The 72,089-nt window shown below is 39.5% G+C and overlaps 4 protein-coding genes and 1 long non-coding RNA gene across 5 annotated transcripts in view; 1 reads left to right on the top strand and 4 right to left on the bottom strand.

Annotated features, from left to right (window-relative positions):
• The window catches only part of ackr4a (atypical chemokine receptor 4a), a 5,316-nt gene extending 1,152 nt beyond the window's left edge, over positions 1-4,164 (bottom strand). Inside the window, exons 1-2 of the mRNA XM_083928480.1 lie at positions 4,106-4,164; positions 1-1,226 (exon numbers count right to left, since the gene is read on the bottom strand). The exon at positions 1-1,226 is cut by the window's left edge and continues 1,152 nt beyond it. Coding sequence (XP_083784606.1) covers positions 96-1,211 — 1,116 coding nt within the window. The 5' untranslated portion in view covers positions 1,212-1,226; positions 4,106-4,164 and the 3' untranslated portion in view covers positions 1-95. The remainder of the gene's footprint in view (positions 1,227-4,105) is intronic.
• An 8,993-nt stretch (positions 4,165-13,157) lies between these two features.
• Positions 13,158-14,780, bottom strand: LOC310958036. The gene is made up of 3 exons (XR_014593523.1): positions 14,649-14,780; positions 14,456-14,551; positions 13,158-14,227 (listed from the first exon to the last, which is right to left on the bottom strand). It is a non-coding gene; the product is annotated as an uncharacterized lncRNA (long non-coding RNA).
• Positions 14,781-20,568: 5,788 nt separating this feature from the next.
• LOC310957857 (serine/threonine-protein kinase pim-1-like) lies at positions 20,569-23,175 on the bottom strand (the record flags this gene model as incomplete). Its single annotated transcript, XM_083928591.1, has 9 exons — positions 20,569-20,660; positions 20,772-20,945; positions 21,048-21,228; positions 21,411-21,629; positions 21,765-21,812; positions 21,964-22,058; positions 22,170-22,307; positions 22,669-22,953; positions 23,112-23,175. 9 exons carry the CDS (start codon positions 23,173-23,175, stop codon positions 20,569-20,571), a joined length of 1,296 nt encoding a protein of 431 aa, XP_083784717.1.
• Positions 23,176-26,676: 3,501 nt separating this feature from the next.
• Positions 26,677-60,356, top strand: myripa (myosin VIIA and Rab interacting protein a). Its single transcript, XM_083928592.1, has 16 exons — positions 26,677-26,799; positions 28,809-28,981; positions 38,124-38,345; positions 40,882-41,018; positions 43,970-44,050; positions 45,496-45,593; positions 47,095-47,175; positions 47,695-47,841; positions 48,521-48,635; positions 48,952-49,511; positions 50,513-52,411; positions 56,673-56,855; positions 58,198-58,359; positions 58,602-58,703; positions 59,471-59,531; positions 60,167-60,356. Exons 2-16 carry the CDS (start codon positions 28,872-28,874, stop codon positions 60,184-60,186), a joined length of 3,978 nt encoding a protein of 1,325 aa, XP_083784718.1. The 5' UTR covers positions 26,677-26,799; positions 28,809-28,871; the 3' UTR covers positions 60,187-60,356.
• Positions 60,357-61,825: 1,469 nt separating this feature from the next.
• Positions 61,826-71,092, bottom strand: plxdc2a (plexin domain containing 2a; the record flags this gene model as incomplete). The annotated part of the gene is made up of 15 exons (XM_083928598.1): positions 61,826-62,041; positions 62,667-62,824; positions 63,094-63,129; positions 63,824-64,049; positions 64,140-64,200; positions 65,194-65,275; positions 65,557-65,652; positions 65,759-65,858; positions 65,946-66,064; positions 66,187-66,309; positions 67,132-67,201; positions 67,587-67,730; positions 68,908-69,119; positions 70,130-70,246; positions 71,002-71,092. 15 exons carry the CDS (start codon positions 71,090-71,092, stop codon positions 61,826-61,828), a joined length of 1,851 nt encoding a protein of 616 aa, XP_083784724.1.
• Positions 71,093-72,089: the final 997 nt, after the last annotated feature.

Consider the following 72,089-nt stretch of genomic DNA (forward strand, 5'->3'; position numbering starts at 1 on the left):
TTCCACACGTGCTTCTACGGCCGCTGTATTTGCTCTTCTGCGATACTGAATAGGTGATTTTGATTCATACGTCTTTCACCAGGTCTGGTGTCGACTCATATTGAAAATGTGTTTGTCTCTTGAGATGCACTGTGGGAGTTAAATGACATCTCCATCTCCTCCTCTGCAGGATTTTCCCTCCTCTTCCTCCTCCGTCTTCTCTTCTCGCCAAACGTCTTGGCCACTTTCATCATGTTCTGCCTGAAGGAAGACCCCATGAAGGCGTAGAGGATCGGGTTGAGGCAGCAGTGAGTGAGGGCCAAGCTCTCCGTCACCTGAGCCGCCTGGTCCAACACTTTACTCGTCCCACAGTGTGTCACTAAGGCATAGACTGAGTCCATCGCTCTGTAAACCTTCAACACGTTATAAGGCAGCTGAGTGACGACAAACACCCCGACTACTATTAGGAGAACACGTACGGTTTTCCACTTCTTGCCTCTGCACTCCACGGGGAGGCTTTTTAGTGCCTGAACCACGCTCCAGTAACAGATCGCCATAACCAGCAGCGGAAGCAGGAATCCCAGCAGCACCTCTACTATCTCCAGAGCAGCTTTTCCCCCTCCAGCCATTGATGGAGGGTAGATAGCTAGACAGACACTCCTATTAGATGCCCATCTCACTTGTGAGAATATTAAATCAGGAAGACCAAGGATGAAAGCTGTTGCCCAAACAACTAAACACACCTTCCAACAGTGTCTCCTGGTGAATATCATCTGCAGCCGTCGACTTTGGTCTTTACCTTGCACCCTGGCTAACGCCAAGTAACGATCCAGGCTGATGCAGGCCAGCAGCAGCATACAGCAGGTGAAATTAACCGTGTAGCCTGCTGACACGATCTTACAGACGACCTCACCCAACTCCCAGCCCCTCGCCGCATCAGCAGCCCAGAAAGGCAGCGTGAAGAGCAGGAGCAGGTCAGCCACAGCCAGGTGAGTCAGGAAGGCGTTTGTCATGGTCTTGAGGCGTTTGTGGTAGCCGTAGACTGCCACGACTAATCCATTTCCCGCCAGACCCACCACCAGACACACAGTATACATGACGGGGAGGAAGAGGGCCGCGAAGGAACGGACGTCACCCTTCTCGCAGAGGGCGGGGTAGTCCTCGTAGCTGAAGTTAAAGGTGAGGTTTTCATGGTAGTAGTAGTAGTAGTCGTCATCCTCTGGGACAACCATGCTGATCAGATGAAGCTGTGAGGAGGGAAATTGGGAAATTTTAAACATTCAGAGCTCTATTTGTGCAACATTATACAAACATAGTGTTGGATAGTAACCAAGTGCATTTACTCAATAACTGTACTCCTAGTGGAATGGAAGTGAGACCTTTGGCTTTAGAGTGTGTGGTGTGTTGGCAGGATTTAGCTACAAGAGGGGTTACAATCGAATTGCTGAATTTTCGATTGGATTGTGCGGATACAATCCGATACGGAGCTCCACATTCGCTACGATATTGCTCTGTTAGCTACCCACACTTAGCGCTCAAGTGTGGTTTTAAAAAGAGCCGAAGTGAAACTGGAACTTCTGGGTTCTGTTCATGAAGTAAGAAGACTTCATTCAAGATCTTGCTGTTTTAAGTTTAAGTTTTAAGACAGCAGATTACAAGTAAAACAGATAGAAAAATTACTTTGAGAGAAATTACTTAGAGAGCGTTGGTGAATGTTATGTATGAATGAAACCAAGTAACACTTGACTTAAGTAACCACGCTTGCACATTTTTTTTGGGACTGTATTTTTTCTGTGCTCCCAAATGAAAGATTTCTAAAAGATTTTCCAGATTTGTCATAAAGTATGGAAAGTCAAATCCAGAAACACACTTTTTTTTGTGAAAAACAGATGAAAGAAATGCTGAGTGAGAGACTGTATGATTTAAGTCAATGGGAAAGAGGCTGGACAGGAAGTGATGCCATGACTTCAGTTACAGGCGGGGTCAGCTAAGGTCATCAAAAATACTTGCACATTAAGGAACAGTAAAGAGATTGAACACATTTTAAATCATGTTTTTAAAATGTTTAGCGTAGCAACCACAGACTGCACTAAGGCCATGAGCAGCTGTAGAGACAGTGTCTGGGTGTAATGCTCTAATTACAATAAAGCTTTTACAAATCACCTCTCTTTGTTTTACAATTGAACTGCAAAGCCAAAAAAAAAACGTGGAAAAATGTGGAAACATAAAGCCTGCTCATTTGGGGGAAACCATCCAAAGAAGAAATAGTGAAATCTGCAAATCATTTAGTGATTATAGGATCATTATTGTGCCATGATAACATCACTGCTGACATCTGGAGATCGTGTCCTGATCCGAACTGTTGTACCTTCACTGAGATAAACCATGGGAGTTCACTCTGCAGTACAGCATAGATAAGAAGAGGATGCATATGTAGGCTGACCACGTGCAGGTCACCCAGATGAAGTACTGTACTTCAAATGAGCCCCGCCTCTACCAGCTGCAACAATAAATGATTTAATTTAGCATTTTGTTAGAGTTGCGGTTAGGGTCAGGGTTAGGGGGGAATGTTAGGGTCTACATAAGCCTATTTGCCGTGGAATTCGGCACTGATTGTGGAAAAAATAACAGACCGGGGAACATACAAAAAGGGGTCTATGTTCACTGCTTTTCACAGAAAGGGTCCTATATTCCCTGGTCCCATACAAAGCTTATAAATGCTTATAGGACCTGGGAACATAGGTACGCTCCCTTTACACATTAATGCATCAATATTATAATATACATTATTCTAAAAGGGACAATTCTGTAAAATTATTATTTTTTTCTTTTGGTACATTAAGTATATGTTGATGCAAATATATATATATATATATTTGGTTTATTGGATCAGATCAGATAGAACTTTAGAACAAGTGTACGGAGACCCGGAGGGGACCCGCTTTAAAAATAACAAATCCATCCATGTCACCTCCGGGGCTCCGTACAAGTGGGTGTGAACTTGTGATGAAATGTCTCGGCGTGTATTCCCCCTCCATCTGGCATGCACTTCAACTGTCTGTAGATCATGACTCTGCAGGTATGCCTATGCAAGGGCGTAGCTCTGTTTTCAGGATAAAGTAATATTACAAAGTATTCATATTAAAAAGTAATATTCATCTAGCAGTGTGTAAAATCCACATTTAGCAGTTGCTTGCATGCCTACATGCATCAATAATTATAATCCAATGGTATAATACATTATACTGTTAGGATTAATGCATATTTTTACTTTTGACACTTACATTTGATTCCAATACTTTTTTACTTTTACTTCAGTAAAAGTTTGAATCGAGGGCTTTGACTTTTAATGGAATATTTGAACAATGTGGTCATGCTACTTTTACTTGAGTAGAAAATGTGAATAGTTGCACCACTAGATAGATGCTATTAGTAATGCAGTTTCTTAAAGATTAAAGTGCATCTTGACCTCAAAGAGCACTTGATTTCTACCATCATTTTGGGATAATATGAACTGTCTGTAGCCAAAATGTGAATACAACAGGGTTTTTCCTTTCAGACTACAGTCACCTGCAAATGTCTCCCTGCACCATGCCGGTGAAGTGTATTGCTTTGAGCTGCATGTGACTCAGATTTGTATGCAAACATTTGTATCCACTCAGATCCCCTGGACTGTGGTGGCAGTAAGAGAACACTGTTTAGAGACTTTAGTAATAAAATCATCCCCAAAAGTGCAAAACAGAAAATGTTAAAATGATGCTGTAAAATAAGCTTACACACTAAAGAAACACTGAGACATTGAAAATAAAAAGCCTTTTTTAATTAAATATTTATTTTCCAACAAAAGAGTTGATCTTATGTGTCAGCTACAACATAACAGATATAAAGTCTACATGCAGTAAACCCATTCTAATATTTTCCAACATACAGTTTAGAAGTAATTTCCTTTCAGCATTTGTCTAAATCTACTGGGAAAACTAGCTTGGCAAGTGTCCCAAAAATCTGATTAAATCAAAGCAAAATACTTTTAAAAGTCACCACATTACAGGATTATACTGTAATATGTGACTTGACTCATGTCTGTAATGTGAATATACCCAATAATCAGTGCAGAGACCAGCCTTACCTTTTGTCTCGCTCTGTTTCTGCTGCCAGAGAGATGGGAATCCGTCCACCTTCAAATCCAGCTGAGTCTTGTAGCGCCGCACACTATAAACACACTGCTGGGAAGGATGACTCAGAGAGAGAAAAAGAAAGAAAGAAAGAGAGAAGTCAAGTGACAGGAGCCAGAAACCAGGTCATCATTTCTCTGAACTGTTTATTGAGGAAACATTTTTTTTAAATACATAAACATATTTACACTGAGACAAAAGCAGATTATGTTAACAGCAGTCCAACAGGAACAACAAAAAATAACTCATTAGATCATATATAAAAGTACCAAAACATAAGAAAGATAGTGCCATATATTTTTTTTGAATGATGAAAGTTTATCCTGCACTTCAGCAAACTTACAGTAAATGACATTTGTTTAGCTTAGCATTAAAAAAAGAACATAGGGATGCAGACTTGTGCAAAATGTACAAAAATAAATATTACACCTTAAAGAGGAACTATTATACTCTTTTTTAGGCTCATACATGTATTTTGTCTTTCTACTAGAACATGTTTACATGCTTTAATGTTTAAAAAACACTTTATTTTTCTCATACTGCTCATGGCAGCTGCACCTGTATTCACCCTCTGTCTCTTTTAAGACCCCCTCCCGGAAAAGCCCAGCATGCTCTGATTGGTCAGCACTTCCTGGTCTCTGCGCCGCTATTCCGTCTCCAGACTACTGCAGAGGACTGACGGCAACTGAGTGTATAGTGGGATTTTCTACCCTCAGAAATCCCAAATAACGCTTTATAAACCAAACACAACACACCGGACATGCTGTAGCTGGAGTGTGATATGAAATTAGGGGGAAATGACCAACACAAGCAACCAATATTACAGCTTTGTCTGATGTTAGCATGTAGCTACATGCGGTAAACAGCAGCACGTTCTATTGGAGCTGTGCGTAGCTGTACTGCATGGGCGTGCCCAGCGTGCTTTTCCTGGAGCAGATGGCCCTATTTGAAAATCCACGAAAGCCACCGAGAAGATAGAAAAGACTGTCTGAAAGAGACGTAAGAGCAGTGTGTATCCTGAGCAGATCTGCTCAAGGGGGTTGGACTGGTCACCCATACACACATTTACCTCATTATTTGAGACTTTTGTCATGTTTAGCAAGAACATCCAACATTAACAAGGTACTGTATATATGACAGAAATTAAGGAAATACATAATAATTCCACTTTTAATATCCAATATTATAGTCATCGCTTTACAGCCACTGAAAAGTATTGGCCTTCGGTGTCTTTCTGAATTTATTTTTACGCCCATACCCATATTTACTTCGTCTCGAACTAAAACCACAAGGAATGTGAAAGATTACCATTTCGGATAAAATGCCAGATTTGGCAGCAGAAGCGCATTAACAGCCGTGACGGCGAGGCTGGAGGGAGGCTGTGGGATAGGGACTAACACAGAGGCGGATTTGAGTATTTTTTTAAGTGCTTATATGTCACTGTGATAGCGTTACAACCATGCAAGTCAGAAAACTTTATAGGTGTGTAGTTGAGATCAAAATGAAGGCCAAGTTGGGTGTGGTTGAGCGGGGGCACTGGAAGTAGGGGGGTATATGCTCCTGGCCCGATCTGTTGCATTGTTTTTATTAAAAAACAAAACTAAGCAAAACACACACAAACTGAAAATGGTTGCACTTTCTGCTGTCCTTTATTCCGCCATTTTACTCTTCACAGTGGGTAAGATACCTTCTTTGATCAATTATCTCAACACAAAACTCAAACTTAATATTTACAGAAACCCAAAGAGAAAGAACCAAAAACTGCCAATACAAACAGAACAAAAACATTTAGTTTGACACTCTCTTAGTTAAAACACCAGGGAATTTAGACCTGCACATCCTATGAGAGCTCCTTGTCAGTGAGCAGAAGTGAGTCTTCTTAGCAGATCAGGAGATTGTTAATTCTTCAGCAGTTTTAAAACCTGCTGTCACAACTGCACGAGCAGCACTGTTCTGTTCAGGACAGATGGATGGAAGAATATGACACGCACAGACCTTTATCACTGCTAACAATTATTGTAGTTTAATTCCAGTTAAGAGAGTGTGTTACCCGTACCTCAAATGGTTTGTTTAACCACAAGTCCAATTTAATTTCGGGTTATTTGTCTGATATCATCAGGGTCCTTCCCCTGGAGTCCCTGCTGAAACATTTCCTGCCATTACATTAGATAACCTTTGTGTTTGAAGTTACTGTACTGCCCCTACATTTCACTGAAAGAATGGTTGAAGAGTGTTGTATCGAACAACTATTCATCTTATAAACTTTACAAAATGTTTTATGTTTAGCCATCTAACACAGAGAGCAGTAAACCTCTTCTGCTTTAAATGAACAGATTAGAAAGCTGACCGCTGCACACTGATTAAAGAGAGACAAACACTTTTACAGCTGGAATCGGTGTCTAGCAGTATGTGGTTGTACGTGGAAGCTCAGTTTGCTAACATGTCAAACCAGCTTTTACCAGAATAAACAAATATTCAAACTGAACTTTTTGCTGCTGTTGATTATGAATGAAAAGGCTTCTTCTGAGTTTGTAGTTTATCAAACAGTTTTAGCTAACATCACATAGGATGCAGTCAATAATTAAATCCCTAAAAGATATATTTTTTCAGTTACCCTAAAAGATTCCTTGTGTATTCTTATTTCAAACACTTTATTTTGTTTGCAACCGAGTACATAAACTTTATAATCAACAGTGCTTAAAGTGATATATTACCTTATTGTTTAGTTAAAAAAATAGTCATTTGTAAGCAATTTATCAGAGCAGCCATAAAGACAAAATTATTATTGCAGAACAGATTTTAAATAATTTTAACGAAAATATATCTTAAGCAATCAGATGTTATTTTGATTCTCAAAAGTGTCCTGCTTCTTTCATCACAAATAAGCTACAATGACCTCCAACGTGAGAGCCATGGTACTCACGACTGGATTAACCTGCACACACAACCAGCAGTTCAACAGACGGATGGATGAACACTTTATTTTAAGTACTTTACTTTTTTGAAAAAAACAAACAAACAAGGGGCACATGCAGTTAAACAATACTAGCATTTAAGTAACTGCATATATTGCATAATTCATGGCTCATTGTTGAGGTTTTGGAGTACTTGAAACCTGTGAACAGAGGGAAAAAAGAGACAAATAGTTGGAAGATAGTAAAAAAAAAGGATAACTTCTAACTTTCTACCTGCAGGTGTTGTACAAGAAGGCAACATGGTCAGCAGACGTGACCTACTTACTTATTTATTTGATTGCATTGTATTTTTTTCCCATTAATTTGTAGTAAATACCTTTGTGTTTGCTGCTTCTTCGTAGACAGGGTTAAACTGTAACAGAACAAACACAAATAAATGTTAGTGATCAACAGAAAACAAAGGGACTGACTGGTATCAGCCTCTTCAATGACCAGGATCTGTAGCAACGGTTTTTCAAGATGTGGATTGTACAGGGGTTCACTTGTTTTATTGTAAACTATAAAGAAAAACTAAAAAACCAAGCAAATTTTGTTTTACCCATCCAACTATGGAACATCCTCCCGGCCTCCACCAGCAGTTGAGTGCTCCTCGTTTACCTCTTTTTCCACTTTTTTCTCTGTCCTGCACACCTACTCCCCCCACCTAGAACAAAATCAGGAGAAATCACACATAAACAATACAAGATGCTTGTGTTTAACTTGAAAACAAATCTAAATATTTTACAACTCCTGCGTGGCTCTTCTTACCAGATCAGGAGACAGTTGTGGTCGATCATCTGTCACCAGGGCGGCTGCATCAGTAGAAGTAAAGGACGTGAAGAGCAGGAAAACCTGCAGACACAACAGGACGAGCAGCACAGTTCTGTCCATGACTGATGAACTGAAGAGTTGGACACACAGACGTCTTTATATACTCACTCCTGACCAATCACTTCAGTGTGAACAACGAGGAGGGTGCATGCAGATACACGATCTGAAATGATTTCACAAGTCCAATTTCCTTATAACATTGACGTCCGGAAGTCTCTGCTTCCTTCTGTTGAAATCCCCCCTTTGACATCCTTGCTCATGTCGGTAAACAAACTTTGCTTTGTTAGATAAGAAATGTATTGTTCTCCAGGAAAACGTTCCAAATCACACCCTGAAGTGATTACGAGTCATAACAGGGACACAAATGATAGATCATGTCTCGACGATGAGTAAGGCTGCAGAGGGTTGGTACATTTCCATAAAACCTCCAAATGAAGCCAAGCTTGGGAATTTGGCAGCATTAACCCTTACCCAGCCTCGTTACGCCCTAACCTGCACGTTCTTTGTTGCTCTGTCTGAACGTGTTCGATATTTGACAGAAGCAGTTCCATGAGAAAAACACTGTAAATTCAAGATAACCCATTCACAGACACATCCACGTGTTTGCAGACGTTTTGAAAGTCCAACCCGAACAACGCTTTGTTTATTTGACGTAAAAGAACGGTGGAAGAAGAAGTACTCTCAGATCATCACAACAATACCACAGTGTAGAATTATTCTGCTACGAGTAAAAGTCCTGCATTCAAAATGTTACATCAAGAAATGAACAAGAGTATAAGCATCAAAATATACTCAAAGAACCAAAAGTACATGTTATGCAGAATTCAGAAGAATATTATTGGATAATTGACGCATTAATGTGTGCATCACTTTAATGTTGCAGCTGGTAAAGATGGAGCACATTTCATTCTCTGTATAAACTGCTGCGTAGATCAATCTGTACTGTAATAATACATCATCATTTATCTGTTGATTATATTTTATAATAATGACCTAAAATTGTAAAGTAACTCACTGATTTGGGGCGGCAGTAGCTCTGTCCATAGGTGACTTGGCTGGGAACCGTAGGGTCACTGGTTCAGGTCCCGGTGTGGACCATGTATGGAGGGTGGACTGGTGGTTGGAGAGGTGCCAGTTCATCTCCTGGGCACTGCCGAGGTACTGTTGATCAAGGCACCGAACCCCCAACTGCTCGGGGCGCTGGTCACTGGCAGCCCCCTTGCTATAACATCTCTCCTTAATTGCATGTATAGGTCCTGTTTGTGCATCTGTGTATTTCGGGCCTGTGTGTGTAACATGATTAATAATAAGAGTGAAAAAATTCAATTTCCCCGTTGCGGGATAAATAAAGTAATTCTTCTTCTTCTTCTTCTTAATTTGCCTCTGAAATGTGGTCGAGTAGAAGAACAGTAGCAAAACAAATGAAATCACTCAAGGAAAGGACCTCAGAACTGTTATTGAGTAGCTAAATGTACTTAGTTCATTTCCACAATACTGCTATGAAGTTCATTTGAAGTTGGATATTTATATTTATGTTTCTTTTAAGAAAAAGACAATTAAACACGGATGTTAGAAAATCCCAGATGAGGTTTTGAAACACTTCTGGAGGTATTTCCAAACTATTCAAAGACTTTTTTTAACCATCCAGACGAAAAAATATTCTGTCTGCTGAGCAATTAAAATTGAAATTAAAATAAAAAACAACAACATTTGAACCAGTTTCCCAAGTTGCACCTCTGTTTTTTCATTTTTTATTTGTCACATGTAAATTGCTTCTTTTCTTTGCACGCGATGAACCACCTGAATATCTAATTTTGTGAGTGTGATATTGAATCACTTAAACAAAGCAAAATAGATTTACTGTTTATAAATGTCACTGTGTTCACTCTTTTGCATCCCAAAGAGGGAAAGACTTAAAAAGTACGGTAAAGAAACACAGCCGAACAAAGAAACTAAAGGGTGTTTTATTATTATTTAGTAATGAAATAATGCAACGCTGTCCACTGCTGAGCAAAAGAGACACCCTTTCTGTTGCTCAAGTGCTTCTTAGTGACATAATTTACTTATACTGGGCAGCTCCCAGTGTGAATGAGGGGAACTGTGTCTCTGTTGGAAAACAATTTGATGAGTCAGCTTTAACTAAAGACTTAGACTTAGACTTCTTCTTATTGATCCTTTGGGATGAACTCCTGCAAGGAAATTGAAGGAAAGGAAATTTAAAAAAAATACAGTATAGGATAACCAATAAACTCTGTTGCTAAATAGCAACAATAAACAGTAGGCAATCAACTCTTAAATATATGGGAAGTAGATGTAAATATACAGGTCAAATAAAATTCCCAGAAAATTAAATCAGATAAGTAAAATGCACAGGAATTGTATACGATAAATGATGTATGCCTGTATATGACAGAAATGAGCAGCAAGATTAAATTATTGCACTTAAGTGGTGGATAAACAAATGAATATAATGAATTCATCGAAAACGTGTGATGTTTGCCAGAAAGACATTATTATAATGGCGTATACAGTGTGATAATGGAAAATGAATAGATGAAACACTCCATGTGGACTTTTATTTCAACCACATTGCTTTGCAACAAAGCACCAAAGTGAACTACTTCTGTAGCACATCGAGGCCGACTGGCTCCATCTGGTGGTGCCATCATGCAGCACTTGGAAAGATCACAAGATGAGCATCTCATTAGAAAGTAGACATTTAAAAGCATGTAATGTCTCTAAATACCTTTTATCTTTAATGCAATTCATGAAACTGATATCAAACTGTTTAATCAAGTCTTTGTCACTGAAAAACATAACAACTTAATATCCTATGCAACATGTTTGCATAGGATGATTTGTTTTGCAGATGTACATTTTCTTATTGCAATAGTTAAATGAGAAGATCAGAATCACTCATGTATCTTTAATCTAAAATGTTAGCTTGGTGTAGAGACCTTTAAAAACAGAGGAAACAGCTCTGTCCAAAGTCCTTAATCCACCTCCCAACACCTCCAACACTCAGTAAACAGTGCATTCTCAATTATTCCTTGGCCCTGAGCATTTGCAACCCCTCATGGATGTTACTGTCTCAGATGACAAAATAATCCCAAAACCTCCCATGAAACAGAAAATTGTCGTTCCACTTTATTTTTATGGTTGAGGCAAGAAAGATATAAAGTGATAGTGAGGTTTGGGAGTGCTGGCAGTTCTGACAGGCCACTGTAACGTTTATGTGAATAAGCGTATTTCCTAAAATGTTAAATTAGTCCTTTAAAAATGGTTTAGGTGTGTTTTTCAAGATTTATTTTTTTTACAAGCTTTATTATTATGGTAAAACAGAAGAAATCAAGTTTTACCGGAAAGCCACACGCTCCAGATTTCCAGAAACATCCTTTACGCCTCTTCTTCTTTGATTGTTGTTTTAATGTTCCTCTGTCCACCTACAGTAGAACAGAATGAGCATTATTATGGCAAATTTAATTATTTTACACAGACGCCCTTCTACTGTTCCACTTTACATTTTTAATTTGAAAAGGCCAGGAAAAGGTTAGCTTTGCTGAGCCTAAAGACTGGAAGACGGGAAACAGCTATAGCTTGGCTCTCTTAAAGACATTTTAAGGTGCCTACCAGTACCTGCACCTGTAAAGTTTAGATGATTACACCTCAGTTTGTGTACGTGTTAAATCTATGAGATAAAAGGTGCTCATTTGTGAAATGCTGCAAGGTTGATTTTTTTATAACTTTGAACAGAACCATGCTAGCTATTTCCCCTGCTTATGCTACGCTAAAATATGATAATCTCATATTTAAAGGAATAGTTTGACTGTTGGAGAAGTATTTGTATTCACTTTCTTACTGAGGGTTAGAGGAGAAGGTGGATACTACTCTTATGTCTGTAAATATAAAGTTATAAGCAGGCGGAGCCTTTTTTACCGTTGCACAGAGGCGTTTCTTCACATTTCTGGTCTTTACGATAAGCTAACCGGCTGCTGGCTCCGGCTTCATATTTAAAGCATTAATGAAAATAAACTCCAAATAAACAGACAAAAATGTTTTTCTTTTCTTTTCTTTTCAAAGATTAGTTCCTTGTGAAGTGAAATGTATTTTCCAACTTCAGATATAATTAAATTGGACTCCTGTTAGATGAGTCACATGTTAGAGCGATGAATGCTGTTGCACCACCAACCACTTCTATGGAACAATAATGAGGAAGCATCACGGAAATTAAGCAATATAAATACAAGTTACAAACTGCCAACACTTTCTCACACCCACACAGTGACCGATCAAAAGTCATCAGATGATAAAAAACGATTATTTAAATGGCTAAAATTGTCATTTTTAAAGAACAATATATAAATCATTTGAACCTAAATTCCCTAAGAAATATTGGGCAAAGCCAATTTCTTTTGTAGAAAATAATCCCCACAAACCAAGATAAAGTACCACAACACAACAAAAAATGGGCAAAGATTTGCTCCAGTGAAGACTGGGGCTATATACAAATCTAGATATGCTCTACTAGTCATATGTACATTTAAGCACATTTAAGCTTCTAAATGCACTGATACTCTCAACTTTGATATTTGAATTACTAAAGGGATCATACCAATTTTGATTTAATTGTAAAAACATGCCTTAGGTGTGAATGGTTGTCTGTCTCTGTTCGTCTCTAAGTGCCCTGTGATAGACTGGCGTCCTGTCCAGGGTGTACCCCGCCTCACGCCCCATTTCAGCTGGGATCAGCTGCAGCCCCCCGACAGGGACAAGCGGTTGAAGATGAATGAATGAATGCATTATGTTTTTGAAAGGGGATTCTTTGAATGTTGAATAGCTGTTGATGTTGCTTGTCTTACCATTGTATTTTATTGTTACAGTATGTGTTTTGGGTATATTTCCTGTATTACATTTTTTTTTAACAGAAATACTATTTGCTCTTTTTGCTGGACGTTAGATGAGAAGATTGACATCTATCTTTTTGTTCCAATTCTCAAAAAGAAAGCAAATAAGCATATTTCCCAGTATGTAAAACTTATTGTGCTGCCCCATAAATAAAGCACACATTTTTGTAATTCCTTAATCTGACAAACTCAGACTTGTGACTTTCATTATAATTTACAAAAATAACTCAATAAAAATGAACGTCAAAACACACAAAAGTCATCCATAAACACTGTTCCACCCCTTTTGGAAACAGTGACAATTAACACAGTCAGGGTAAAAGTAAAAAATGTATGTGCTTTATTTTACAGTTTAATTTTTCAACATAACACAAGTTCACCAAAATGTGAAAGAGGAGGGGACACGGAGGTTGTGCCCAACAAATGAGATTAATACAACATAACTGGACCGAGCTAATGGTTACCTCTGAAATAAACACTCAAACAAAAGACCTGTCTTTCTTATCCGACAAAAAGATCTCGAACAAAGCAAATACAGGGGTGGCATTAACCATCTAACCTGGTGTATCTAACAAAGGTTACCTGAGTGTAATAATGTATAGGTTACCCCCAACTCATCTAGTCCACACCTCCACCACAGACCTTTTAAACGAAGTGACCACAAACAGGCAGCAGCGAGGGCCTGCGAAAAGGAAGTCCTCTTGATTTCAGAAAGCAGAATCAACAAACTCCGACTCTCATCCTGACCTCTGAGGTGATTTATCCTGTCATGGGAATACTGTGATGGGAAACTCTGAGTTTTCGGTTCCAGAAAAGCGGATCAGAGTTAGTTCAATCAACTCTGAGCAGGTTGAACCTGAACATGAAAAGCCATCATCAATGGAGCTCCGATACTACGATTCCCTATGGCAACAGGTAAACAAAAGGCAGTGCATCCATTTTAATCCAGTGGATTTAGAGATATTTATGCATGCACTGTATATGCTGACTGTGCACATTTACCTTTGAACAACAGAGCTAGAGTCAGAGCAAGGAAGTGTCAATGAATTAACACGGTAACATTTTATTTTGTGTCCTCCATTAATTCGTCATTTCAAAATGTAGTTGAAGATTTTAAAAATATAAATCTTAGATCAGAGACATAAAGACATAAGTGTAAGATCTCAATCTGATCCAGTAATAAAGTGTTTGTGATTTGCAGCTTAAATTCAGTATATTAAAAGGTTAGACATTCATTTGTATCTTTGCTCAACAGCATTTAGTAGTTTCATTGCAGCTCCTTCCACAAATGCACTCATTACAAACATAACTTCCTTCAAAAGCTGTGATCCGTTCTGATGTGTGATCAACGACGAGGGGAAAGCAGAGGACCTGAAGCTCATGGTCACTTTGAGAAAGAGGAGAGAGAAAAAAGAGAGTTACACAACTATTAACTGTCACATACATAATACTGTATCTGCTGGCGTACACCTTTTTAATGGAGAACTCAATTAAGATGCCGACATTTCTGTAGTGATATATTAGTACGTTTTTTCAACATGTAGCTTTTGTGATATTTCATTCTAATTTTAATATAAACAAAATAACCCATAAATCAAACAAGTTGAGTCTTTACCACAGTGTGGCATGCTCCTGGTCGCCAATAGCAATCCCTATTTACTTTCATTGGTGCAGTAGCACTACGTCTTGTAGGAAAAGGTCTTCCCGTCACCTGCAAAGAGATGAAGATAAATTGTGCACCTTCTTTAAGTGTGTCAGCGCTGAAAGTATAATCTCCATAAAAAAAAAACAGCAGTGCATTTTCTTACCAGATCAAAAGACCATTCATCTTTCACCAGAGGGGCTGCATCAGTGGAAGAGATGGATGTGAGCAGGAAAACCTGCAGACACAACAGGACCAGCAGCACACTTTTGTCCATGACTGAGGAACAGAAGAGTTTGTCAGAGCTATGAAACATACAGGTCTTTATATGATCACTGCCATGTGGACAAAGAGGAAGCAACGACAGGATTCACATGATGTTGTTCCCATATTTCCTTTCACAGTTAATTTGTAATATTAATAACTATATGTTTTCTGTCAAATTTCTTCGAAAGTTTGGCTCCTTCAATTTCTTTTCATGACTCAGACACCTCGTTGTGAGCACAGTGAGGAATCCTGTCGTCACAAAAGCAAATGAGAATGTCCACAGAAACTGGCAATTTCATTTCAAGCAGTGTGTTTCATTGTGTTCATGGTACAGGGTTTGTGTGACTTTTATCTGTTCATGTGGACGTCTTGGCTTAAATGTTCATCAAGTAGTTTGTTTCTAAGTTAGTTATGTTAACGTCGTAGGAAAGACCAATTAGAGATTGTCAGATGAAATACATTTTCTGCAAACACAAATGATATTCTGTGTGACAAGGAATGTTGAATTCATTCATAAATATGTGTATTTCTTAACAATTTACAAATTTATTTTGTGTTAGCCTATAGCGTCCTAAACCTGACGACGGGATACAGTTGTTGATATACAGAGCATTGTTCCACCATGAGTGGTGCTTAAAGTGTGTTAAAGCAGTATTAAACATTAATAACATTACTTTATTTTAGAGCATGAAACTGTGATGACACACATTATAACTGTTATACCAGAGTATTGTCCAGCCCATCCTGCTCTACTGTTCCACCTGCTTCTTCAACATGCTGTCAAAAACGTTGTTCTCCCCCACACTGTCTTAATCTCAAGGCCATTTATTCGATTAGCAAAGTATCTCAATTAATAACGTAATTTGGGCTTAAGCTAGCAGCCAGGCAAATGGGGAATTCACAACTGAACATAGAGATGAATTGACAGTTACCCAGCCATAAGGCTAGGTTAGGTGAGCCGGAGGTCACAGATGGTCCACAGAGCAAAGTGACCGATGGTTTCAAACTTTCCCCATAGTACCAGGAGTGGGGTTCGAACCCACGAGGACTATGTCCATTGGATCTTAAGTCCAACGCCTTAACCACTCGGCCATCCTGGTTGATATAAACTATTTTAAAAACAGGCCAAAAAAAGAGGCGTGGAACAACGTAGCCCCAAGGTTGAGTGATCCCAGCTCTTCCCGGCCTCACAAACATACAACAAAACATGTAACTACAGTTTACATGAGAAGCAGATAGAATGGATTCAATGTCTGGCTAGTGAGATTAATCCGACTTTCCGAGTGGAGATCCCACTGCGCGAGCACGAGTGCGTTCTCGTAAAAATTCTGACTTGGAGCTCGTAAAGTTCAACATTCGTGCACAACTTGAATGGTTGTCACTGCTTAGAGACCAGCTGGGAAACCAAGAGACAAAGTAAAACAAAAATGTGACACGTCTTGTATTAACACATTTTATTGTGATATGTGTATAACTTGTAGGGGAACACAAGATAAAATGTAAAACATGATGAGCACTTTATCCAGCACAGCAGTTAGTAGCTCTAGTAGGACTATAGTAGCCCTAAATGCAGCTGTTGGCAACAATGGCATTTGAGCACAAAAGCTAATAACCTTTGCTTAGACAAGCGAATAACTAACATTGCAGTTTGCTTTAACAAAACCACGGCAGTGTCTATGTGATTCATCACCAGAAATTAATTTCCTTGGAAGTAGCTCAATATCAATCACCAAGCAATGCCTTTATCCAACCGTCCATTTCCACACATCCATCTGACAGAGAGTGAAACAAAGAAAAAACATTTACACAAGTTACACAAAATGGCTTCTCAATTGACATGTGCTAGACCCGCCCATGTAGTTACTGTTGCTATGCTGTTAGTCTTTTTGTTCTTACTTTCGACTGTATAATGGAGATGGATGTAGCTTCCAGGTCTGAAAAGTAAAACGCATTCTTTCTTATTACCAGCAGGGGTGACTCCACTGGTTGCAAAAAAACAATTTGTTTGTATAGAAGTCAATGGGGAAAATGGGGAAAATACTTCTCACTTGATTAATTACCTTAGTCAACATTTTCCTATTGAGTTTATGGTCTCACTGGCTAGTTTCAGGTGTTCTTTTATACAACATGACGTTCATTTTGTAAGTTATGGTCCAATGTAGATTAAAAAAAAGATAAAAAAGGTGGCTACCGTGTGAGTGACAGGTCGCCGTGCTAGTGACGGGGTAATGGATTAGCACTATATCCGCGGCACTGCGTAGGCCACATTAAAATAGTTGTGAAGTTGTCTTTGATTGTTGTCTGTGTTAAATATTGGGGACTTTGACCCTCTCATTGTGTGTTTTCACTTCATCAGAGTTCATTGTAACATTGTGGTCGGCTGAAAATGTCTTGATCAGCGTTCGGTTGCACCTTGCTAACAGAACAAACGTTAGCTAGTGCTACACCAGTCCCATTGACTGGAGTTCCCAGCTCACCCACTGGATGACTCGTGTAAGCCAGTTTAAAAACCGGTAGTTTCCTGCTTTAGCACTTAGCTTAGCGCAGCGTCATTGAAACAAGAGTGGAGCATAAACTGATGCTGCTTTGCGATCCTCCCCAGCCCCACCCTCTTGGCCAAATATGGTCACGTGGTTGAAAAAAAACAACATGGTGACTGCCAAAATGCAATCTCCTGGCTTCAAAACGGTAGTCCACAAACCAGTGGGTGCCGTTATGTTAGCTACATCCATCTCTATTTACAGTTTATGGTTCTAATAGCACATATGTAGTTAGTATACAATATTAAGGGAAACATATTTACCATTGAAATTCTAAATGATATTTCAAACAGAGTTAGACACAAGCAGTTTCTTATATCTGGTCAGCAAATGTCAATGGCAGACGAACATCCATTTTAATCCATCCTCTATTATTTTGTATGTATATCATGTCTTTTCATCAAGCATGTTGGGTATATTTGTGTTCACATGAGGAATAACCTCTCACCTGGGCCAAGGACAAGGTGTTGGACGAGGAGGAGGAGGAGGAGGAGGAGGTGGAGAAGGACGACCTGGAGGGTCTGGAGGGCCCTGTAATAGAGAGAGTTGATACATTTTACAGCAGCAGATCAGATCAAGGATTTTTTGAATGAATAAATAAAAACCAAGCAGCCTGACGGAGAACAGATTTTCCAACTGTTCATCGAGATTTAAATTTTAGGAGATCCGGTTACCTTATTGTAAAATGGAAAGGATCAAAGTCGCTTTAAATCAGTTTTCTTCTTACCTTCAGACCTAGCAGCCCACATCCTCCTGGTCTCCACCGACAGTTGGAATATCTTTTACGTCTGTTTCCAAATTGTCTCTCTGTTGCTGTCCCCTCTTCTTTCCACCTACAACACATTGTAATTGTCATATCTCAAGGAATTGATGAATTCCAAACTTCTAATTCAAACAAACTATTTGAATAATGTTGTAGATTACAGCCTGTGTGAATACTGAGTACATGGTATCAATAAAATACTGTAGCTATACTTGGACAATATGTACGTAAATACAAATAAGAGGTCAGTTAAGCAATAAGGATATAATAAGTTGTGTTTAAAATGGACTTAGAAATAATTTACACTGAAAGTGTCTTTTAAATGACTTATAATTATAATAATATTGTTACTGGGTGAAAAAAATGGGAAAACGGTAATAGTGTCAATATTGCAATGAAATTTGTAGTGGCTCCATGTATTTGTATGTACTTATAAAAAAAATGCCTAACTCAAAAAGTATTAAATATGTAGTACCTTAACTTGTTCTTAAACAGAGACCCTAGGCTAAACCAGGGAAGAAGGGTGTACTTTTATAAATTAAGCAATTAAATATTAATATAAAAAAGTAAATGCTGGGCGACAATAATGTGATGATTGATCCATCTGATGATCAAAACTGATGCTGAACAACTTAATTCTGCCTATTGACTCGTTCTCACCTGACTATGAGAGAACACAATTTTAAAGTTGTGACAATATCAGAAGTTACCTGTAGTCAAAGGCTCCTCTCACCAGATCAGGAGTCAGTTGTTGAGGATCTCTCACCAGAGCTGCATCAGTAGAAGTGAAGGCTGTGATGAGAATGAAAACCTGCAGAGACAACAGCACCAGCAGCACAGTTCTGTCCATGGCTGATCAACTGAAGAGTTTATTACAGCTGATAACCACACAGGTCTTTATATACTCAGTCAACCAACCATTTTCATGTGGAAAAAGAGAAAGCAGTTAGGAGGGTGTGTATACAGATGCAAGATAACTCATCCACATGCACTATCTAAAACTGTTTGTTTAACCAAAAGACTATTTAACCATAATACTGACTTCTGGTATGTTTAGGCTAATTGATATATCTGATCCCCTGTAGTTCCTCCTTGGAAATTGACTGATCATATCAATACAATTATGCCTGCAAGTTTACAGAGAAATTACATTTGTTTTTTGTGTTTATTAGAATACAGTGGGCCTTTCTGACAAAAAACAACCTGTTTTGCACACAAGTGTTTGTATATACAGTAGCCTATATACAAAGTCAACACTCTTTTAATAAACTCCTGGTTCACAAACTATGATGTTGGTGCTTTGTGAGACAAGAAAACACCATGTAGGAGTCGAGGATTAGCGAGACATAACCCTGGCACTTTGTAAAGAAGAATAAGAATTCCTTTATTAATCCTGTGAGGGGAAATTCAATTTTTTCACTCTGTTATTATATTACTCAGGTTAGATACACACAGGCCCGAAATACACACACATGCACAAACAGGACCTACGTATATACATGCAATTAATGGAGATATGTCAGAGCGAGGGGGTTGGATTGGCTCCCCGCGCAGTTGGAGGTTCAGTGCCTTGCTAAACAGCACCACAGCAGTGCATAGGAGATGAAGTGGCACCTCTCCAGCCACCAGTCCACACTTCATTCATGTTCAACACAGGGACTTGAACGAGCAAACCTACGGTTCCCAGCCGAGTCACCTATGGACTGAGCTACTGTGTAGGCAAAACTGGAATATTTGTGAACTTTTTTTGTTTTTGGGTGAATTATGATAAATAATTATGTTTTTTCGCTTCATCAGAGTTCATTGTTACATTGTGGTCGCATGAAAATGTCTTGATCAGTGTGTAGTGACACCTCACTAACAAAGCTAACGTTTCAAAAACACAAGATGGCGATGGCCAAATAGATTTTAAGACTGACATTCTTACTCTCCCTGGAACAAAATGCAGCGGTTGGTCTTTTCCCAGAAAAGGTCACAACACGTCTATTTTCAGTTCTAGAGATGATTGATTGTGAGAGTTTTCTCAAAACATTTTAAACACTTCATGGAAATAGCTGCTCCCCTTCATAGTCAGAGGTAGGTCTCCTCTTCTTCTGTTAGTAAATCATTATTGTAATTTAAGCTTTTCTTAATGAAAAAGGAAGTAATAATATAAACATTTATAATGATAAACATTTTTAATAAAAATGTTATATTAAACTCAACGTGGCCTCTCACAGCCCACAACAGCAGCAGCAGCTCCTGACCCAGCCCAAGCTCTCTAAGAAGACGAGGAAAAACTCCCCACAATGGGAAGAAACCTCGGGAAAGGCAATTCGAAGAGAGATCCCCTCTCCACGGATGGCTGGGTTGTGCTACGGGAGCTGCAGACAGAAGGTCCAATTAGGCTTTAAGAAGTCCAAGAACAGTCGGGTAGCAGGATCTCACATCCTCCCTCCTGAAAAGACAGCAGCATTAGTTATTGGTTGACCCATTTAGGCATTTCAAAGTTGTGGGTCTGCAAGAGTAGGATGGGTTTATCTGAGCCATGGGTGGAGCTGGAGCTGCTTCAGGGTCAGGCGTTGCTGGGGGTCTTTTGTCAAGCACGCTTGCAAGAAATCCTGGCAGTCTGCAGAGAAAGAAGGAGAGGAATGATGATGGTGAGTGACTACAGTGATCCATCAGAATGTGAATAAACAGATCTTCCACCTGCTGACATCTTTGTGCATGCTTTTCTTACTTTTGGACAGCTCGCTGCTGATTGGCAGTTTGTTTTCGAGGAACTCCATGGTCTCAAACGTCACGTCAGCGTGGAGCGTCTCCAAGAGGACTATACCCATCTGCCACACTGTGGTGGGTCCAGCCTTGTAGGTATGCTGACTGTACCACTCTGGAGGGATATGATAGTCGGTGCCTAGAATATACAAAAGACATTAGAAAAAGCTGAGGATGATGCTTCAACGTAAAAGTCAGAGATAAGTTAGAAAAGAGCAGGAGTAGAAGCTAGATATCTTACCGTAGAAGCGTCTGTAGATGGATCCTTTGCTGACAAAGCAGCTGAGTCCAAAGTCAATGAGGCGAACACGCGGGACGTCTGAGGCGGACTCAATCAAGATGTTTTCCAGCTTGATGTCCCGGTGAAAGATGCGCTTGTCCTCAAGGTCAATGGCAGCATCAACCAGCTGTTTCAGTATGATCTGAGGGACAAGAAGAGAGGCATGAGGAGCGTGGTTTGACCTTTTTTTTAAAGACTCTGCTGTGATTGAAAGTTGACCAAAATATGAAAAACATCTTTCAAGCCTATAGGGACTGATAGAAACTTCTCCAGTTCCTGTCAATAAGTTTCAGATACATTCACAAGGGTCTTCCAGCAGCTTACCTTGGCTTCATCCTCAGGTATGGATCCTCCATTCCACTTTATGTAATTGAGTAAGTCCTTGGAGGGGACTGGTCTCTCCAGCACCAGAATCAGTTCCTGGTCCAGATCGTACCAGTCCAGCAGGGACACAGGAGCTGACGCACCCTCTGATCCACTTGTTTTGGCTGCAAGTTTCAACATAATGGCCACCTCCACGGAGAGCTCCCGGCCGTTCTTGTCCTGAAACATCACAAAAAAGAGGAGGATGAGGAAGAGAAGCTCCGTGGAGTTAAATACAGAATAATTCATCCGTAAAATAGTCAGAAAGAGAGTGCACTCATGAATACAGTAGATTTCAGGGTGTTGCTCACTTACCACTTGTTTGCAGAAGATATTGTCCCTTGGGATGTGTTTGATGGCAACCTACGAGACACAAACAGGACTTTGGTTAACATTTCCTGACCAGTGTGTGTGTGTGTGTGCGTGTATCTGTGTGTGTGTGTGTGTGTGCGTCTGTGTGTGTGTGTGTGTGTCTGTGTGTGTGTGTGTGTGTGTGTGTGTGTGTGTAACTTACAGGCATATGATCTGCAATGCGATAGCCAGCAAACACAGATCCACATCCTCCTTCGCCAAGCTGACCCATCTCTTCGTATTTGGCCTCAAAATCAGCTAAACAGACAAATACACATGTTTTTGTTTTAATACATTTGTGGGAAACACCAATTACACATTACCTAAAAGCTCTAATATGAATCCCTTCCTATGTTTAAGCTTACTTACCTATTTGGGCCTCTACGGACAAATCCTGCAGGGCTGGTTTTCTCTTCTTACTGCCTGGTCTTTCGCCATCAGCAGCAGCAGAGCACTTTCTCTTACAGCCTTTGTTGTTCACATCTTTCACAGATGTGTTGCAGCTTTCTGCAGATGAGGGAAATAAAAGCAGAGGAACGTCAGGTTGGGGACAGTCACAGGCACTAACATGGACAATAAACTTCACAAACATTACATCTTTATTAAGTCATTACAAATAGCAGCTGTAGCATTAAAGTCATATACATAATAATGGATCAATAATTTTAATCCAATAATATATTGTATTTTATTCTGAAATGGGTCATTCTGCATGATGAGTACTTTAGTATATATTTTGATGTTATCTCATACATTTAGAGCATTTTTCATTCTATATACGTTTTGCTTTATGAGTTAAAGGTCCCATGTCATGCTCATTTTCAGGTTCAAATTAGTATTTATGGTTTGTGCTTGAAAATCAGCCTACCTGTGCCAGCGTTTGTTGAGGCAGACGCTGCCTCACTGTCATGTTTGTCCTGCTCAAGTGTCTTCCTTGTCTTTTTTTTCTTTGATGGTTCCTCTCCATCTTCACTGACTTTCCTCTTCTCTGCCCTTACGCCGACATCCTCCACAGAGACGTTTTGGCGTCTTAATTCAGAGACCCTTGTCCTTTTTCTGTGTTTTTCCTTTTCAGGACTGGCCTTCCTTTTATCCCTCCTAGCCAGGCCATCCTCTGCAGACCCTGAACTTTTTGACTTGCTGCTTATGCGCTCTACAAATAAAAAAATTTGACATTTTGAATCTGAACAGCAGGAATCTGAGGTCTATTTGGAGGTACTAACTTTGAATTAGTGCCTTCTCCAAATGGTAAAACATATGGATCACAAACATGAATGACCACAGGTTTTTTTCCCTAGATTTCTCACTTACCTCGACCCCTCTTAGGGGCCAGAGAACCACAAGACTTAGCCTTCTTTGAGGAGTTCATGTCCATGATAATGTTGAAGAAGTTTCTAAGAAGTTTCAATCTTCAGAGTAACGAGTCAACGTAGCTTCAACACTTGTATCTCTCGAGTGAATATGCCAGTGTGTGAGAGTCTATAAGGGTTATGGACCAGAACACGGAACCTGACAAGTTCTTTCACGAGGTCATAACAACAGCTCCACAATGAAGTGTTCCGAAATATGCAAATGAGCAGTTAGAATGTTTGTGTGTGTGTGTGTGTGTGTGTGTGTGTGTGTATGTGTGTGTGTGTGTGTGTGTGTGTGTGTGTGTCTTAAACGATTTACACAATAGAAACTCTTTCTCAGTCACCTGCTGATTCTCCTGCCTATATTAAAATGTATTTTTTTTAAATGATTTATACGTGTCCCATAAGTACTAAGCCAAAGCAAAACCTTATTTCTAATCCTAACCAGTTCATTTTGATACCTAACCATATTGCGGGCCACTTCCAGTCGCCTTTTCATGACATTAAATAGTGTCATATTTCATAAGACAGTGAACAGATCTGTTCTTGTCATATTTTGTGCCTAACTTTTCCTAAGATGTGATATGAACCTGTTAAAAAAGGATGTAGACAACGCATGTTTCAAAATATTTTTAAAAAATCGGCTTTGCAAATATTTGATTTAAGGAAATGCATTCAATGCATTCGTTAGATGTCAAGAAGATATTTAATGTGTTTTGGTAACAGCCCTTGTCTGATAGCTAATGCTAACTAGTGTTGTGGGAATTTGGGATATTTGTAATTCATAATCATAGTTTGTCAGGTCAGACGCAGTTCAGTGTCTCCTCTGTTTAACCTTATCCTATTACTTGTGCATAGCTTGTTTGTGTTAAATGGATAACATAGTATATAACTGCCTCTTGACATGGTTTAATGGCATATCTGTGCTTCTGTACATCCTGTTTCTTGCAGATAACTCATGACTGTTTTTATGGCATATGTAGACCCTGTTTTAGAGACCTTGTGATGAGAGAAGTTGAGAAAGGGATTGTAATGTCTAAGGCATATTTTGTTTGGTCTCAAAACGTCACCCAACCAAGGCTTAGCTCGTTCTATCTATTACCTTGTGACCTGGTCTGTCTGGATGGGGTGTCTCCTCCTCTAAAAGGCTGAGCACCAGTGGGATCAGGGTCAGGACAACAATGACTCACTAAATGTATCACTTACAAAAACAAACACTGGCTATCTTCAGTATTTATGTAATGTGGGTCAAGCTAAAGCATTAAAGTCATGAAGTTATTTTGAGAAGTGATGACCTTTTTTTCAAAAAGTTTTTTTTTTCAAATTACAACCAAAGAGAAAGAATCAACCATTGAACAAAATGCTATTTAGCACTGAACAGACAACACAGAGTAGCAGATTATCTGGGAAATTGAGAAAGACATTACTCATTTACTGTTTCTTAGCATCTAGACTCGTCAGTATGAACAAACCTGACGTGCAGACACTTCTTTTACTTCTAGTTCTTTACCAAAACTCATCACCAAGAATTTGACTCAGGCAAAAACCAAAGTTGTGGAATATTTCATTGGAAGCAGCAAAAATTGCTACATATCATTTAACCATGTGTGTGTTCCTTATCAACTTCATTCGTTCAATATTTATTTTCTTTTATGTGAGTGGGGTTGTGTTCAGATCTTTATTGTCCCTCGGGGGGGGGATTTGATTTGCAGTAGAGGGCAAAAACACAAACACAACATAAAAAGCGAGAGGAGCCATTAATCACAACAACCCAAAATTAAAAGATGCATGTATCCCAGCCCCCACCAACCAGCCGGACTAACTTTCTAACTCTAAACAGTACACTAAAATATTTTTCTGAAAATACTTCATGTGAGAAATAGGTAATATAGTAACAGAACAGATCAGCACTGCCTAGTTTCACAGTTTGAGTGCAGTTCATAAGCAGTTAATAATAATGTCAGAGACTCATGAGTCAGAGGTACTTTTCCACAGATTGTGTGTCTCCTACATAAACTGTATAAAAAATGGGCATAGCCTCTCTGTGGAGGTCCGTTCTCTCATCTTGATCCAATTGCACTCGCCTAGTCGTCATCTTGTCAGACTCCGCCTCATTTCCTCTGACCAAAAAAGGGCATTGATGTGACGTTGTGGGGAGGAAGATACGTCCATCTGGCTGACGTTTACCTCAGAGGAGAAGTGGGGCCAGTGGCTAGCTGTCACTCAAGAGGCTGTGCCCCTAATTACTCATGAACTTTAACCTCCAATAAAATAAAAACTAACCTGCTACAAAAAAAATCATCCCCTCAGTGTTAAATATACAGACTAGAATATTTTTTTGTACCAAATCTTAAAAAAAGTTTAATTATGCTGTAAAAACAGCCTGTTGTAACATGGGGGTCAATGAAAAACTGCTCTATTGTGAAACCTGCCATAGTGGAACTGCAGTTTTTGGCACCTCCTGATTGGATCAACCAGGAAGTCACTGTGGTTAGCGCTCACTTAGTTAGTCTCAATTTGCTGTAAGGATGTACTGACATCCATCCATCCATCCATCTTCAACCATTTGTCCCTGTCGGGGTCGCGGGGGGCTGGAGCCGGTCCCAGCTGACATCGGGCTTGAGGCAGGGTACACCCTGGACAGGACGGCAGTCTATCACAGGGCGCATAGAGACAAACAGAGACAGCCAACCATTCACATTCACACCTACGAGCAATTCAGGGCCATCAATTAATCCAACATCTGCATGTCTTTGGACTGTGAGAGGAATCCGGAGAACCTGAAGAAAACCCACGCAGACACAGGGGAAACATGCAAACTCCACACAGGCATCAGTGCTTACCACCACCCCACCGTGCCAGACATACTGACAGTTTCAGCAAATATATTAAAAATCTGGAGCTTTTGGGAAGGGGCGAAAATACTGGTTTCTGATTGGATGAACCCTAAACCACCAGTTTTTGGCACTTCCGTATTGGATCAACCAGGAAGTCGCCGTGGTGGGGGCTTGGTAATTCCCCACCTGTCCACTCAGCGTTCCTCGCCTTTGTCACCTGCGCACCTGCTCCCCATTGTCCGGTCAGACGGCAGCTCCCTGCATCGCCTCTACTGCCTCCTCTGCGGCGTTGTTTAAAACAAACACCAAACACTAAACCTCATTTTAACATCAGGAGGCTACAGCTAGAGATCAAGACATGTCGAAAATAAATGATTAACGCGCACCTAAAACTCATGCGTCCAAGAAATGGCATGTGTTTTCTGTTACTAAATCTCCCGCACTGATTGTCAGTATTCTCCCTCCCGGTTGTTTTCACAGACTTGCATCACTTCCATGTCGCCTAATTCCCTGTTCCCTGCAGAAGAAACTGTGGAAGTAGACCCGGATCAGGCTTGATCCTGATTTTCTCTCAGAAACCGGGACAAGCTGCACGGATTAGACCTGCACAAACTTCCCCTCAAGCAAAGACAGAGGCGAGACTGTGAAAGGAGCATCTCGAAGACCGCTGTAGTATTTAAATCGTTTTTAATTTTTAATTTTTTTATTTTGGGACTTCATTTAAACGAGGAGTCAACGGGTTGCGTCGTGTTTGGGTGAAGGTGCCCCGCAGGACATTTTCACGCAGCCGAGAAACACGCACAGACCTCGGTAAGTTTTAGTGTGAGAGATTAAGTATAATGTCATATTTGCTCATAAGTAGTGTGTAATCATAACCTTTTATTCAGGCATTTGTTCCAGTTAGGATAATATTTCTTTCAAACGTCACAAGATCTGATACATGAAAAGTTTAAAAGTGAGTCTCCTCATGGTGATGACATCTGCTGTCAGGTTGTCTTCAGCCATGCAGAAGTTGGCCTCCTCCTCCTCAGGAATGCTACTGCAGAAAAACCCTGATCCTGCTGGGTGTTAATTCCCCTGGTTTATTGTGTAAGTGGCTTGTAGGCAGAATGGGCTTTAAGTGCTTACAGTTCTGTAGCCTACTCTATAATATCAACCATGAGGGTTATTATGTGAGGTGACAGTTAAATGCATACCTACAGTTAAAAGCCTTATTTTCATTCTCTGGGCTACAGCAGACAGATGTAGTAGCACTGTTCTGCATTATACTGACAGGTGGTACTCCCCTTTATATCACTGTGTGGTGGCTAAATACCAGAAGCACCTCTCTGTATAAGGACATATGTTTGTAATGTAATGATACTGAATGACTTTTATTATAATGCATTAGTTTTAGCTAATGAACCTTCTACTGAGTGTATACAGTCATGAAATAATTAAACCTTTTATTTTACACCTCTTTTACAATACAGCCCAGTAAAACATAAAAAAAACACCCAAGGCACCAAGAAACACAAATATCAAACTTGTGATAAATGTTAAAATATTAATTATTTTGTAAAATAATAAAACCTTGAGAATAAATGAGGCAATTTAAATTTAAAGCAAGCAAATCAACGGAGCCGGAAGGCAAAGCTCTCGATCTACCGGTCAATCTTCGTTCCTACCCTCACCTATGGTCATGAAAGCTGGGTCATGACCCTAAGAATGGGTTTCCTCAGGAGGGGGGCTGGAGTCTCCCTTAGAGAGAGGGTGAGAAGTTCAGCCATCCGTGAGGAACTCGGAGTAGAGCCGCTGCTCCTTTGCGTTGAAAGGAGCCAGTTGAGGTGGTTCGGGCATCTAGTAAAGATGCCCCCTGGGCGCCTCCCTAGGGAGGTGTTCCAGGCACGTCCAGCTGGGAGGAGGCCTCTGGGAAGACCCAGGACTAGGTGGAGAGATTAGAGGCCTGGGAACGCCTCGGGATCCCCCAGTTAGAGCTGGTTAATGTGGCCCGGGAAAGGGAAGTTTGGGGTCCCCTGCTAAAGCTGCTGCCCCCGCGACCCGACCCCGGATAAGAGGATGAAGATGAGATGAGATGAAATCAACTAAAACAGCTGGGGTAACATAATATAAATTTCCCTGAGTATAAAAAATTAGGTATATTTTAGATTGTTCTGGATGATGTTCAAGGTTAATAATAATGAGGAAAACTGGATTTTCCGAGCAAACTTTCTACCTCCAGCCCCCTTTGCTGGGATCACACCTATTTTCCGACTCAGCCTTCGTTTTGATCTGGACTACACACCTGTAACGTTTTGTGACTGTATGTTGCACAGACATATATACACCTGGCTAAATACACAAAACTGGCTCTGTCTCTCTTAAAGTGCATTACAAACCTCATAAAGCACATACATCAAGTACTTATACTGTTCAGTATCATATACCATTATTAATTGGTAGAAGAACTACTAAAAGTTTAATGAGTGCATTACATTGCTTCAATGTTGCAGCTGGTAAAGGTGGGGCTTATTTTTGACTAGACACACTGGTGGGTAGCATTTGAATTTGACCAATATAACCTTAATAAATGCAGTCTTATCTTTATCCCTTATAATACAACCTTATTTATTAAGGTATCCAATTAATGAAGATGCATTGCAGAAATGGAAATACTCAAATAAAGTACAACAACCTCAAACTTTCAACTGAACTACAGATCTTGAGTAAATGAGTTTAGATTATTAACTTTATACCACACGCTTGTCTTTACCCAGTTTCACTGTTGTGTTCTGCTCTGGTTGGTGTTTGTTCTTGATGCATATTTTCCTCTTCTTTAGATGATAACAATAAGCTGACTGATTGGTCAGAGGGGTTGAGTGACAGCCGGAGGTGCGTCAGCGATGGGCAGGAAGTTGGATCTGTCGGGGCTATCGGACAACGAGGCGGAGCATGTGCTGCAGGTGGTGCAGAGGGACATGAGGCTACGCAAGAACGAGGAGGTGCGCCTCAGGTTAGTTCTGACGCCCACGTAGAAATGCCCTGCATTCAAACCTTTACCAAAACACAAGAGAATCCACTCTAAAAGCCTGCTGCTGTTTCTTTTTACGGCCACATGTCTCAGCTCCCCACAAAGCAATTTCAGTCAAAAGCAACTGGACTTGGTTATTTGTCTAGGAAGACGTTTTCACCTCTCATCCAAGAGGCTTCATCAGTTCATGTACGCACCTGACCAGGCTGGGACTGTAATATTGATTACAGCTGCTGTCATTTTCATCAGTTCATCCTTTATCACAGAACAGTTTATTTTTGTGAGTCCAGAGATAAATTAGAGCCAAACACTGAACACAGAATACAAATGAGAACATTCACCACAGGCTGCCGGTATATTTCTGACCTGCTCAGTGACCGTCTCACCATCAGACCTCTCAGGGCTTCAGACAGTGGTTTTCTGGTTATACTCAGAATTAAATCAGGAGCTGGCAGAGGTGCTTTTATTTACTGTGGACCTGCTCTCTGGAATATTTTTGCCTAATAAAAATATTGATAACAGCTGCTGTCATTTTCATCAGTTCATCCTTATCACAGAACAGTTTATTTTTGCGGGTCAAATACTGGACACAGAATACACTAGAAGCATTATATTGTAAAAGCAGGATTCATCCACATTGTGTGGGGTTCAGTGTGCATTCGAGGCATTCCTGCCTCTCTAAACTGGACAGGAAGTAACCTCCCTTTCCTGTTGTACTCAGACGGACTTCCTCAAAACTTCCACCCAGCCTTCAGAGTTCAAACACAGCACGTATGAACACAAAGACTGAATAATATGGTATTTGGACGTGCGGTCTACATCAACCTGAGGGAGACAGAGGTACATAATAGTGGGAAATGGTTTGTCTGCTTGTCAGAGGTTAAGAATAACTTATCATTTCCTCATGGCTCCTTTCCTTGCTCTTCTTGCTTTAGTCCCTCACACAACATCCCTCTGTGAACCTAAAAGGCTTTCAGCCATCAGGGAACCAAATCAAAAGATAACAAATTATCTTAATGGCTGTAATTGCTAACAGAGGAATGCCTTAATGTGGAATTTGTGCTAAATTCTGTCCTACGGGACATTTACATACAGTGCAAGTTCATGTGAGGTGACATTTGATGCTCTCAACAATGCTGCTAAACTGCCATAAACTAATGACTTTAGTACTTAAAGCTGGTTTGTGGAGTTTCAGACCTCTAGTAAAGCTATGAAGCTGTTTTTTTTTAATGAGTGGATCTTTGTTTTGTTCATCTCATGCATGCCCACGAGGTTTGCACATGCACGCACACATGGGTGACGTGAAACACAGCCCTGCCAGTGCTCACACTGCTCCACTGACCTACAGGTGGCTGCAATGCACCAAGAAACACGGCAATCCGCCAACAAAGGCGGAGAAGAAGACGACTTCAGGATCCAAGTCAAGCTAAATATTCTACTTTAGATACAGTTAGGTAGATTTGTCTTGTGGTGCATCCGAAAGGTCACGAGATACATTTGGGGAACATTTACACTACTGTGCAAAAGTTTTAGGCAGGCGTGAAAAAATGCTGTAAATTTAAGAATGATTTCAAAAATGGAAGTGTTCATAGTTTATTTTCATCAATTAACAAAATGCAGTGACTGAACAGAAGAGAAACCTAAATCAAATCAATATTTGGTGTGACCACCCTTCAAAACAGCATCAATTTTTCCAGGTACACTTGCACACAGTTTTTGAAGGAACTCGGCTCATAGGTTGATCGCCTGTGGATGTAGGCTTTCTCAGATCCTTCTGTCTCTTCCTGTAATCTCAGACAGACTGGATGATGTTGAGATGAGAGCTCTGTGGGGGCCATTCCATCACTTCCAGGATTGTTCTTATTTACGCTGTAGATGCTTCTTAATAAAGGAAAAGTAACTTCCTTCCACTTTCTTTAAAGTCAACAAGCAGTTTTTTGTACTTCAGCAGTATACTGCGAGCAGCACACTTCAATATCAGCTTTATTTAAATTCAACGTCATCGATGTTGCATTATTTGCTCATATTGTGCAGCCCTAGATGTTACCCAAACAGATTAAGCGGTAAGCTTTCTACTTTCACGAACTTGAAAGTGCGGCGACTGACGAGTGAAGGTGCTTACTTACAGCTAATCTTGTTGTGTACAAGGTATGACGAGACTTGTGCTGCCATTTGGGTCAAAATATGACATATTTATACTAATGTCTTTATTTGTGAAGAAGACAAGATGCTCTGTTTTATATTGAACCTGCTTAATGATGTCAAACACATTCACACCACATCCTCTCTTCAGCAGAATTGACACAAGATCACGTACCATTTTTTTTTTTTAGATATCACACATCTAAGAGGTAAATCCCTCATGCGATGCAGGTTGTGCACTACTTCCTCTTGTCGCTGAGAGGACACTGCCCTCATGTATCCTGCTTTTCCATTTCTTCCTCTGACCCCTGTGAGATGAAACCCAGTAGCCTCTCTGAATGTCAGACAGCACTGACTGACAGACAGAGAGGTTGAAGATTAGAGAGCTATACAGATGAATTCGGGGTTGAACTTCACTTTTCTTGAAGCGGTTGCACAAGTCGAGGGCCTCACTTCTTCTTCTCATGCAGAGAGAACCTGTTGACTCATAGCTCATCAGGGCTGAATCTTGCATCACCGGAAACAATCTCGTAAATATGTTTGTGAGAGATAAGTGAAATATCACTCAACCATTTGTAATCGGACTAAAAACCTGCCTGGCTCTCGGGAGTTGTTTACTTTTAATAATCATAAACTCGTCAAAGAAAAGAAGAAAAAGTGTAGGATGAGGTTCATGTGCCAGCCATCAGGGGGGAGTGTTGAGCAAATAAAATGCCTTTAAACTCTGCAGTAAACATCTCATTTTACTGTATATGGATTATGATAACTAAAAACAATGTTAATCACACCTACTTAATGGGTGTGTATATATGTATCATAAGCTGTATTCACTGTATCAAGTAATCCAATCCACTCTAAATTATTTACATTACATTTACAGTATTATTATTTTTCTATTACTGCCTTCGTTTCTGCAAGTTGTGCCTAATAACTGGAAACTGTATAAACAGTATGAGCTTCATGGTATTCCTGAAAACAAAAAAATAAAATATAAAGTGACAATATTAACTTGGAACAAACACACACACACACACACACACACACACACACACACACACACACACACACACACACACACACACACACACACACACACACAGACACACACACACACACACACACACACACACACACACACACACACACACACACACACACACACACACACACACACACACACACACACACAGAGCATGGATGTTAATCCCTGTGGAAGTGTCACAGGAAGGTGAAAGCATCAGTGAAATACAGAAAAAATGACGAGTCAGAAAGAGATGTGGTCTAATGTTTTTCCAGAATCCTCTGCAATAATTTATCTTTAGGTAATATCCCTTCAAGTGCAGTAACTACAGAGTCACTGATTACATGATTTCTGCATCATTCTGGGCCTGAAAGTAGGGAGGTTAGGATTGATTGGATAAAAAATGATTTATTGGCAAACTAGTTAACCATAATTCATCATCAATGTGCCAAATATTCATTTGTTGGGACAGTAAACAAACTTTAAAGCCATTTTTTTTGGCTTAAATTATTCCGTAGGTACTGCACTTTGGCTCTGTAGGGCAGCATTAATATGACTACTGTCTATTAAATATTTTTTTATGTTTATTTTAGTTATTTATATTTAAAAAAAGCATATTATTAAAACATTTTATTTTCTCAGGGAGTCTTATTGGATTTCATTTTTCATTCAAGTCCTTTTAATGTTATAATATTAGTCAAATCCAATCAATAACAATGGTGAAATAATAATGATTTAAATGAGTTATTAAATGTTCTGCATTTTATTATTCTGCATATTTTTTGAAATATTATTTATAATATATTTTACTTTTGAGTCCATAATATTCAAACTCATGAACAAAGACTTGAGGAAAAAAACACTTTCTATAAATATTTTTGCCAGGATTAAAACCTGATGTAATTATAATAGCATTAAACGGATCAACAAAACACAAAGGGCGGATGTCTGGCTGAAATAAATTGAAATTAATTTTAATTCTAGTCTCAAACGTATCCTTTACTGCTGCTCACAGCACAGCACAGCACGTGTGTCTTTCTTGAATCTGTTAACAAGAGATAAACACACAAGCACACATTAGTAGACACGTCACATCATCTTATCGCCATGAAACAGACATTTTGTGAGGATTATTGCAGCTCAATCCTTCTCATTTACACCCAAAGCTAGAAATCCTTTTTTAGACGGGGACGTGTGAGGACGGAGCCGCTCTACATGCCGTTTATGTTTCATGTGAGGGAGGGACTTGCTAAATAATGTTGCCGCACTTTCCTCCTGTGGTGTGTTTGCACATATGAGGGATACTGTACTATACTTCATGTATATTTCTGCACTTACTCTACTCTCATGCATCTTGCTGCAACTGTGGGGTGTTGTAGTGAGAGGGCATCTGATATAGCATTTACCATAAAAAGTGTCCCGAAGCGTCGTGCTAATGTTCAAGAAATGTGGCATTCAAAACGGACTTCAGAGTCATACAGAGTGTGAAGCTGAGAGGATTAATTATTTTGTAAAAGATCAATTGTTCAGATCATGGGTTTAAGCAGATATGCCCAAAATGTTGCAGCATCTCAAATGTTGTTTTGTATTTTTTTCTCTCTTTATCTTTAAGTTGTAGACAAAACACGACGTTTAAAGACCTCGACTTGGACTGAGGAAAAAGAGAGGATCGTCTTTCACTTTCTGACATTTTTATAGGATATTGATAAATAATGAATTTAATTGAAAGGGAAAAATCTCATCATACTGAAAAAGATCGTTAGTTGCAGCCTTTATAGTATGTTCTGTAGTTTCTTATCCATTAAGCTCTGTGTGTGTGTGTGTGTGTGTGTGTGTGTGTGTGTGTGTGTGTGTGTGTGTGTGTGTGTGTGTGTGTGTGTGTGTGTGTGTGTGTGTGTGTGTGTGTGTGTGTGTGTGTGTGTGTGTGTGTGTGTGTGTGTGTGTGTGTGTGTGTGTGTGTGTGTGTGTGTGTGTGTGTGTGTGTGTGTGTGTGTGTGTGTGTGTGTGTGTGTGTGTGTGTGTGTGTGTGCGCGCGCTTTATTTTCAATCGTCTGTTGCTGGTTTCTACTTCTGTCAGTCTGTTTATCAAGTTTCTTTTTTCCATAAATCACATTCAGCACTCAAGAATTATCTTTAAAACAACCCTTTCAGGAATCAAATCTTTCTCAAATGAATACAGTCTATAAAAAAGCTCAGTGAAGGGGGAAATGAGGAATTTCATTTTGAGTTCTGGTCATTTAAAACTATAACTAATTCAACTTTGCAACCCACAGTGGCTCTTCTTTTCTCCGCCCCTGTCCTCATGTAGTCACACTCCATCAGTCTGGAGCAGCATCACCTATAAATGATTCAGTCATGCCTGATGCTCCTGCAGTCCTGAAATAATGGATTTCTGGGACACTTTCCTTCTCGCGTTACGTACAACAGTTTCCATTTGTCCGTACTTTGCCTCCACCCATCTTGTTTCCCACTGTATTTTCTTTTTCCATCGACCTGTGTCTAACATGTTTGCATCTGTTCGACATGCAGTATCTGTGACTATTCATACTGTATGTGAACTGTTGTCAATTCTTCAGTGCTCTGTATCTGTATTTCTTTGCAGGCGGCATGCAGGGAAACTTGTAATATAAGTAAATGTCTAGAAGAGAACATTTTGCTCAGTGAGTCGAGTAGATTCTTTTCAGCTGCTTGCGACTTCTGAATAATACGAAAAAACGTGTGATTATATTTGTAACCTTCACCGTGAGTTACAGCTGTCAATTAAGTCAAGTTTATTTATATAGCACAATTCAACAGCAAGGCAATTCAAAGTGCTTCACACAGACATTTGGAAACATTGGAAAGAGACACATAAATAATGACATTCAAATAAAATAAATAAAAGGACATTTCTGAAAGAGTTTTCAGCTGTCAAATACAGAAGTTAAAGTGCAGTAAAAACAATTAAAACCAGTATGTCGCCCAGTACTACACAGAAACGTTTGACATTTGTAGATTTCTACAAGAATTGCATTTTTCAGCAATTGGATGGTGAGCACTGTTATTGCAAGCTAGCATGGCAGCACTGGTTCACCAAGGGACCAATAAAGTTTTTATCTTGATCTTTAACATTAAATAATAATATATTTGTTGATTACATTGTGTATTATTAACCTTTACCTTAAAAAGTACTTACTGTGTAGTTTAAATCTAGTGGAGCAAAAAGTTCCATATCTGAAATGTAGCGGTGAGTAGAAGTATAAAGTGAAATACTCAAGCAAAGTAGAAGTACTCAAATACAGTACTTGATGAAATGCACTTATTTATGTTTCACCACTGTTTCAGAAACTATCAAAATGTTCAAAGAAATCTGAGAAAACAAGTCTATTTAGTTCCAGTTCTGGAGCTTTTGATCATATCACATTGTTTTCATCAGCAGATTTTGTTCAGTTGTTGTGCAACTGTGGATTTTAAAATGTCCTTTTTTTTCTCAAAGTACTTTACGGACCTAAAAGAGGAGTGGTGCTACACCCATTCACAGTTGTTTCCACTGGATGGAGAGAGGGTTAACCAATCAGAGCTCAGAGAGCGAGATTAAGAATGGGGACATCATCTTCCTACATTTTTCATGAAACGAGTGTGGATGAGATGGACGCACTTGTTGTGAGTCCATGTACAGAAATAACTCTCGTCAAGTCAAAGCGTGGGTGGAGTGTTACTACAAGGGGGATTAGGATCACTCAATAACCGACGTGGTTGAGCGAATATGGAGCAACCACCCACACCATCCTCGCCCACGCTGTTGAATCAGAGGACGAGAGACAAAAAAATACATTAGAGCACAACAACCACACTCCCCGATCATGCAGAGAGTTTTTGCACGCTGAGATCCAAACACACGACCACCTATGAAACTTTAATATCACTCTGCTTGCTACGACCCACAAGCTCACGGTCAAGTGCAGCTTTATAGAGCGAAACAAACTAAACCCCCCCGTTACTAACAAGGAATCAACTAACATGAACACAGTGGCCCTCATTTATCAAACGAACGTATGGCAGAAAAATGTGCGTACGACCATTTCCACACAAACTTCGGCGTTTATCAGTTTGGACGTGAGCGGGAGCTACGGTCAAATCTCACGTCTGGTCTGAGGTCGTGTACGCAAATTTGAGCCTGTGGATTTGCGGTGCAGCACAGCAAAATCTGGCTGAAAATAATGAACAAATCTCAGCTGTCATTAAGCATAAGCAGTCACATATTAAGAACAGATCAAAACGGATTCTTAAAACGAATACAAAAAATAAAAATTCTGGTTGGAGCAATTGATTGTGCTCATGTGCGTCTGAAGGCACCATCCATGAATGATTACGCATTCATCGATCGCAAAAACTACCACTCGATAAATGTACAGGTGATTTGTGATGCCAAGCTTTCGCTTTTAAACGTGGCGGCCAGGGGACACACACGATTCTTTTATATTTCAAAACAGCTCGGCCGCGACCCCGACAGGGACAAGCGGTTGAAGATCAATTAATGAATGAATGAATGAATGTGCTGGCGCGCGGCTGCAGGAAGGCGCACTGCAGAGCCAAAGTCATCTCCTCGATAAATTGCATTAAATCAAACAAGGTATCAGATGATTAACATCTTGGTATGGTTCTTCTAGGTGACAAAGGTTATCCTCTAACGGAATACCTAATAACCCCGCTGGCAAACCCCGCTACAGAGCAGGGGTGCAGGTTCAACAGTGCGCACACACGCACACGGGTCACAGTGGAGCGCTGCTTCGTGTTGACTGCCTCCGTTATTCTAACCATGCAGCGTTTTTATGGGCCCCTTTTATTCCACTCTTAAGACTGCCAAAAAGCACATCTTTATTTTGCTCCCTCTCAGATGTCAGGATGCCGATCTGTGTGTCGGAAAAGTGTCTTTTCTTCCCAATGTTTCGTCTCCATGTTTGACCTCAGTGGGCGAGGCCTCCGAACCAGGAATATTTAAGGGCGTTACATGTTCATGACGATCGAATTCAGCCACCGCATTTATCAAGGCCCGCTCATTCGTACGCTGAGATTGGTCCGATACGAATGTTTCATAAATCATAAATGTGAGTCCTGTCCTACGACCAATTCTGCGCTCAGATCTGCGCCCGTTTTCACGCAAGATTGATAAATGAGGGCCAGTGTCTTAGTTAATTAGGTGAAATAAAAAGCAATTCAATCTGAATATCTCACAAAGGCTGATGTTCATATCCTGTGATACGCTTGTATTTTCTCAACTGCTGTCTACACGGTCACCAATGAAGCATGGAAGAGAAGTCTTTAAAGTGTTAAGAAAAGATTCTTCTTTAATTCTGTAACAACAGGCTCATTCCATCGAAAGCTCCAGGTCAGCAACTAAATCGACCTTGAGGATGGGACAGTTTTCTCAAGCAATAATAAATGTTTATGATGCTCTACATATAGGAAGAGAAGATGCATAATTCAGCACATCCTCCTGCTTTAACCTTTGCACGAGCACAGCAGGCGGCGTTTAAACGACTGTGAAATGATAAACGCTCCTGCATATTTATTCAAGACGTTTACGAATGAGAAATTCACCTTTAAATAAGATCTCTGACTAGTTTTTCAACACCTTTGAATGAATAATGTACATTAAGGGAGATTTTGCTGCTTTTTTCAATCATCATTTACCTTTTGAAAATATGTTGAGAAAACAATTAAAATGACCGACTTTGTGAAACCAATTTAATTTCTGCTCCATTTTCATTAAATGGAGGCAGGGGATCATCCGTGTGTTTGTGTGTACTCGTCCTCATTGTGATAATCATCTGATTTGACTCCGTAAACCCTCAGTGAGGAACTGTCTGTCACACATATACCCAGATTTAAATATTCTGTCTTTTTTCCCCCTGGTTTTGTCTCACTCTCGCTCTTCTTGCCCTCTCTCTCTTCCTCCCCTCCTCCTCCTCCTCACCACAGTGAACTAAAGCAGGAGCTGGATGAGGAGGGCAGTCGCTGCCTCCTGCTGTCACGGCAGAGTTGCTTCAACCAGCGCTGCTGCATCCGCTGCTGCTCGCCCTTCACCTTCCTGCTCAACCCCAAGCGCCAGTGCTGCGACTGCCACCACAACGTCTGCAAGGCCTGCCGGGTCTACAGCAAGCGGGACAAAGCCTGGATCTGCTCCACCTGCCAGAAGAGCAGGTAAGGTCGGACGGCGGTGGTTGTAGTGATTCAGATGGTGTGTTTATCAAGTACAGGAGGCTAAGTTTAGATGAGAGACTGATAGTGACGTCAAAGGTTATTAAGGTCTTATTGGGCTGCTGGAGAGATGGATTTATTACTCACAACATAGTCACTAAGACTGAGTACAGGATAAAGTCCACCATTGGCTGAAATATTTGTAGGCAGTTTAACACACAACAGAGAAACAGACCACTGAGTCGATGTGTGGAAGATCTGAAACAACAACAGCAAAAAAAAATGTACAAAGACACTTTGTACTCTCTTTGTTTTATTGCAATGGTCTTTTTTTTAGTGTTCAAGCACTAAAAGCAACTTCTGTGTTTCATGTTGCAGAAAGACTTTGATGCTCCGTTCAGAGGTTCAGGTTTCCAAAAGTTCATTATATTTCCATTAAGCTGTGGTTTCTTATGTTGAAAATAGTTGTTTTATGTTTTTACTACAGCTCAGATATAGGAATTGAGCAAGAATGTAAAGTTTTATCAGTATCAGTACTTGGATAAATATTTCAATAGTTCAAATATTTAATCAGTCCGTTCACGTTTGTGCCTTCCTTTCTCTTAAACATTTGTCCCTGAGATATTGACATTTCTGCCTGTATTCCTCCTCCAGCAACACGCGGTAAAACGGATGCTAAGGTCAGCTAACAGCTAGTCAGTTGCTTACTGTTAAACCTAAACAGTTGAAGAGCTAACATTAGCTTAACAACACACCTGTAGTGAACTATTAGTACAGTTTCAACTAATGACAACAACTTCCCTAAAAATCTGAAGAATTGCACTAATTTGCCTCCAGGCCTGCTGTTTTCTGTTGTGGTCATGCTAACTATGGTTGGTCAAATCATACAACTCCAGGTATCCAGAAACAGCCACCACTAGTCACCCCCCACAGAGGGCGACGACAGTCTCCATCGCAGCAATCCGATTAAACAATGGGTGAAAAAAACGCTTGATTAAGTCACAATTACAACAACAATTACAAGAAGCTGCTGCTAAACAACAGTCTGGTCAGGACGTCATAGTCTGTTCTGGTTCATGGCTGCAGATATCCCAGCAGCAACAAGAGTTGACCGTGGACACAGTCAGTATGGGCAACGAAAACACTAAAACTATAACCTAAAATTCATGATTTAGTACTTTTAAAAAAGGAAATGGAGCTTTTTTTAATAACTTATCAGAGAAAATGTCCTAATACGTCCATCTCAGCTGTCTTCTTTATTATGAAGCCGTCAGTTTCTATAATTGGTGGATCTTTATTTATTTATTTAGAAAGCCGGTGTTGACAGGAGAGCTGGTAGTTAAACCTCACTGACGGTTTTCTCCACTGTTCTGTCTGTATGAGGAGACAGGAGAGACTGCTGGAGATTCACATTTGGAGACTTTCTGTCACCTCCTGTCAACACACCTCCTGTCCACACACTCACTCAGCTCCTTTCACTGCAACTCAACGGCAGAGTGAACAGATGCTAACCCATTAAACATGCTGACATGCATTTCTCTGCAAAACCATTAATGTTGTCATTCCTAAACATTTAAATTAATTTTCACTTAAATATTGAGACTTGTGCACAGTGATATAAACATTTAATTTAGCAGACGCTTTTATCCAAAGCGTGTATTCAACCATAAGGGTACAAACGGGAAGAGCTAGAATTAAGTAAGTGTGTACTCCAGAAGCAGCTCCTCAGGCCAGCTGAGTCTTTGTTGACTGTGCTTTCCAAAGCAGCTCCAAGCATGTGTGTAACTGTGTGTTTTACTACATTATGTGGCTGATTTTGATTTGATTAGACATAAAGTACTCTGCGTGTACATTTGCCTGTAATTCGTAACACTGATTTCCAACAAATTAGTTCATGTCCAGTACCGATATACATAATCGATGGCATATCTATCTATCTATCTATCTATCTATCTATCTATCTATCTATCTATCTATCTATCTATCTATCTATCTATCTATCTATCTATCTATCTATCTATCTATCTATCTATCTATCTATCTATCTATCTATCTATCTATCTATCTATCTATCTATCTATCTATCTATCTATCTATCTATCTATCTACCTATCTACCTATCTACCTACCTATCTACCTACCTACCTACCTACCCTGTGTTTTATTTCTTCTGTTTAACAACCCTTTCCCAGCAAATTTTTTTATAAAGTTTATGTTTACGTATGCCACATATCCTGAATTCTGTCTCACTGCTATTATACTGTAGGACATACTTCTTCACAGTCTATCATCTGGTATTAGTGTTACGAATGGCTGGAAGTGTAGTGGATAGTTAAAGCAATTTAATACCCAGAACTGTATCATCTGCATATAATATCACCAATAAAATAAAGTCTGCAGTCTTTGATGCCTGTTTATGTCAGTTTATTCATTCAGGGTTCTGTATTGGTTTGAAGATTTATCAGAAATGTTGCCAAATGATCAGAATGAGATACTGGATCTATTTTAAATCTCACGTCTGTTTGTTTTTCTTTCTCAGGCTGTTGAAGACGCAGTCACTGGAGTGGTTCTATACTAATGTGAAGACGCGCTTCAAGAGGTTCGGCAGCGCCAAAGTGCTGAAGACTCTTTACAGGAAGCACCTGGCGGAGCACAGTGTGCTTTCAGAGCTTACAGGTAAACGCTGTTTTAGTTTTCTGAATAAAACCTGTTTCTCTTAACTTTGCTGATGTGACTTAAAGGGGCTGTACTTATGTACTCGACATGCAGAACATTAATATAGTAGCAAATACGTTCATTGTGGGAACAATTGCGCCTCTGGCATTGAAGTCAACAGGTATATAAAGTAAAAGACACAGAGGTGATATTCAAATGGAATACTGCCCTCCCTCCCCCTCTCTGCTCTCTGTTATGGACTGCTGTCTTGGCTTTGCAGTTTCAAGGTATGATAACAAGTGAGAGTAAAACTTCTTTAAGCAGTGCTGCACAGCTTAATGTGACTCATGTAGCACAAACACAACCACTAACAGGCAAGGTTAGGAGCTTTTCTGGAGTCAGCCGTGCTGAAAATATGAAGTACTATACAGGGCTTTGACCGTTCACCCAGCAGCCTATGCTCCAGCATGTACAGGGCAGAGTGGTACAGGCCACCGGGCCATTACTTGAGAGACTCTGATCTGATTGAACAGATAAGGGATTTCAGAGAATTATGTGTGTTTTGTGGAGGAGAGGTCGCAGGCTGCAGATGATGCAGAGCTGTGACCCCTGTGGGAGAAGGACTGATGGGGGCTGGCATCAGCCCACCGCTTAGCGTCTCTCTCTGGTTCACTGTTTTCATTCTGCACTCACAGACTCACTCTCTATCATGCATTTTTATTTGTTTATGACTGACCCACACTGGTTATTCAGCAGTGTTTAGTCACCAAATTTGCATCTGCATAGTCTGACTCATGGAAAGCTCTGCTGACGTTATTTGCATAAGAAACAATGTAAGCTGAATGAATAGCATCAGAATTAATAGAGCTGACATTTGGGGACAAAAAGCGGCGGGTAGAGGCATCATCATGTGTGATTTGTGTCGCAGTGAAACATTTCTCACTCAAGACAGTCAGCCCAGCAGCACTGCTCAGAGACATCCTTCTCTAAAGAGTAAAGCTAAATGACAAAGTGACCCTGAGGAGGAGAACACACACACACACACACACACACACACACACACACACACTCTCATCATTACTTGATGCTTATTTTCAATGCAGTATAGAAGCATTAACTGCAATATATAAAAAACAGTCAGAAGTCAAAATGATAATTATCACACGTACAAAACCATAAATATATATAAGTTAGTATTAATTAGACTCTCAGTCAACTTGTTCTTTTACCATTTTCTTCCTTTATTTTTCATTAGACAAAATAAACTTACACCAGGGGACCAATCATGAACCAATTAAAGGTTTGACTTGATGCTGGCAGATGAGAAGTCTCAACAAAGTTATTTTGCTTGTAGAGAAATTTCACTCAAAAGGATTAAGTCCACCAAAGTCAGTGGGAACACTTAAGTCTATAATGTTAAACAATTACAGAGTGTAGAAGTCGGCAGACGTTGTGGCACATTGTGTGCACACACCTGCTATGTTTTGCGTGAATTGAGCCTCCTGACTGTGTCGGTCATGAGTCTTTTTCATGTGCTGCGGCGGCCAGATGTGTCCGGACTCGTTAGATGTTACAACAGATGTCCACACACACACACACACACACACACGCACACACGCACATGCGCACACACACACATTTACAGGATATCTCACATGTTGTTGTTTTTTAAGCAATGAGAGAGTAAAATATTCGCATTTTCAAAATAATCTGTCCTCTTTCTGCCCCTTAAAATGATTGGAAGTGACCCTGTGTACTTTACTGTACCTCTGACCCAGCGCCACAGATCAGATCGCCTGGTAATACCATACTCACTGCTCTAATGCACTTATATAACCACAAATGGCTGCATTGTTGCATGAATGAGAAACTGCAGTGTTACTGAACTCACCAACTCTCTGAAATCAAGTCATGTTGTTAAAGTATCAAACCTTTATATTAAAAAGGCTGAGATCCTGTAAGTTTTCAGCTATATTCACAGCACAGATATGTCATCAGCTTATGCAGGCAAGCAATCCGAGATGCAGAGGTGATAACATTTAGTTTGTATTTTTGAAGATCAGCTTCTTCAAGGCAAGGTAAGGCATCTATATTTATATAGCACATTTCATACCAAGGCAACTCAATGTGCTTTACATAAAGACAAAATATTTTTACACATCAAACAACTAGGGGGAATCGTAAGCACCAAAAACACACAAAAGCTGCGGCGAGCTGACATGCAATATCTATGAAAACCTTTCACTTTTAGCAGCAAAGTGTGCTGAGAATCGGAGAATCAGAGTCCTGTGACTCCTGATACATGTTGAACCATGTTCACAAAGAATTCCTTCCTGCTTGAAACACATGAACACACCTGTCAGAAAAATGTAATCATTCGCAGCAAGCAACAATCCGCCAGTGTTTGGTGTGTTTTTGGTGTAAGCAACCCGGTTTGATATCTGTAACCAGCACAGAGGGTGCTCACATCAGTATATATCTCTTCTCTTCAGTAGAGTGATGGAAAATCATATCCCATGTATCTTCATCGAAATGTTACGGAAGAGTATTAGACATCTTTTTCTTTATTTTGAAATGTTGATTCATTTCAACTTTATTCTCTACAATTCGACTTTACTTTTGAAATGTAACATTTATATATTCCTCCTTTTTCTTACATTATGTTCGGCGTTAATACTCTTCCATAAGATTTAGCTTTAAGTCTTTGTCCAACTAATAAATGAATAATAGATTTCAGATATCTAATTGAGGAAAAACTTAGGGACAATAGATTTCAGATTTCTGCATGAAATAACATGCAAAGTAATTATAATCATTTCAACATTACAGACTGTACTGTTGATGCATTAAATAGATGCCATAATGACTCATCTGACTTTTAAAAATGTTTACCTCGGCTTCAGGACAGAGTTTAATTCTGTGTCCTTCTTTTTATGTGCATCTAAATGTTTTTTATGTGTGTGTGTTTGCAGAGGGAAGCGCGTACGAGGAGAGTACATGCAATGAGGGCAGCGTGTGTGGGAGTGACTCAACCTTCTACAGACAAACTAAAGGTGCAGACATGTTTTATAATAATTTGACAAACATGACAACATGTACACAAAACCAGAAAAAGAACTTTATAATACTAAATATACACTTATGTCATTTTAGTTAACAAATATGTTGATGTGCATCATTTCAAATGAAGCGTTTACTCAATAGTAGAAGAAAGAAAATAAATGCTACAAGCTCAAAGTTCATCCTGTCAAAAGTGCCTTTTTCCCTGTTATTTCTAAAGTAAATCAGGTTTTGTGCACTACATATACGGTATCACATAGTGGTACTCTAGTAATGTTAGCTGTGCTTGAGACCCTTAAAGTACCTAGTAGTAATCATTGTTGTAGTGGCACTAGTGAGAAGTTTGTGTGTTGTACACTAGCAAAAGTTGTACTGTATTTGCCGTAGTAATAAAAGCATCCGTTCCAGCTCTGTACGTGGTTCTAGTAGTAAAAGTTGTAGTATTTATGTACAGAAATGGTACAGCTTATACTCTTAAATACCAGAGAAACTCCCCAGGGTCCTTGAAAGGGCAAAAATGAGTGTTTTCCCAACCTAGTTTGGCTAGAAGTTAATTAAGTGATCATTTACTTAAGAATATGCATAATGAAATCACAACATTAACAGTATTAAATAGTCTTCTCTGTACGGCAAAAATGCAGCTACAGCAAAGCAATGGTTAGCTTAGCTTAGCAAGAAGCCTAGAAACAAGGGGAAATGACTGGCCTGGTTCTGTTCAGAGGTAACCAGTTAGCTTTAGAGGTGTTGATAGGGTTTTTTGTTACGTTGAACAGGGCCAGGCTAGCTCTTTCCCCCTGTTTGTTAGTCATTGTGCTAAGCTAAGCTAACCAGCTGCCGGCTCCAACTTCATATTGGATGGGCAGATTTGAGAGTCGTATTGATCTTGGAGCCACCGAAAGAACCGCTCTATGTCAGTTGATATTAAATAATTTAATCATTTAGTCATTACAACAAACATCTCATCTTTAGGGACCCGGGCCAGTTTTTCTATTCGCCCAATTGATAATCAAGTCTTGTAACAGTGAGCGCTTCATTCCATTTCCGTAAGAAAGTCGCCATAACTGACTCTCTTTTGCCTTGACTTGTCCAGGTCAAGGTTATTTTCGAGTCGCTGTAATCCTCTCATGAATCCATGAACTTATTTGTTCCCATCTGCCATGAATCTAAAGCTTTACATCAGATGAAACAGTGGGGGGAGGAATTATGATCTTGATTCCTCTTATAATCTTTTGGCATCACATACGGCTGAATTTCCAGTCTGTTCTGCTCTCTTGTTATCTGTCCGACTCTGCCCTCACTTCTCCTCACTCTCCAGTTCTGCAGGTCTGTAGTGCCTCGCTAACACGAATGAGGCGGTGATTAGTAACGGCTCCAACAGTTTAATTGAAAATGATTTGGCTCACCACAAAACAAGTGATAATTATGTCTTTGTGTTCAGAGCACAGCATGGCAGAGACCCTCACTGTGGCTCTGCGGGTGGCAGAGGAGGCCATAGACGAAGCCATCTCCAAGGCTGAGTTCGACACTGCCAGTCAGGTATTTAAGTTGTTCACATCTGTACATGCATCATTGGATGCTGATGTACACACTGTCTTGCACTTTGTGTCCCATAACATGCTGTTTGATTTGTTTCCTGACATTTATTATCTGCCGGGCACTATTACCTTTTTATTGTGAATGATTTTCAGACTCTATTGTAAATGCTGGCTTATCTTATTTTTATTGGTCTGCAATCCATATACTTATAAGTATCCTCTGTACTCCTTTTCATCGATTTCCCCTTTAATCTGACTCATCTGCTTTTTCTCTTTTGACTCAGAGTTTAAATCAGATTATGGAAAACCATCAGGATTATGCTGCAATCCAAATGCTAGTTTGATACTACAGAATAAAACAATGTCGCTACCATTGTTAGGCCAACAAAAAATGGAAATTGACGTGGATCATACTGAACATAACGATGTTACTTCACAGTTTAGAATCAACAAACTCTGCTGGTAAAATAAGAAATAATTAAAAAAAAAATTAGTAATGTAACTCTACATAAAGTGCACTTCGTTTATCAACCTAAAAACACTTCCCTGTTACACAAGAGACATTTGTATGCATGTACCTGACGTTTTTTAACCAAAAGCAGCCCGTGAGAGTTGTGCTTCACCTGCAGAGTGTCACTGAAACAGATAATACAGGACAATAAAAAACCCCGACATATATACGACTGCAAAGGGATGCAAAACGAATACAAAGAGATGCTATACAACTACAAACGGACAAAAAATGACTACAAAGAGATGCTATACAACTACAAACGGACAAAAAATGACTACAAAGAGATGCTATTCAAATACAAAGGGATGCAAAATGACTATAAAGAGACAAAAGTACGACAACCAGACAAAAACTACTGCAGACAAAACTACTCTAAAGGGATGCAAAATGACTATAAGAGACACAACAGAGACACCGGACCACAACAAAGAGACATAAAGAAATAATAAATTAAGAGACCTAAAATAACAACAAAAAGACACAAAATAACAAGACACAAAACTACTTCAGAGACACACATCGACTCCGAAGACATGCAAAACTACTACGCACAAGACACACGCAAAACAAATACGAGACTCAAATCACAGGAGACACAAAAGAGTCAAAATGACTACAAAGCAACACAAAGAGGTTCAAAACTCCAAAGAGACACTCAACCACCACCTTAAACAACCATCAACACTGATCTGTCACGTTGGTTTTCAACTGGGTGTCCACAACATTAATAATCATTTAAAATATTTATAACTCCAGAACTATTAGTTAAATCCCTTTTTTGGAGAGCCACATTTTTGTTTTTAAATTCTACAGTATGTTAGGAAAGATTTGCTTCTCGCTAATCTGTTAAAGTATCAAAAGCTTTTGAACTGGACATAGCAAATATGTATGTTTGCAGCATATGTTTAGAGCAGTAATCAGCTTAGTGTGTAATTGTGTGTGCGCATGGTGCTGTATAATCTTATTTGTGTGTTTGTTTGTTTACCAGGAGAAGCAGAATGAGGCTCACTATCTGCGGGAGCACAGAGGCGAGCTCATTGAGGAACTGTCCAAAACTATTGTGCAAAAAGTAAGAAAAATAAATGTATTTTGCTGTCTGAGCTGCAACTTTGTATAGTAACAGTTTTATAGTGCGTGATAAGGCTGAGTTATTGTGTGGAAAGCCATTGGATGATACTCAAATGTGAGTCAGCTGTTTTGCTACTTCATGGTTATGTTCTAGCACAAGGATGTCAAAGTCAAATACATCAGAGGGCCAAAAAAACATATTTGCTACACGCCAAGAGCCGGACTGGTTCAATGTTTATCAAAACATATTAAAATGATTGCATATAACCTGTTGAACCAAGAACAAACACAGTGTACGTATTTTATTTAACGATTAAATGAATAATCCAATATTTTTATATGGCTCTGTCAGTAATTTCAAGTGAAAACATTTTTCAACAGGCTCACAGACAAAAACAAGCACATGTCCTGTACATTGACACCTATGTTCTAGCATGTGCCATTATTACCAGCTGATTTCTGTGTTCTGCATTTGTACGGAGCCTTTATGTGGTACTAATCGTGTCTCTGTCTCTCTTAGATCATTAGCAGGAGGAAGACTTTAAATGAGATGAGGGCAGAATATGATGAAGACTGGCCATTTAAAGACAACACTGACCTTCATCCTCATCCTCAGTCTGACTGTGATCAAGCCTCGAGCTCCCTTAAACACAAACCCGGCCTCTGGGTAAAAAAAACTCCCTCTCATTTTTTACTGCACTATAATGTACAGGGGCTGTGTAGAAGAGACATGAAAAGTACATTTAGTACTTTTATTCAGGGACTCGTGGCTTCCCATAGAACCCATTTTCAATTTAAAGCTCCTTCAGACTGGAACACTCTGCCTAGTACCATAAGAACGATTAGCTCATTTAGTCTCTTCAAAAATACACTCTTACCCTTCCTTATAAATGTTTTCAAGCTCTTTTGTCTAGCTTGCTCTGTGTGTGATCATTTGATGTGGCTATTGTGTGCACATGGCCATTGCACATGTGTTATTGTGCTGCGTAGAGTAACAGTAACAGGGTATTATATCATACTGTGTCACAATGTCATGAAATGATATGTCATGTAGTGGTGTGTGTGTGTGTGTGTGTGTGTGTGTGTGTGTGTGTGTGTGTGTGTGTGTGTGTGTGTGTGTGTGTGTGTGTGTGTGTGTGTGTGTGTGTGTGTGTGTGTGTGTGTGTGTGTGTGTGTGTGTGTGTGTGTGTGTGTGTGTGTGTGTGTGTGTGTGTGTGTGTGTGCAAACAAATAATATTTAGTCTTTTAAATGTATGGAGGAACCCAAAAAATAGTGAAATAAATAAATAAACTATTATAAAAACAGTCATTATTGGTATAAAATAATCATTTTACCTTTCTCTCAGAGGTCTCACTCTGCCTTCTCACTGTTGGACAATGATCTGATACAAGACTCCTCACAGGACGGAGGGGGGTCAGCTTTGTCAACCTGGAAGAGTTTGGACCAGCTGGACAATGCTGGTAAGTTAACATTTTAAAAGCACCAGCTACCGTTCTTTTGTGTGGTAATATTTGCACATTAAAAATATTCAATTTACTGTCAACAAAGAAAAAGCTAATTATTTTTTTGCTCAAACTTTTACTAAATACAACATATCAATAACTGAGAAATTGCTTCACCTGTAGGAGCTTTAATTAAGAGATATCATAACAGAGGTTAATGAGTTAAACACAAGATTATTGTTATTAGGGATTTCATGTTGATGTGATAATCAATGTCGGCTAATATCTGCCTCCTCCACTGTTTTGTTTATGTGCATGTGTTTTTACATAATAGGCGTGTCCTCAGTGCTGAAGAGCCCAGACGGGAACTGGATCGCCCTGCAGAGCGCCCAGCAGGCTGTGACGAGACGTCCCAGTCTGCTGACCAGAAGGAAGAACCTGGTCTTCACTGCCCTGGAGAGGGAGTCTGAAGTGGTGTCCGCCTACGAAGGCATGGGCTCAGATAATGAATCCAAACCGGAGCCTGGCATCTCCGGGGGTGTTGTCCTCCAGAAGATCCACAGGAGGATGACAAGCTCTTACTTAAACCTGCAGGACAACCCCGACAGGACCCCGTCCCCGCTGACAGGCCACAGAGGCAGCAGCGAAGATCTGTTTTCAGACTCTGAGGGGAACTGGAAGTCGAATAAATCTCTGCTGGCTGTTGTTAAGAGGAAGGGGCCGGCGGAGATCAGCAGACCTTCATCCTCCTACAGGACCAGCATCATCGATGTGAACTTTAACGTGGACGAAGCCAGAGAGGAGAGCAAGGTGGCCACAGAGCCTGAAGGGGGAAGAGTCAGGAGATCACGGAAGAAAAGGAGGAGTAAAAAAGAGTTGTCTTCTTTTGAGCTGGTAAGAAAAAAAACGAGGAACTGATGAGATGATTTGAGATGGGAAGATGTTTTGATGATTCACAGCAGGAAAGAGCTCAGTAGACTTTACATGACATAACCAGGAGCAACTGCGTATTCTGGTTCTACAGCGTGGTACATTTCCTGTAAAGGTTCATGAGTTTAAATTCTGGATTAAAATTGATTTCAATAACAGTAATTATAATAATAATAATATTAATAATAATAATAATTACGTTATGTATAAGCACCTTTTATTTAGCAAGATAAATGAAGTTAAAATTAAAATAAAAAGACAAAAAACAGAAAAGGCAAATGATCGGAACGGTAAGAGATAAAAATAACAGTTAAAAAGAAAATCAACGCAAATACATATGTATGTATGCACAAAATGCTCATACATATATACTGTATACATCATAAATATATAGAGAGTGTTATTAAAGATAGTCTCTTACAAACAGTCTATGTGCAGAACAGGAAAATAAACATAGAGAAACATTACTTGTGTTGTTACATTTTGCAGACCAAAGGATTATTTGAATAATTAAAAAAGTAATAAATATGAGAATTATCATTACATACCAACTAATTAGGAAAAATGAGTCTCGGTATCCCTCATTGGTATAAATGGGAATGGACATAATATTGGTTGAATCAACACTTTCAACAGTTTCACATCAAGGTAGGATTTATTGCAGGACTGTATATTTGATCAGTTTTAGCTTGTAAATACTGGCAACTAAGTATAATAAAATGTTAATAAAATGTAAACAATTGTTGTTATAGCTTGTGCAGAGGTCTTGTTTAAGCAAGTTTAGTTAAAATGCTGCCTGAATAATAATTTAAAAATAAACTAGCTGGATCAAATTGCTACATTTCTCCACATGTGAGAAAATGTGAGATGCTCAAATGCAAATGTTCTAAACTTTAGAGGAAGTCATACTTCATTCATCACAGAAATGTACATATTATTAAATCTATTATTTCTTACACTCACAGGATAACATTGAGCAAGACTGTCTTTCCCAACATCCTTCTGATGCTGCGACCCCGGACACTTTGACCCCTGGGGCCTCGTCCCTTTGTGCATCTACACTTAACCTGGAGAGTGACATCACAGGACATGGAGCCAATCCGACGGAGCAGGATCTCACATTAAAACTACAACAGATAGCAGGCAGAGTGTCTGACACCTCCACCGGAGATGGAGAAGAAGTTGATGGAGAAGTGAGAGATGCTGGCATTTATGGACAGCAGGAGGAGAAGACACGAGGAGGCGAGGACCGAGACGAAGAAGACGAGAGGCTGTGGAGGATGGAGACTGACTTGGACGAAGTGATAACCGAGGAAGATGAGGAGGAAGATGAGGAAGAGATGAAATTCAGATTATACAGGCTCATCGCACAGTCCAGACTCACATACTTCACATCTACTGATGATGAGTTAGACAAAATTAGCCAGTGTGAAGGAGAATGGGAGGGAGACAGGGATGAAGATATGGAGGAAGAAAAGACGGACAGGCTTACTTCTAAACTCTGTACGCTGGAAAAAGAAGTCCGGTCCAATCAATTCTCCTCCACAGAGGATGAGCTGGACAGAGTTGGCGTCATGGATGAAGAGAAGACGACAGGAGAGAAGGAGGAGGAGGAGGAGCTGGCGGTGAAAGTGTGCAGATTAGCTAACCAAGCCAACGCAACTGAATATTCATCGACGGAGGACGAGTTGGACCGAGCAGGCAGAGGTGAAGAGGGGGAGGAAGTGATAGACGAAGGGAAGCTGTGGAAACTGCAGGCAGAAAAAGACACCCAGACTGCTCAACTGCGCGATTTGGCCTGTCTAGTTAGTACCTCTCAGTTTTCTTCCACTGAAGATGAGCTGGATAGAGTTGGAGAAAACGAGGTGGTGCTGGAGCAGGAAATAAATTACAGAGGAATTGAGATGGAGGAGGCAGTGGGAATGTATGTAGAGAGGAGAGAATCATTAGGAGATTTGGATGTGAAAATGTTTGATTTAAAGGATGAAACGGAAGAAAGAAAGATGGAGAGCGGCGACGAAACAGAGCTAGAGGAAAAGGAAAATTGCACGGAGAGAGTAACCTACAAGGACGAAAGGATGGTAAAGGAACATATATGTGAGGAAAAAGTAGAACTTTTGAAGGCAAAGGAGACAGAGGAAAGACAAGAGACGGAGTTAGAAACATCCTTACTTGAGACAAAAGTTCAAGAGCCAGAGGCGAAAGGGTCAGACAAAGAGGAAGGAGAAGAGAGACAGGATACAGCGGCAGGCAGCGATGAGGAAGATGCGGAATTTTACAGAATTATCCGCAGCATGTTGACGATGACTTTGGAGGACATGCAGGTACAAACGTCAAAGGATGAAGCTGCAGAAAACGGGAGCATAAACAGAGAGCTAGAGACAGATGAGGATGTCAAAATTGAGGGAGACAACGCGGTCGATTCACAAAGCACAAATGTATCCGAAGAGAAGGGAAGTGCAAAAGAATTACAAAGCCGAGGTGACGATGTGACGCCAGAGTCGGCTGTGAGAAATGGACCAGGTGAAAGTTTAAGTGAGCAAATTGGAGGAGATATTTCCAGAAAAAAGGAGAGCAGAGACGCAACAGGTGCAAATGAAAATGAGCAGCAGGAAAACGATGCAGATGCACAAGAAAAAAAAGAAAGACATTTAGCAATCGAAGAGACACTTGAGGCCAAACAGACGTGTGAGATGATAGAAATGGATGAGGACGAACAAGAGGACGGAAAAGTCACGACCGGGTGTAAAATGATAGAGGGAGGTCGTGAAAGTGAAGAAACGGATAAAAGACTCAAGGACAGCAAAGAAGAAAGCGCAGACGACATAGAGCAGGGTTTACTGTCGCCTGAGGAGATGCAAAACGTAAGCACTACATGTTTAAAATCTCATTCTGGACAGTGATACATGAAACATGCAACATTACTGTAAGTGGCCAACGCTCCCTGCCAGAGTAAAGTGAGACACATTCTTCCTCTAACAAATGAAAAAGTTCTAATTCATTGGCAATGAGAAATGCACCATTGCACATTTTGATACTACTCAGGGGGTTTTGATGCTACAGCCTCACTTATCTCACAGAAATACAAAGCTATTTTTTTCCATTCCGCTCCATTCGCCTCTAAATTGGTCACCTGCTGGATGATTTTGCATATCATTCTGTACCTTGCTACACTCTGTCTTTCTTCCAACAACAAACAAAAGTAATTATTACAATATAGTTCCACCCCTTGGGTCGTAAATGTGGCATACATAACAATGGATTTACATCTGAGGACAAGTTTAGATAACCTTAATTTTTTTTTTTCAGAGAGACTGAGCAACTTCATGGTCCTGAAATTAACTTTTATATAACTGGTCGCATGCCAATTAACGAATTAAGGAACTGCGAACTAAAGCAATTCTTACCTTTCTTGCATGTCTCACAGCGATTTCCTCCAAAGTTCCACCCTCTTCCACCTGCCTGACCTCTGGAGTTCCCCCGACACATGTGCTAAGAGAAATGCTGCATTTGATAGGAAGTCTGAAGTTTCGGACCTCCAACTAGGCAAAGTGCACTGGAGTGCCTGTCAAAGTGGAACCACCTACAAACATATTCGGCGGAGATCTACCTATCGAATTAGCTAGTAGAAGGTTACCCTTTGACAGGCACTCCAGTGCACTTTGCCTAGCTGGAGGTCCGAAACTTTGGACTTCCCATGGCACTTGAACGCGACATAAGCAGCACAAATGAAGCAGAGCAACAAATGACACGCAGGAAGCTCGTCAAATAATTTTATTGGGACAGAATCAAATGATTAGTCAAACTGGTATCATAAATATATGAGAATTGAATATTTTTGAATTTTAACAACTTGTGGATTTCTTTTACATTTAAGTGTGTGTATACGCTTATTAGGAGCATTTTAAGATAACAAAAGAAAAGTGTAAAAATGCCAGAAAGGTAATAATTGCTTTAACATTCCTTTTGGTGATAAATCATGCATTGATTCATACATTAAATCATCACGACTCATGCTTTATGATTTGCACCCTTTTTATTAGGTGTTACCCTCAATTCAATGCACGGGGGGATTTTGCTGCAGCCTGTCTTGGTCAGCTAGTAGATTATGGTGGCTAATGTTAAAAAAACTTTAGATAGATCGTATCGGAGAAAGCCCTCAGAAGTGCTGCTCACAGCATCATTGAGATCTATTTATCCAATCGGCTTCCAGCTCAACACTGCGCTCCCTTGCGTCCCCAGCATGACACCTGCCGAGCATGAGGTCGACTAAATGAACGTTTCTTGAAATATGCAAAGGACAGTCATACATGCATCCATACACGGACAGATAGCTGTGTATAGTTTGATGTTTCTTCTACAGCGCCAAATGGCACCAAATTTGTCAAGGCTACTCAGACATGATTTCTACTCACGACCAAATGTGGTTGAAATAGCGTACAGGAGAGATGTTTTCACTCATTTGTAAAACAAGCCCTGCCTAGAGCATTTGAGCAAACGTTGAAGGCCAGCTACAGCCAAACTGTATGTAACATCAAAAATGTGAAAAAGTAACTGTTTCTGTCTTGGTCCAGAGATGTGCTGTACCAAATTTGGTGACGATTGCGCAAACTTTGTAGAAGGAGCAGTGAAAAAACTGTTTGGGACACAATTCAAAAATGGCAGAATATCGATCTAGATGCAAATGGGCGTGGCTTCTATAAGTAGATTCATCTGGACCCACAGAATCCAAGAGCTCCGTCTGAGACTTGAGTCCATCCGGCGAAACTGCATCAAATTTAACCCAACACAAAGCACGACATTGGGTCTCCAGCAATACACCCGCCAGAAGGAGAGTGAAACTACCTTAAACTACTTTATGACTCTCGTTATTAATTCTTGACCACATTATCTTAACTCAAGGTCCTCTTACTGGCTTTTTCAACCACATCTTTATCAGATTCAAGATTCAAGATTCAAGAAGCTTTATTTATCCCGAGGGAAATTATTGTGCAACAGTTTCAATACAAAGGTGGGAAAGGATCAGAGTGACAATAAGCTTACATAATCAAATCAAAATAAAGCTAACGTAAAATAAATCAAGCAATGAACTAAGTGTGACAGAGTGCAACAGACATCGTGGTTAAGCGTAGGTATATACAATATACAACAATACGCAGCGTGCAGTTTAGCAGCAGATTGAAATGAAATAAGTACAAACTAAATAAGTGAGAAGGAGCGATAAGTTATAACAGTGTTAAAAATGTAGTAGCATTTCCTACAGAACTAAGTGACCGTATGGCACAGTGGAGTGTAGCAGCATTTCGTACTGAAGTAAGTTACAGTAACCACAGTGAAATGTAGCAGCATGTCCTAAAGTGCAGTAAGTGTATCAGCAGATAGTTACAGTACCATTAATAAATAAGTGATGTAGTGGTGATATAAAGAGACAGTGTAAAGTGTAGCAGCAGTAAGTTACAGTAGCATTAATAAATAAGTGATGTAGTGGTGGTATAAAGTGACAGTGTAGTATAGCATCAGTCGATGGTTTTTGGATGGATTGAGTGCTGCTGACCTGGTTACTGGCAGCTAGGTCAAGATTGTTTTGTTGTTGTGTTACTGATACCATTTTTATTTTAAAATGATCTGAAATTTCCATAGGCTCACTTTTAAAAACAGCTCTCCTTATAAATGATTCTCTGCACTGTACCTAACGACTAATCTGCTCTGCTTTGTGCTGATTTTCTTTTTCCTGTCTGTCCTGTGATTTCTTCCCCTGTGCTTCTCCCTGTGTGCTGTAGGGAAGTGACATGGAGCTTTACAAAACAATACAGTTTATATCCGCTCTGCTGGAGCAGGTGAGGACTTGTTTTGCTTTAGGAAGGCAGCGTGGAGATCACTGCTGATTAAGCTGCAGGCGTGTTTCATTTGTCCCTCTCTCTTTCTTCTGTCATTGCTCCGTTTTCATGCATGCTTTCATAACTTTATTTTCACTATGCTGCTCACTCTGACGTTTTCCAAAACATCAGGCCTGCGTCGGCCACCTTTTTAATTTATTTACTGTATTATGTTATTAATCAATCACGTTCTTCACTGGATATCGTTTTGGTGAAATCATTTCTTTTGTTCAGACTTTTCCCCACGTATTATACTAGAGAGGAACTTTCCTTTGTTTTTGTGTGTGTTTTGTGGGAATTTCGATCTTTTGGATCAATTTGAAAACGTTTTTTTACAAATACAAATTGTAGATCGGGAATATAACACATAAATCCCTGTGGACTTCATGTAGTTTAGACTTTTCCACTTTGTATTTTAACTTGGATCAAAGATCTTTTTTTATGTAAAAAAAGAAAAGAAAAGGCACAGAACAGTAACATCATTTCCAGGCACCATGACATCCACATCACAAACGTTATATATTATTATGGACAGCAGGTCTTTGTGCAGCTCTACATGATTTGCATATAATTATCAATGATTGGCAAAGCAGACATCAAAGTCAAACCACCCACCACGTTCCTTCTTCCAACAAAAATACAATCCTATTCGTACAACTTGCGATGTAAAAATAATTTTGAAATCTTAGTAGGAGAGTCTTTCCCTCTCATGAATCTCTTTGATGATTTATTGTACTTGTAGTTGAAACGCATGTCACGGTACCCAAATACAGTATCACGCGTGTCTCATGTCCATGGTACCCACAAATATGCTGTGTGGCTCTCCAGATATTATCGTTTGACAGGCGTTAGTGATTTTTTTTACTTTAAGGTTAGTTTTAAAAATCATTTTATACTGAATAACAGTGTTGTAAACAATCCATATGACAAATGAATCGGTTTAACTGAAAAGCAGTAGCGTTGCATTATGATCTGAATGCTGCACGATTTTCCATCTTTCTCAGTATTGTTTGATACACATCTTGTAAGAAAATGAAATGCAATTCCTGCAAACTGTCAGTAGTAAGTTATGTGAAATGCAAAGTTTCAGCCAGGCATAATATTAAACCTAAGATTAAAAAAATTGAGGATACAACATCGAAGACGATGTTTTTTAAGGTTCAGTTAAATGTGTGTGTTTTTGTTAGTCCTACTGCAGCATGTCAGGTATTACAGGGACCTTAGTGAGCCTGTGTGTCTGTTGTTGTAGAGGTACTCAGCCGTGTCTCTGCGCAGCATCACCACTGAGGTCCTGAAGGTGCTGAATGCCACTGAAGAGCTGCTGCTGCAGGAGGTGGAGGGAGGAGACAGAACCCAACTCTCCAACACTTCGTTGCCCCCCAACACGGACCCCAAGAAACTGGATCAGCAGTTTTCCAGACTGGAGGAGAACGTGAGTTCAGCTGTTTGTTATTTATATTTATTTTATCCATTGCACATGGCGCTCTTTGATTAGGCTGTGTAACTGCTGACTAGATTTTCATTCCCTTTCTGTCCAGTGAAAACCATGTATCTTCAGATGTGTTGATGTTGAATGTTCGCAATGAACAGAAGGATAAAGTGTTCCTTTACGTGTTGGGAAAATGCTCCTACTTCTTAAGCCAGATGATAAATTTAAAAAGCCTCTCAGAAGCTGACGACTTACGAAGCTGACTTTTTAGAGATGCATGGTTCTCACAGATGCTAGATATATATATGATGATCTTACAGAATGTGATGCATTGCCGTTGATTTAACTAACAAGGGATATTAATGCAGAAACATCATATATTATAAAGTTAAACACTGACGAGGAACATTTTACTGAATACTTTTGATCTTTTAAGTACATTTTGCTGACAATTCTTACAGAATACTTTTACTCAAGCAAGTAAAGGCAGGACTTTTACTTTAATGGAGTATTTTCACAGCTGAATACTTCGTCCACTGCTGCACTTTAAGATTACAACATCTGCATCACTGTCTGCAAGGAACAAAGACACAGGATGAAATGAAATATATAAAGTATGTTGACAAATGTAGCAGGACTTATAAATATGTGTTTCTATGGTAAACGTTATAGTAAGATAAGAACATGACTCAAGTCATGAGACATGAATGGTATACTGTATATTATGCACACTTGACACACAGAATACTTTGTGTTAAAAAGGTTATTGAGAACATTTTTAGTGACATCTTTAAGAAATACTTTAAACATCATTGGATGCTGCAATTGCATCGGTTTAATCAGAATGAGAGGTTTTCTTCATTGAAAGAAGAAAACGGCACTGAAGGCTGAAAAAAAGGCTTTTCTCTTCTCTTGATTGACTTGAGTTTGATAGACAGATGGTTCATCCAGTCACCTGCCAGGTAGGGTTTGAAAGCGCCTGCCTCTTCCCAACAGTTTCCAATGAGGCCTTCTCAGATGGTTCTGTGTAACAAACCATCTGACGAGTGAGGTTACTCAAACACATGCAGGCTCTCTGAACCTCGCCCACCAAAACTTTGAGAACCATAATGGTAATTAATGGATTCTGTGAATAAACTATATCTTTTTTAATATCTGTTAAAACCCTGAGGACACCCTGCAAAGACACCGTGACACATGCATTTCCAGGTCTATTAAAGTCATTCGTAGGTGTCACTTGCAACACGCAACCCGTAATACAGCATAAAAACTGGTACAAGTTAGTTTATCTTTATAAGTCTTGTTTTCAATTCAAGTTTTGAAGTTAATCTTGGACATTCTGCAGGTGTACGTGGCAGCCGGAGAGGTGTACAGTCTGGAGGCGGAGCTGAGTGACCTGGAGGAGTGCGCAAGGGGCATCTGCAGCGCCACATCCGACTTGGAGCTGTCCTTCCTGGAGGAGCAGGTAGCGTCAGCAGCTGCTAAGGTTCAGCAGTCTGACCTGAAGGTGGGTTGAAGCTGGATATGCATCCATTTTATAGTGGAGAATGTCACATTAAGAAAGTGTTCTGCTGCTTTTTATTATGCCTTAATATTTAGCCATGTTTTGGAGTTTGTGAGGCGTATGATGAGTTCATAAAAGCACAGACTGGCCTAAACCTACCATAACAACTGTAACATCCGTTTGATCCTAACATATCAAAACATTTACTGTGCTAATTGTGTTGTAATGTGTTGTTCCTGCTCCAGATTTGTGACATCTCAGCCAGGATTGCTGCTTTAAAGAGTGCAGGCCTCAATGTGGACAAACAACAGTCCCGCTTCACTAAGACTAAGGCCGTTCCAGTGATGGTACCTGTTTTTATTAATACACATCTTATCATAAGAGTTCAACTGCCACCACATTATGTCAAACACCTATGGAGGACTGAACCTGACAAAATAAATACCAAAAATAAATGTAGGCATTAATGCATTGACAAAATGTGACAAAACTATATTTCTTTTTAAATGAGCTTCTTGATTTATTCACCTTTTTAATAATTCCCATAATGTCGATCAACCAATGGACGAAACATTGACCCTATGGCACATGCCTCACTCATTTGTATAATGCAGGAATTAAAGCAAAAAATAAAAACAAATATTTTGACGGAGAGATTTTTTCCCCAGGCCCAGTTATATCCCCTGTCTGTAAACCTGTTTCCAAACGATCTGAACGATCCACATTCCCAGAAAACACAAAGGGAGGTTCCTCTAGTATTGTATATCGGAAAAAAAGTCAGTATAGTCCACCGTAGCGACGGGGAACTCTAATCCCTGATAATGAAGAAGAAATGTAAAAATAAATAAATGAATATATTCAAAAATATATTTTAAATCTATAAGTCAATTCATTTTACAAGTAAAAATAAAGAAATAAAGGGAAAATGAAACAGGAAAGTAAATAAATAGGTGAATTAATACAAAGGTAAATAAATAAAGAAGCTAAATAAAACATTTATTGTAACATTTAATGGCATTCACTTATTATTTATTTTGGATTTGGCAGGATCACTCCTCCATAAACACCCTGTGCAAGAATAAAAAACTCCTTATGTTTCACACACTTCTTGCAGTCTGTCAATGTGAACTCTTCTAGACAGCTGAGGCGGCGATTACCTGCACCTCCAGTCAAAGGTAAAACACAGTGTGTCTCAGCTCCATACGGTAAACTACCTGTGTACGGTGCATAATACACTAATTGTCTTAGTAGGTCTTATTATAACTGTGAACGTGATATATTTTTCTGCTCTGACAGGAAATCAAGCTGTGACTTTAAAATTAAGGATCACTTAAGGATGTAATTAGCTGTATTGGTTTTCCAAAGTGTTCCTCTAGTTTCTGTGTGCAAAGCATTGTGGGGCAATAATGTGCCTCCACAGCACACTCAAATGTCAAAGGTTTTACTTACTTTTGTCGTCTTTCCAATGTGAACATACTAATAACATGCTTACATTTCACGTAATATGTAGTATGGAATATTTGTACAGAGATATAGTCTCAATATTTCAGTTTTACCCTTTGGAGACATGAAACGAATACTGAATATGAAGTATTTGTCCAGTAAATGGAAATAACTGCTGGAAATTCATACAGAAATGACTTTGTATTTTTCTGATATTTATGAAATGTGCACATATTCAATGGGAAGTCCTATTTGACTGACGTTTGATTCTTATTTTTATTATACCGCTGTACCTTGGATCACTTTGAAAGTGGATTAAGAATTAATGCATCATTTTTTTTTCCTGTTTTGTTTGATTCTCTCTCAGAAGACAAAAAGGAAACCTAAATCATGGAGCCAGGACCTTCGCAGTACCTCCAACACAGCAGTGCCTTGACCCTGTCACTCTGTAGACTACAGGCCGGTCGTACGTGATCTGTTCAGAAACCCAATGCCTTAATTTCATTTCTAGACTAAACATGCCTCAAATAATACATTAGTACGGTATGTCACTGAAACTGTTGACTTCCATATCATCTTATTAGCATGTACAATAGATAAAACGACTCTATTGAATTTTAAATCTCAATCTTGTAAAGACGAGGAGCAGGTTGAACTTAAGCTCACTAGAAAATCTAACATTTGAGACTTTTTTATATTTCCAAAAAGTGAGATGAAACTGGTGAAATTATTGTTTTACAGCATGTGTTTAGAAAAAATCCTTATGTTTTATCTGTAATACTGTTTATCATCAATAGTTGTCCATTTAACTTGCTGATGAATAAGGGCACAGTCACACATGCGCAAAACTAACATTGGTGAATGTTTACCCCCTGTTTACTTCCATGTGAGCGAGGGAGCGAATAAAACGTTAAAATGTTTTTGCTGGTAGAGCAAATTTGCATCTTCGGATCGCGTGGTCTTCAACTCTGGTGAACTTTGGCTCGCATAGTCGCAGCCTCGACCAATAGCAGAGAAGTGTGTGTGGTTGACCACAACACAAAACGTCATAAATGAACTACAGACCAGCAAACGGATTTCTGCGTGCGACACATCCTGCACTGCCCACATTCAGCACTAATATCACCTCGGCAGGTGGTGATGGTGATGGTGACTCGCCAGCATTTGTGAATGTGTGACCGTGCCCTAAAGCTATACGCATACTGTACAGTGACTGAAAAGACACTAATACCTGCATTTTACACTGTTTTTAACGTTGTAACTATCCAGATTACACATGTGGGAACAAATATAGCATGTTAGAAAAAATGTTGCCAGACTGTCGTCTAAAATAAAAATAGACCTGTAATTTTCATTTCTTGTGGATCTTTGTAATGTTATAATTTACATATTTGTACAGCAAACCAATCAGTAAATATGTTTTCGGCCTTTTATTATTAAGTCCAGAAAATAAAGTAAAAATGTCAAAGTCAGAGACATTTTCTGCACTGTAAAAAATATGTTGCGAGGTAAACAGCAGTGAAAACACTGTGCACCCTGTTTGCCCCTCAGATGAAGGTGGGTGTAATGGTGAGGAATTTAGTCTGTATTTTTGAGATGAGGAAATGACACCCCAATATGACATTCCTCCTTGGGAAGAAGGTGTGGGAAGGACACATAACAGCTCTGGAAAATAACAGGCGTCTTTGAGAGAAATGGTCTCAAAACAAACATTCAGCAGCATCACCTCTCGCTCTTTGTGACGCTGCAGTACACATACGAGTGACCTGAGCAAAGTAAGAACAAGTTTTGGTCTTTATGCGTTACACCAGCCCAACGGCTCACCAAGCTAACGCAAACATGAAGCCAAACTGTAAATACAATATTCTGTAGTTACATTTTCCTCATAGAGGTTTTCCTATCTGAAGGCTCAGATTCTCTTTTTAAAATGGAACTTGAGCAACAGCTGAGTGGAAAATAAAAAAAAAATCTCCCTCACATAGAGATCCAGCTCTGTCCCAAAGACTTCTGGGATATGTAGTTTTGGTCAGGAGTTCTCTGAGACCAGGCAGCGCTCCCTCTGATCGGGAACTATGAATCCTTCTTTCTGTTCACTCTCTCTTCTGTCTGACAAGACAAAAGACTGTTTAGGGTCGATCACCACCATGCTGACCTTGTCCTGACCAGGAGCCTCCACCTCGGCATAAGAAGGGTGACCCGAGCCTCGCCTGAACTTCATGATTGGCCAGCGGGTGGGCCGCCGCTGAGGGGCGAAAAATTACAGAATATGAACATAAGTGAGTTTGTTCGAGAAAAATGTGGATATAATAATGAAAAAGACATGTGCAGCTCTGCTAAATGTACTTTTAAACTCATGTCAGACCATGTTTTAAATTCTATGATAAAATTAATGTCCCCGGCTTGGCAATGGCAAATATTTCCATCTAACTTTCAGAAAGGGTTTAAAATATTGGAAGGTAAAAAACCGTCGGAAACTCACTAAAATCATTTTAAAAAATCATCTGAAAACCATGAATACAAGCTGCAACTCTCATGCAAGTATAGCCATAATTTTCTTAATGCCCTGTAGTGGACCACAGAGGATATTAGGTATCATTCTCTGGGAGGCTGAGTATTCACACCAATGTTCACAGTGATCTCCCGGTAGATGATAAAATGTCCTGCTCTAGATTAAAGTGTTGGAAGGACCGTTGTTTTATCTTTAGGCCCCGCTGCTCGCAAGGCAAAAAATAAATGAACAGATATTAACTGTGATGTGATTACTTATTCTCACTTTACATTTTGACTTTATTTGCATGAGGAAATCCAAATGAAAAAACACAAGAGGAGATCCTAGAAAATGGATTATGAACTATGGTGTCACTGACCTCCATGAAGAAGAGGCTGGCGCTGGAGGTGGGGTGGTTGTACATGTAGACAGACATGAGGAAGGCTGCTCCCATGATGACCATCACCATGATGATGCCCGCCAGTAGACCCGTCTGCGGCCGCTCATTGCTCTCTCCTGTAGTCTCCTCTTCTCCTGCTGTACAGAGATGATGGGACTGTGTGATGAACTTTGAGCCACTTGTAGAATTTGCATCCTCTGCTCAGATACACTCAACATAAAGACATCATACATGCAGATATTTCCACTTGTATCAGAATAATGAAAAAAAAAAACCTTAATGACACAAACATTTTACATGAAGTGGCTTTAACTATCAGATCAGATGCAAATATGTGCGTTTTAAAAAAAGTGTACCAATAATAAATCACAATCAGACACACAGTAGGTGAGCATGGATGACTTACATGCGTCACTGATGTGCAAAGAGATCTTTGTGTCATCTAGAAACAGAGACAGTTATATTATAAAAGATCATACAGGATGTCAAGTGTTGTACCTTTTTTTTTTTTTTAAACAAGTTTGTGTTTAAGAATTGTTTGTCCTGTCAGGAATAAAACAATCTGAGATTCACTTTGGGACTTCAGGAATTCCTTTTATATTTTTTAAATAAAATAATCAAGTGCTTTTCCATCTACCTAAGTAAAATTTCAGTAAAATAACTTCTGTTTGAGTAGGATGTTGTATTCTCTTACCGCACAAACAATAGCCGCTACAACCAAAATAACAGCTCTCCTATATTCTGACTCAACCAGAGTGACACACATACATTGAGTCATCCTTCAGCAGCTGAGGACACTATGCAGTATTTAACATGGCGCTGTATACACTCAACTAGGAGCTGACAGAGGGCTGGGAAATAGCTGACCACTTGACCCTCACACTGTCAGACTTTACACAACACACCGTGCAACGACAAGTATTATTCATGAGATGGAAATGACACCTGTGCTGCCCTAAAGTTACAACTGTTAAACCTCAAATCTTCAAAGAATTTATATTAAGAAAGAAAAGTATTTCAACTTTAAAAGTCTTAGAAACCAAAAAAGGATCATATTTGAAAATACTGCTGTTTCAGACTAATAAAACTACTGTTTTGCTTACTACAGATGATCTGAAAGCATCTTGTCAGCTTACCCTCTGCAGGTTTGCTGGTTGGAGGCTGTAGGGTGGACACTATTCTGCTTGTGCTGCTGCGTGTTGAGGGGTTGGTGACAGTGGTTGTGCTGCTGAGGGGGGCAGAGGTCATGCTGGAGGTCCTCTGCTGCACTGTGGTCGTTGTAACTGGAGTGGTCGCACGTGTGAGGTGTTGAGATGTGATGTTTGTGAGGTCCGTCATTCGGAGACACTGGGGATCTCTTCTCTGCAAAAACAAACGTTGGTAAACTCTTCTTCTGAGTTCTAACTGAATTCGACTTTCCGTAACTCACTGAAATGCAAAAATAATGAGAACCTCCTCCGGGCAGCCACGGTCGACCCAGTCCTGCCGGTAACGATCGAAGCCACTGGAGCATCTGAGAAAGGAAGTAAATATTATTCAAGTGTATTACAGGTTTACTTCACAAACAACATACGGGGTTGACAAAGTTCGAATGAGGCCTTTTTCAGCCTAAAAGGAGGTGTCCATATTTTTTCTCTTAAAACAATACTCACATTGAAAAGATTATCAGTCGCTTTAATTGTTTCTCCTCTGTCCGTACGGGCTGAGAGACATCCTTTTCTGAACCCTTTCTGTGCTAAAATTTCTTCAGCAAAGCTAAAATTCGGCTTCTGAGTTGAGTCTCAGTCACATCACGCAGATGTCTTCCAAACTTAGTATTTAAATATGATATTTTGTTTTAATTTCCCACTTGATTTTACTGAATGCGAACTCTAGATTTTGACCCCACATCACTTACACGGAAATCACTTTAGGAACAAATGTAATTGCAGCCAGTACGAGGAACAGTTACACCAATTACGACCAATGACTCTCTCAACTCTTTCAATACGAATATTATTTTCAAACAATATAAAATGTGAAAATATTCTTTAATGCATAAACCAAATATATAAATTATCTTTATAATTCTGTGAACCGCAGCACATTTCTGCACAAAACTATCACTTGAATTCAGATATTGTACACATTTTATTAAATAGTATTTCTATTTCTATTTTTATTGTAATTTTGTTCTTTTCTACATTTATGTTTCTCAATTGCAATACTTGCTCTCATGTTTTTAAATACCCTCCAGAAATGTATTAAAACATATACAAATAGTCTGTTTGGAACAATAACATGCATCTGATATTTCTGACAACAAAAAGTTAATTCTGAGACGCACTACAGCTACACTGTACATTAACACTGCCACAAGTCAGTGTTCATGAGTCTGACTCAGGAGACGTCTTAATGCAGCTCTGGATTCAGATGAATCTTAAACACTTTCATTCATTAAAATACGTTCGGTGGGAATGTGCAGGCTCGTCAGTGGCATGTGCTCTCTGAGTGCTTTCCAGTTTACCTTTGTAGCCGACTGCACCAGCTGCAGTTAAAGCCAATCTGAGAAGTGACACATGGACCACAGCTGGAGAACTGGAGACATGCTGAGAATAAAGGAAAACTGTGAAGAGTGAGGAGAAAGAGACGGCTCTGACTTCTGGGACTCAACGATTTACAGGCCGTCCTGCAGCATAAGGCTAACGTGCAAATCCTGCTACGGTTTACAAACGTAGATAAAAAGTGTGTCAACTGTACAACTACAATACAATTCAAAAGTGTGAAATAAATGTTCAGATCCGGAAATTGATGATCCAAATATACAAAACACAAATGGCAGTCTGTGTGGTTTGCCAACACATCTCTTTGTACACTTTAATGAACTCACTTGGTAGAGGTAGCATCTCGACAGCTGTAGAATTGGAGATTTTGGATTTGAGGATGTCGACTTTGTGATACTCAAAAATGGTTCTCCTCCGAACATCTGGAGCATGTCAGAAAGGACATGATATTGTTATTAAATGGTGAGATTCAGTGTGTTGTTTAATAAGCTGGTTTGTAAGAAAATGTATTTTTTATACACCACTCACTGGGGATCTGCTCTATCTCATGAAGAACCACAAAAGCATCTGATAGGCCCACTTTGACAGGATGATTCTCAGTGCTGATGTTGCTGATGTCTAAAGGAATCTACGTTAGAAAAAATAACACAAAAGGCTATATAATTAAACTAATTTTGCGTTAACAGAAGAACACAAAGAGGAGAAGAAATGTCACCTCTTTGTATGCAAAGACGATACGCCCGTCGCTGTGCAGAACGGCCTGGAAGGTGAAAGTTCCTAGACTGATGTTGTCCTGGAGGTGGATGCGGCTCCACTGAACCACCAGTGCAGTGCCTGGACGGTAGACATACAGAAACACAACCATTCACAAACACAGTGTAAACACTCTACAGCTGACCCACAAACAAAAAGCCACAATTGATGACAAGTGAACCACCAAAATGACGGTCTCTTACCGTTATCAAAGTAAAACACAGTAGAGTTTTTGGACAGACTCGGGTCAAAATTGGCCATCAGAGGGGCGATGTACTGAGTGGCTGTGAGCATTCGGTGGATTATATCTCCAGTGTAAATGAAACCTGTGAGAGGAAAACATACCATCAGTCATTCACAACATTCATTTCAATCATCGATGAGATATGAGACAATGGTTCCCCTCCCTCTGACCGACCACGTAACTATCAGACAAGAATAACCACGGCTGTTAGTGACAGGTGCAAACAGCAACAGTTTTCACTTCTTGCTAAACTTGTGCATGAAAGGAAGGACATTGTTAAAAGTCAGAGTCAGGAAAACTGCAATGATTGGAAAACAAAAACCTGCAACTTTCCCTTAATCATTAAAGGTTGTGTTGAACCGATTAGAGGCAGAGTGCTGGAGACAGCCATTTTAAGATTGTTTGTGATTTGCTCTTAGTGACTAAGGAGTCCTCTTAACAACTTCTAACCTTTCACAGATTTAGGAGCTCATTTTTTAGCGCTAAAATGCTTTGTGAAATACTCTTAAACCAAGAATTTAGAAATCCTAAAATTAGGACTGACTCGCCCATTTATTAAAAAGAGTTACTCCCAGAATCAGCGAATTAGGAGCTTCTTAGATGGATTATCCTAAACTTCAATATTTTGCTGCCGATGGACAGGTTGTATAACATGTTTAGAAACAGATGCTGATCAAAATGCTAAAACATATTCCAAACACACTACGGAAAACATCACTGGAAACCTGTGACGCAGGTTGGTTTGGATATCCTACGTAAGCGCGCACTGTGCGTCTGTACTATGAAGGGAAAAGTTAACAAAAATATCATAAACATTATAAATTCATATGATGTAGCTCAAATTAAGATAACATCTCAAATGACTTTGAATACAGACTGAGCCTCATAGCTCTGAGCAACTTACCTCCAGTTGCCACTGTGAGTTCTTTTAGTTTATGGCCGTAGAAAGGGAAGTCAAAGGAAAGATTCACTCTCTGGAAACAAAGAGAAAGTGTAATAACAGCTGTGTGTTAAAGATGGACAACAATCACTTTCAACACAAGAGAAACCTTTTGTCAGAATGTTTAATCAGGTAAATAAATTGCTTATTATAAACTTTACAGCAATTAAGTTATTGTTTTAAAATGTTCTCAATTTTTACATTCATAAATTAAACTGTAACATGCGGATCAACACTTCATTAATACTTTGTCTTTATCATTTGAATCTTGAAAATACTTTTTTTTTTTTTCCATTCAGGAAAGCCAAAGTAAATACACAAACTAAAAATGGATTGCCCACTGAACAACTTCTACATGAGATATTTCATTTCCATAAAACACTGAATGTCCCGTTTATTCACTCAGACTGATTTCATACCTCCGCTTGTCTGTGGGTGCTGGACAGGAAGCCACAGACCTTCCAGTCGCCCTCTTCCATCTCCTCGATGTTCACCCACAGCTCTCTACTGGCTGCGTCTCCAGGACTGTAGAGTTTAGATGTATAGTAGGCGTGATCAATGTCCTGTCCAAAATCAAATTAAGTTAAATCAGTAGAAGGGACGAAACATGTCAAGTAGAATTAAACTTGAACTAATGGGGTTCATGTTGTAACGATATAAAGTGTGCTTCTATGCTCGGGAGGCTATCACATTTAAGCTTAGCACAACTTTAGCTACTTTTGTTTAAGGATAAGACAGATTTTTGACATGTGCGTAAAGGAAAACAGCTTAAGTTCATCAAGCACACACAACAGTCAAGTCAAGAAATACATTTGTAAAATATAACTTTCCAGGAATATCTTTATTGTTATTTACGGGAAACAAAATTGCGGCTGTTAATTCACAACATTCATCAATATCATAAAAATTTGAAACAATCTTTGGCCATATCATCATATAAGACTGAGACTTCAAACTATTTTTGGGAGGCGCTGCCCCTTAAAAGCCCTGCTTCACTTTCTGAAACATCAATATGTTTTGTGAGATATATTTTATTTAAAAAGTATGGTCTTTGTGAAAGTTCAACATTATATATACCGGTTCACATGTCTGCTCCGTATCTAACTGTGACTTGTGTGTGTTTAACTTGTACTAACATCTAGGCACTTTCCTCTCTGCTGTTCTTCGTATCTAACTCTGTGACTGGATTCTAACCTGTACTAACACACTAACATCCTGACACTTATTCTTCTTTTACACTTTATTCTTGTTGATAGGTTAAAATGTTTTTGTATAGTTGCACTGTCGTTATTTGCTGCTCTGTGTGCCCTGAATTGCCCCCCGGGGACAAATAAAGTTTTTTGAATTGAATTGAATTATATGCAGATACATTTATAGCAGAAAGCTTCATTAAGAATCTCGCCCACTTTCAAACAATTGTTACCTTATTGTTCCAAACTTCTTTTCTATTTAGAGACTAAATAAATACCAAAAAAGTACAAATTGCTTCTGAATGTTTTCTGATACTGTTTTGTTTTCTTGTATTATTCTTACTATTTCTTATTAATACTTTTATGTGGTCTCATTGCAATTCAACTCGCTTTTAAAATATTTTAAACAACAATATCCAGTTAAATGCATTGTGGTCAGATGAATGCTGTTTGCCCATGTTGCCGTGACGCAGCCCTGGACTGAAATGGGTAAAGTATCTCTTTATGTTCAGAAGTTTTTCTTCATCTGCTGAGATGTAAAGGACTTTACCACAATCTGAGTAGAGTTGCTGTGTCCCTCCTCCATCAGCAGGTCTGGATCTGACTCTTCTGGTTGGTGCTGGTCTCTGTAGTGGCCCCTCTTATCGGCACTCCAGCCACGGGCCCCAGACCTCCTCTCCCTGGGCTTGTTGCTCACTCCGGCTGCGTGCCATGACCCTTCCCCCGGAGGAGAGAGCCCCTGTGTGTCTGTGCGGTAGACTCCTGAGGAATCAAAGAGAGGGACATACTGTACGTTAGTAGTTGTAGTTTTTTTAGAGCATGCTTAATAGAAATGCACTTAAGAACAAATGTAATTTGGAAAAAAACCTGATTATTTTGTCACAACTTAAACAGTTTGTGACCGCATACGGCTAAAAACTGGCATTAAAATAACAGTAAGTGCTGAAAACAATCAGTTTGATTAATAAATGTGTTTATCAACATATAGAAAGGAACGAAAAAAGACAGAAAAGCAGACACTGCTCTCACAAACAGGTTTACACATATGAAGCCAACATTTCCACAAAGTTCCTGAACACTCAGACCGTGCTGCAGATTTGTTTTGATAGTTTTCTGGCAAAAAATCCCAAGGACGCCATAACAAGTACCGGTGGGTCAGTCATTACAAACTCATATTGTGCAGCCAAATGTTTTTCAAACTAGGGTTGAAGATTATTTTCATAATTAATCTGCCAATTATTCTCTTCATGATTGATCTTGTCTGTAAACCATCAGAAACCTCTCTCTTACAGCGGTCAGGAAAGAAAATTAAGTCTCACGTTGGAGAACTTTGAACCATCAAATGTTTGGCATTTGTGCTTGAAAAAAAAGAAATGGATTATCAAAATTGTTGCTTTATTAACCGAACTTATCAGAAGCTATCAGAAGATACCAAAAATGCCAGGGCAAATTGTTGGTGGAAGTCAATGACGCACAATGCATCAAGAACATTTCCATCAGGATTCATAGAGCTTCAATGAAGAGTTTGAAAAACCTATGTAGCCTGCTGTCAGTGTGAACTTCTGTACTAATGATTATTATACCAGTGTAACAACCTAAGGGGTGAAAAAACACGGGGAACTGTGCGTTAAAGCCATGTTAGATGTGGAGAATGCATCTTCGAACATCTCATGGGGCAAACATGCGTCGTTCTGCCCCTTCCAGTGACAACAGTGCGTCCTGATATTTCTTTTCACAGCAGAGGGTGAAAGGATGCTTCACATTCTTCGCACCAGCAGGTCCAGGACCAGGCATGTGAGGCCGGGCAGCAGTGGGTGTTGTCTTTATTTCTGTCACATGGTGGCCCGGCCTCATAACCCCTCCATCTGTGTGATGGCAGTGCACTGATGCTGCACAACCAGTAGCAATAGAACTGGTAACAAAAGTAGTAACTGTATAAATTAAGTAATAAAGAAAGAAAGAAATGCATTGAATGAGATTTTTGTTAAAATGCCCGGTCTGTAGATGAGCAAAAGTCACATTTCAACACGGCTCACCAACTGTTGCAGCACATAGTCCATGAACAACATCCTCCACAGAGGATAGAAAACTACAAATACTGAAAAAACGAACAAACCTTACCGCTCCAGATACACACCTGCAAAACACCTGCACACATTTTCAGTCGTTGGCATAAAACAAAGCTTATATTTCAAACAAAATTACATGTATAAAATGTGATCATTACAAAAAGACTACACTAAGATAAATGAAGCCAACCCATAATCACAGGAAATGACACTTGACTGTTCATAGATAGTTGTTAGGCAGGTAAGTGCTGACTTAGAAATGACTGAACATTAGTTCCACATAATACTTTTGCTGGCAGCTTTTTTTCGATCCTCTAACCCTGTTAATGTAATTATTTTCACTGGGTAATGTCTGATATTATTATGGTGTGTCTTGTTGCTGTTTGTAGTCCTGCACTTGTGATGTAACACCATATGACTTGAGTTCTGTCTGTTTGAATGTGATGCTTGTTGCCTCGACAGAAAATCCAATAAAAACACGTTATTATAAGTTGCACATAATATATTACTTGTGCTGAAACTTTCTATTGAGCAAACGGACCTGAAGTTAGAAGCAGATACATTGTATTTCTTACCATAAGCGGACTTTAGCCTCGTGAAGCTCATGTGTAACTGTAAAACCAGCAGCAGTCCTGTGATGAGATGAAGCGTCCTGGTCAGGGTCATGGTTATCCTTCCCCTCAGGTCGTAACTTAACGCATTTTCAAAGCGCAAATAATTATTTGGCGCAATGTGAGTTTGCGGCTGAGCCTCCAGTCTCACTGTCGGGAGTTTTTAACTCTAAAAAAGTACCGTTTAAAAATGTATATTGTAAAAACGTAGGTGACGCAGGCTTAATGAATGCAGCCCTGGGTGAAGCTCCTCGTCGTGTTGATGTCCCTGTTGAACTGAGAGCAGCGCTGAACCCGGGAGACGTTCAGGTGCCGTCGGAATTGTCAGCATTATGCGCCCAGAGCGCGAGCGAGTGGAGGAAGTGTCTCGTGTACGGATCTAAAAAGTACTAATACTGTCCCTGAAACATCTTTTTTTTTTAAGTATCAAATATCATAATGTGGAAAGCTTGTTATTGCATGATTTTTTTTTCACGTTTTACCAAGATATTTTCACGTTATAACGAGAAATGTTCATGTTATTACTTCATACAAACGATCCACATTAGAAATCTTTGCTTGTTTAACAATATAATTTTTCTCATATGCAGAGGTGGAAGAAGTGCTCAGAGCTTGTACTTAAGTAAAGCAGTACTTCCTCACTGTAGAAAGTCTGTTACAAGTAAAAGTCATTCAAAAGTACAATCATCAAAATGTACTTAACGAGTACTCATTATGCAGACTCCATTTCATATTATATTAATAGACTATAATTGACAGATTGATGTAAATGTCACTTTAATGTTACAGCTGATACAGGTTAATTTAAATGACTTCATATACTGCTGTGTAGCTTAATCTTTAACAATGTTATTTCACTTGTTGACAATATTTTGTATTAATAATCTGAATCTGTAAAGTAACTAAAGTTACTAGTATAACTCGAGTAAAAGTAACACAAAATTGTACTTAAGTACAGTACTTGAGTAAATGTACTTATTTACTTTTATGTATTTCATGTGAATGTTAAATTTAGGAAACGTGCGGAGAAGGGAAACATTGAGGAAGGCAGT

This window comes from Echiichthys vipera (genome assembly GCF_963691815.1).
Source record: "Echiichthys vipera genome assembly, chromosome: 15".
NCBI classification, from domain to species: Eukaryota; Metazoa; Chordata; class Actinopteri; order Perciformes; family Trachinidae; genus Echiichthys; species Echiichthys vipera.

What these genes read in the sequence shown, in the direction of transcription:
- myripa (XM_083928592.1), top strand. Translation starts at nt 28,872, where the DNA reads ATGGGCAGGAAGTTGGATCTGTCGGGGCTATCGGACAACGAGGCGGAG. An exon ending in AACGAGGAGGTGCGCCTCAG is followed by an intron (nt 28,982 to 38,123) that starts GTTAGTTCTGAC and finishes TCCTCACCACAG; the next exon opens with TGAACTAAAGCAGGAGCTGG. An exon ending in AACACAAACCCGGCCTCTGG is followed by an intron (nt 47,842 to 48,520) that starts GTAAAAAAAACT and finishes CCTTTCTCTCAG; the next exon opens with AGGTCTCACTCTGCCTTCTC.